We start from the raw sequence: 59,279 nt of genomic DNA, 5'->3' as shown, positions 1-59,279 counted from the left end.
GCAATGTGCCCCCACAGGGAGCCCAGACAAGCGACGAGTCTGGTTGTTTATTCGAAATATAAAGGAATGTATGGGAGAATATTGAAGAGTCTTATTATCGTAAACTTATATCATGAAATGTCTGAGTTAAAGCTCAAAATAAATGTAAACCTACCTCACTTGCTGTGTATTGTCGTTTCTGTGGCTCTAGATGGCGAATTTGAACGATTTGGTGGGTTTTGCGTCGACTGTTACTATACGTTATAAGAAGGGGACAAGGCCGGGTGGAAAGCTCATTTCCGACCGCACTAGCGCGAAGCCGATTTTCACCCAGAGATAAGAATCGCCCGGCTTCCAAATCGAAAACCAGATAAACTGAAAGGTTGACGCTTCTTGTCGTCGCATTCAATCGCATTCAACTCTCAGTCTCCTTCTTGTAACGCATAGTAATACCTGTTCAAGGCGGATTGAGAGCAACTCCCCTAGTCTCGGTTTTTCTGGGCCAGTAGACAAAGTTGACCTAGTTCTTAGCCGAGCAGCCATATTCTCTCCTCCTGCTGACATACATTCCATGACAATTTGTCCCTCGCTTAGTGCAAAGCTTGGTTTGGGGTGAGCGAGAGGTTCTAGTTCGAGGTGCAGAGTCCCTTCTGATATATCAAACCATGCTCAATAATACATCGCCATATGATGCATTGATTGGCTTTGGACTTCTCTAAGAAGTAGTCATTCACTTCTTAAATTTATTATCTTACAAGGAAGGATTTAAGGAGATAGGCACAACATGGATTTGTTTACTTTCTCTTTTCTGGTTAGATCTAGATGTCAATCTTTTCCCGATGGGCGTGAACATTCTGGTCTGACAAGACAACAGGCTTATGTTAAATTTCTCTTCACGCATCAGCCACGCTCTATAATATTTCGCCATATAATGCATTGATGGCTTTGAAGGCCGACCATATTTGAGGGAGATAAATCACTACTTGGCTACCTTCTTGGGCAAGAATACTAAATAACTAACTAGTTGAGTTGATTTTTCAAAGCCCCTGTTTCCAAAATGCAAGTATTTGATGTAGGTATACCGACTCGCACTCGAGTCTGCTGTGTCAGCTGGTGCAGTGATTACTGGAAGCGTTTCAGTTGCGAGATACGCAGAAGTGGTTTTATTTCCAGATGTGAGCTTTTTTTGGACCGCTGCCGGGAAAAGGTGGGTGTGAAAAATGTGAACGTGCTACCTGGGTCGTGGTCTTACTACCGGCACGAGTAACCTAATTAACAAGGCACAGTAGCCTCTGGAGAAGAATTAGTATAAATATAAAGCTGTTGAACGTTAGCTTTTACAAACATTTCAGCGAAAGTTGTGGTTTCCAGGTTTGACACCTATAAAACTTCCTTTAATTAAACAAATATTCAAACACTGCACTTTTCTTTGTCGCACATCTGCAGTGATGTATGATGGGCTATGCCCTTTGCAGATCTTTTGCTCTTTTTTTGTCCTAAAATGAGCTTTATCCTCCGAGGTACCATGAAACATTCAATTATGATACATTAAATTATGATCGGAGTTAACTAATCGTTTGCTTCTGTTTCGTATGTGTAACACACGACCTTAGTTCCTGGAGCCACGTGCTTCATAGTCCAATGTTTTATATTTGCGTTTTATTTCAGTAGACCTCATTTTGAATTAATTAGCGTTCTTTTGGACGCGAGAAACATGTTTCTGAAGTAGCAACATTCCGCTTACTTTTGGTTCACGGTTCGGTTGTAGACTTATAATTAAACAGAGATCTCTTACGCGAAGTATTTCAATGAAACTGAGAATAGAGAAACCCCGAGATACGCTTTAATTTGTAAAAAATCATCATCAGGATGTGTTGACTATCCTGCCAAGTTCTATTGCTATTGAAGGAGCAATGCAACAATTTTAGGACTGCAATCCCCTTCTGTGATACAGCAATATGGACGGTAAGATGATATTAAGTTAAATGAGTTGCAGATTGGATGGAAAATGTGCAACAATTGAGTTTGTGTGTGAATGTGAACGTTTTCGAACAACTCATGGCACCGTCAAATCAGCTAATATTTTCCAACTTTAAAATTTGATTAAATCGCACTGAATCATTTCCACAAAAAATCCTTTGGAGATCGAAAAGAACCACACCTCGCCCTCCAAAAGCCAGATTTTCAGTCGATTATTTTGTATAGCACATAATTAAATAACGGGTTACTTTTGACCTATTTTTAATCTTGTTAGAAGAAGGTCGGTTAAATTCAATTAAATTAAGTAAATAAACGATCAAGAATTGCTCAAATTGCTGTCAACATATGTATTGATGTTATTTTTCAAAACAGGCGGTGTGCACACTCTGATTGCGTTGCATCATGGTCGTAAAACAAAAATTGAGTCATTTGCATCTTGACGCGTTGGAGTGAACATCTGTGGTGGCAGGGAGATACGGCGTGAATATACGTGGATTGTAATGGGGATTCACTGTCTGTTGCCATTCTTTCGAAAGTTAAAACGTTTGACGGGCCTGCACGACTCCTGTCATTCCTCCGTGACGATTTCGTTCTTAGGAGGCAACTGACGTTATTTAAAAAGACTCGAAACTCCAATCTGCCTAAGAATCTCGGCACAAATGGCAACAATTAAACTCATAACCGATCGCGGGATGAATTATTTCAAAGTCAGTAATTATATTCCCAGACGCGAGTTATTGAACTATGAATGGACCCTTGACATGCAAACGCATATTAGAGAGACAGAGACCTTGTAATGGACGAACTTTTTCCACCGAGCGTAAATACGGGATTTATAAAAGGAGAACCCCCACGCCTCCTAAGGACGAATTTGTCGCGCTCCACGTTTAGTAAAAACGTACAGAGTTTCAAAATAGCCTTCGAGAATAGAGGAAACCTATTTTGAGAAACGTACCTCTGGAGTTATTACTTCAGGAGAGAAGTATACTCTGAAACAAAGAAAATAGCGCGCGCACTGAAGAAAATGTTGCCTTTTGTAACACAATCTCATCCGGCTTTGCCAAACCTCAAGAACCTACTGATGAAGAATTATAACACCTCAAAACTGACCCTTATCAATATCTAAACTTTGAGGGTAGAAGATTTAAAAGCGCCAGCGAATGGTGGGAGACGCACAGGCCTATCAACACCTTTCAACGGTCGACTGCCTTTTGGTTTACGGCTTTCTGGCGTGTCGCCTCACGCAAGATGGAGGTTTTCATGGATCAAGTGATTCTTTTCATTGCTCTAATTAAACTGTCCTTCATTCAATGATCAAGATAGAAGATTTACCACACAACACTCGCGATTATTTAATTTTCCTTCACTTAGGAAAGTAGATTTACAACGCGATTGATAAATGCCCTTGCAGTAGTAACGCTTTGTAACGCAACGCACTAAACAAAACAATGGGCCTTTTCGCTCAGCAAAAGGGTCTCAAACACTGTCACTTAAAGTGCCTAAAACATTTGTATCGTTGGGGCGCGTTTGAGCGCGTTTGGTCAGAGCTGTTGAAGAAGGATCAAGGTGGTCATACAAATCTTTGAAAGGCTTCAAACTACGACGTACAACGAATTTGACCTGCTCGAAAACCGGTCTCAAATTACATGCTAAAATACAGTGCTTGCGTTTGTCCTTGAGCACGATTTAATACGTGACAAATACGCACGAAAAATACTTCTACACATTCAGAATATATCAAATTATATTTACCTATAGTGAAAGGAAAAAGAAACGACCTAACTCTTACGGAATATTCAGTCAAACTCTACCCATTTCGACCACTTTTACCGCCATATCGTAAATAACGCTACCACAATGCTTTGCAATCGGAGTGCGCACACCGCCTGTTTTCAAGACTTGGTAGAGTTTATCGGTTCAAGTGTTTTCAATTCGTGGCGTGACGCTCCTAGATTTGTCTGAAATTTTGAGCTTCAAAAGCGGCATTTGGTCGAAACTCAGTTAATATCGATTTTCTCGAAAATAACTCGATATTTAGCCAAACGAAGTATACAGTGCTTTGTTTCACCAGAAGGCCTGGCCTAACTTGAGAGAATATGAGCCGAATCGATTTTTTGGCTGTTGCCACCAAATGTTTGACCGTTGGCAACATTCGTCCTTAAATGTAACATGGAGCAAGCCTGTTTGGTAACAATTGCAATATAGCCAAAGTAGAAATTCTCATTTCTTAGCCTGCGTTGCAGCCGGTATAGTCCGTCCCTGGTATAGTCCGTCTGCGAAACGGCTCCCAAAAGCTTGTTCTGATATCCCGCAGGAATCCATGGATCTGTGTATTCATTTCTGATTGTTTATTTTCTTATGCGCCTTATGATTGGTCATATTCTTGCGAAATTTATCACGCAATGTTAAAAATAAATATCGTCGCGTGTGAATTGTATATTGGACGTACTTTTGTACAAAGCTTTGCTTTGCGTTTTAAAAGGTTGAAAAGGTTATGTCTGATTCGTCCGATGATTGTAATTTATGCTGTCGCGTCATCGAAAAGGGAAACGAAAGAGTGTTACCTTCAAAGGGATGGAAACAATTCGACGTACTCACCGAGATTGAAAGTTTGGAAATATCTTTGCGATCGATCGAAAACAAGTACGTCTGCCGAACCTGTGTTGCGAAACTGAAAAAACATCGGTCACTTATCGAGCAAACAGAAAAATTGGAAGCAGATCTCAAAAGCCTTATTACAAGGGAATACTCGCTTACAGTCAAACGATCTGGGGAACTGCTAAGTGACGACCACGATGCTTCAACATCGAAAAAAGTCTGCGATGGATCTGATGGGGGTTTTGCCCGTATCATTACTTCATCCCCTGTTCGACCTCTGCAAAGAACATCTCCGAGAGACAAAGCACTCTGGAGAGCCATAGAAAAGAACATATAAATGCCGTTCATAACCTGCTGGATTATTTCGACATCCTCATCCTCAGTAATGGCGATCGCTGGCACTCCCATGTTGTTTAGATGTCGAATCTGGTTTTCCATTAGCGATCGCAACGGCGATATTACAACGAGAACACTGGAACCACGAGCCTTTTCGAACAGAGCATGCGCAGCAATCGGAAGGCACTGGAAAATCAAAGGTTTACTCAGTAGCCCGTCGGCAAATTTACAAAAATATTTCGACCTCCAAGAAATTCGCGAAGTGCATTTTCCTGTTCAGGTAGAAGATTATCGATTTCAAACTGCTCTCTCACAGCTTTGAACGCTTTTTGCCAACGTTCTTCTGTAGTTGCGGACATCTTATTTCCAGCTCGAAGTAAATTTGACGTTTAATGTAATGTACAACTGTTATAAAGTAGTTGGGAAACCTACACAAATTTATTTTTGGCATTACGGGATAGTTGCCTGGTCGCTTTCGCAAGAGTTATCCCATCAGATAGCGCGTCAGAAACTAGCCAATCAAAAATGGATACACAAACAGCGGGATATATCGGAAAGAGCTTTTGGGAACCGTTGTGCAGACTTTCTATACCAGCGGTTTAGCCTGTCTGTGACGCAGGCTGTCATTTCTGGGCATCTATGTATATTGAGAAAGATTTTTAATGACATGAATGTTTAAAAAAAATAAAAAACTTTTGTGAAAACTTCAAAGTCCAAATTGCTATCACATTACATTAAATTATGACAGAAAACACTTCTGGTAAACACTGATGTCTTCAAAATAATTTATTCAACGAATAAAATATACAGATTGCGAGAGCGGCTTTTTTCCATTGGGTCCTTATTGGATGTCCAGGTTTATGTTCATCAACATATCCAAAATTGTGGACATTTTTTTCTCTTGGACATTACTTATACGGAAAGATGGTATTCGTAATACTTCATGGAAGAAAGGTTATTTAATTGTTTACAGTCCAATACCTCTCTTGCTTATTCAGAAGCCAACTTATAAAGAACAAACACATGTAAGTTTACGAATTTTTAAGAATATTTCATGGAATTTTTATTGATTATTTACATGAAGTTTGATAACCTGCATGTATACTAATAACCGTTTTAGTTTGAAGCTACTCGTGTGAATTTTTTTTTATCGGCTTTAGGGACTTTGAACAGAGCCGCGACAAAGACCACATATTTTGCTAATTCATGCCTTTAATTTAAGGAAGACTGAAGAACAAATACATGGAATATTTAATACCAGCATGAAAGTTACCGGTCCTAGGACCATTTAGAAGCAGCTATGATTAAGGACGTTTCTTGTCGAAAGTTATTAATACTGGAAACGTGACAAGAAATATATTCTAGTAGCAAATACAATGAGATATCATAGTCGATAACTTGAAACATGCCGCGATGGTAAAGGGATCAAAGAAGTGCGTCAATTTATCTTCCGTGACCACACCTAAATGAAATTTTGATGGTGTCATTTCTAAACGCATTGAAATTCTTGAAAGACACCCCAATATTAAGATCAACACAGAGCATTTGTTAAATAGAAATTGTCAATTAACTACCGCACTATGTATTTAATTAATCGATCTGGTGGCTCCAGCTTTTAACATTTTCCTGTTTAGCCTCGTTGCTTAATATTGTAGGTATTCTGGGTTTACCATTGCTTTTCGCCATTAACTGTATTTGATGTTTTTTGCAGAGGCATGAAGGCATCTCCAACTGGTCATTTCAAGTATAATCTGCCGAGATGATAATGGTAGTTTGCTGCTGTTTGCTGCTGTTTTATTATTATTATTTCATGGAACATTAAAAGCCAATTCACACAACCCGCATATAGCATTAGCTAATCTTGGCGGGTATTAGTAATAAATAATAAATAAGTAAATACTACACATTGTAAGCTAAAGGGATTTCATTACTACTACAATATTATTGCAGTTATCAGCTATGCATTTGTTTACTACACTACAAGCTAAAGATACGTACAGATGTCATGCAAATTAAATACAATAAAATTACTATTAAGTTAAACAAGACATAACAATCAAATAATAATAATAATTATTATTATTATTATGATAGTGATAGTAAAAATAATAATCATGATAACAATAAGGAAGGACTTCCATAGTACCATATCCATCGTCTCACAAAGCTTTACATCATTTTGCGAAGAACCTTCGCTAGACTGCAAGAAGCATTTGACATTTTTTTGAAGAAAATGTTTTTTTTATCAGATGCGCCTCTTTCCTACTCTTTGCGAGAAGTGTGTGGGTTCTTTAGCTAGTTAACAAACTCTCCTCAGAACCAGACACTTGTATAAAATAAAAAGAATAAAAGTGGCTGTTTGAAGGTAGACATTTCCTTAGTGTTCAGTAAACTGGTAAACCCGTGACGGAAGAATTTTCTGCGCACCACAAGAAAACTAATTCGTATTATAAACATTAGAACTGGTCACTGTTACTCTTGGCGATATTTGCGTATAGTTAATTAATTGCGATATCATTTCTTTTAAAAGGATAAATTTTCACCGATTCATTTGTCCCTCCATTAATTGAAATGAGACCCAGGCTCAATTGAGTAAAAGCTTCGTAAAAAGAACAATGGCAAATTCAATCGAAAACTTATCATGATAAATGAACTAAAACTATTTTTTGATGACTACCAGTTATATTGTGACGAATGAAAAAGGTTTTTGGCAGCACAAATGGAAAAAGGTATTCAAAATAATTAGGAAACATATTTTAAAAGGACTTCCTTTTCACCTGTTCTATCAAATCTGTGTTAAAATCGTGTTTATTATGAATGATTAACAATGGACTTTTACTATTTTAATCGTGACCGAGGTGAGTTTTAGCTTAGCATGTAAGAATGGAAGGAAGACCTCGGATCATCCATTTTCTCTTTGCCGTACTTGCCGCTTTCCGACAGACCGAAGGGGTCTTTGGTAAGTTTAATTTATTTTATCTTTCTGCTTAGCGGCAGAATATTTTTGTCACGAGTTCGAGAATCATTGATACCCATACCATGAGTGACTTCGAACACCGTAATGAAGATGAAATATAAGAATTACATATGAGATCTGTTTCATCCATGCATAAGGGGTAAAATAAATCTCTAAATAATTATTTCAGAGCGATTTGTGGAATTAGCTCTGAGTGCAATAATAGAGAACAATCCATTGAATGAAGGTGGTGTAAAGGCAAAGAAAAAATGAAACGAAAAACTAGGACCGTTTTTTCATAGCAGACTTTCGAAATGATCCAAAGGAATGCCTCAGTTGCTCATAACTTCCTCTAACTGAAAGGAATCTTTGCTGTTATCCCAGTTTGATATGGATATATATTTTCATGGAAAGTTGAATCACTCTAGTTCGATAGAAGTTGCTGTAGTTCAAATGTCCCTAGAAAGTGCACGTCAATTGGCGCGGCCTCAATAAAGAGATCTACGATGGCTTTTTTTGACGGCCACTTTTAAAGTATTAATGTAAGCCCAACGCAGAGACAAATATGATTCCAAAACAAGTCTCTGCCTAGAAACGAATATGATAAACGTAAGGTAGACACAATTTACAATGGTGACATATTCAAAATGTTTTACGCTTGTGAATGAGTGTGACCATGAAGGTAATCTTCCTTCCTTTGGACATTGGTCTAGAAGAAATTGACCTACGATTCAGTGTTTTAAAGTTCATATCGCTGTTCAATTATAACAATAATGATAATGGGGATAAGAATTAAAATTCTAATGATGGCGATAATTGACCATCTCGGACGTTCACGAAAATGTAGCACCTCGCGTAGCACCTCACAAATAAGTTATATTTGTTTCTATCTCTCTTCCGTCCTTCTGCTATTTGATGGAAACGAAGAGAGTTCATTTTATGAGATGGCTCCCCCAATATAAAACATAGTGACTTGGCAGGCGAAGATGACACTACAAATGAATTGCACCGTATGTTATCGTTTTACGCAGATGACTGTAGTAGTCCTCTTGGACTTCAAAGTGGCGACATCACAGACCAAGAATTATCGGCAATGAGCACCTTCAAAAACAATTTTGAACAGTTTGGACCCCAGCGTGGTAGACTTAATTTGTCGTCCGCCTATCGAACTGATCCACAATCAATTAATAAGGATACTCGGTTCTCCGGCGCCTTTGTAATTGAACTTCCACAGGAGAAGATCGTAACTGGAGTTGCAACTCAAGGCTTTGGCGGAGAATGGGTGACAAAATATCGAATGATATTTTCTCCTGGAAATGGGGATCCTTTAGTTTCATCAGAGGTGAGAGGTATTAGCTGTGGCCACACTACGCACTTTGCCCTAGGTAAACTTGACTTGTTGACAGTTTTACCTGGGGAAACTTAAATTTAGAAGTGTGACCGATTTTTCCTTAGGTTAATTACCTAGGGAAATTTATCCATCGGAGCTTGAATATGTCAAGAGAACGATACAATTTCCCTTAACATTTACCCTACTTGTATTGAAGGGGTAAACTGAAATCCAAAGGTAGTTAGGCAATAGATGGTCGTCGGCAAACGCGCTGATGACAGATTTGATTTTATCACGTCACGTTTTACTTGAAAAACATCAAAGTGCGAGTCTTTCGTCGCTTTTGCCGCGTGCTTGTGCGTGTGTCTAGGGAAGAAGATGACGTGGTTTTGATCGAACGCGTAAGTATAAATCATTTGCAATCAGTACACTCTTCATTTGACTGAATTTTCTCAAGATTTAGTTACCTTGTTTGCTATAGCTTTTAATAATCGACTTCTGTATTTCGTTTCAGAAACCAGTATGCTTATGAAGATGTACAGGACCCGATCCATAACGGCTCTCTTTTCAATCGGCTACATTCACAGAATCCAGGACCAATTAGAGTGTTTCTACAAAATCAATTCATCCCGCAAACTTCACTTCATTTAACTCGACAAAACGCCGCCCCACCAGTTAGCGAAATTCCTTCAACGTCGAGCGTAGTTCAATCACTATCAAGCGAAATCCTTTCCACTTCACAACCAAGCCACGCTGCTTAAGGCCGCAATCGCTGGTCTTCAATCGAAACAAGAATATTAATTTTGTCCTACCAGGAGCATACCGAGGCGCTCTCTCAAGCCAAAAGTCCCCAGAGAAGAAAGGCGATGTTGCAAACTATCTTACAAGCATTCAGAGAGAGCCGTCAGAATAATGCAATTGAAAGCGAGAAAACGTTGACGCAGCGAAAGGAGAAGTGGAAGAGCCTTTTCAAAAAGTACAAGAAGATCACAGATAACAACAAAGCCACCGGAAGAGGACATGAGTCTCGAATTCTTCGAAGAACTTTACTCCTTTTTCAGGGTGCGGAGACAAGATTAGCCCGAGATACAAGTGCGAAACCGATATTTGCACCGATAATCCGGACAAGGCTTCCTAAGCAGGAGAGTCAACCTCACCATCAGAAAGTGCCACAAGTTCCAATTCTGATGGAGAAGATTGCAAAGAAGCGGACGATGACAAAGCCACGCAACCGAAGACCCCAGAAGGTCCGCCGAAAAAAGGAGAAAAGCGCACAGCAGATAAAAAAACCACAAGAAGCCGGTGCAAATCGAAGAAGAATAGAAAAGCGGAAGGAAACTGACGAGCGAGAAAGTCTGATTGAATTGCTGCAGGGTCAACAAGAAATGATGACAAAAGTAGAAGAACGAGATCTCTTGGCAATGCAGGAACTGATAAAATTTGAAATGAAGGCAGAAAAGCGGCACCAGGATTTCACGTTGGCTGCTGAAAGGAACTCAGAAATATTTTCAACAATCGAATGAACACAACCTATTTTAAAGCTGTTGTTGTTTTGTTGTTATTTACTGAACTGAAACATTTTTAGGGCTCATAGTTCTTCTGGTGAGTTATTTCTCTACCAGATAGCTGTCCATTTACATTTAAATGAAGAAACTAATATAAATAATCAACAATTACTTGTCTTATGTCGTTGGTTTCTAATTCATCATCTTCAACGTACTGCATAAGATGGTTATTTAAAACATATCCGTCAAAATCATCGTTCATTAACTTTCAACTGTTTTGCAAGACAGAACACGCAGTTACAGTCTAAGGAATCTTCATCTTTTCGTCGTAAATTCTTTTGTCCAAAGATCTCCACCCCGCTTTGGTTTGGCCAAATCCATGTTCAACCACAATACGCACTTTGCTTACATCCTTGTTAAAATTTCTACGAGCGGCTGTTAAAGCTCTGTTTTCTTGAAAGGGACGCATCAGCCATGACTTGAGTGGGTAAGCAGAGTAGCTAAAATGAGGGGTCGAGTCCGTGTTGCATTTATATCCATGCAGGGCATGGTTAAGATTCTCTTCTCTTCTCTGCTAGTGAGTAAAAATTGTTTAGTCGTAATACACGCGCGTCATGCATGCTACCAGGAAAGCCTGTCGATACAGACAAATAGGCACCGGAGGCATCAACAATCCCTTGAACGATGAAACTGTAATAGTGTTTACGATCATGAGAGTAACCTTCATAAAATTCCTTCGGAGCTCTTATCGGTACATGTGCTCCATCGATCGCGCCAACAACATTTGGAAAAGTTTACTTTTCTCTGAGACCTTGTATTTTTTCCCTCACTTGAGTGGGAGAGGTTGGAAATTTAATGAATTGGTCTTTAGGCTGACAGAGTGCTTGAATAAAGTCCATGCATACTCCAATAGCTGCAGACTCGGCAATTCCAAACGAGAACGATAACTGTCCCCGTTAGCTGACCTCCACAAGCCTATCGCTGTACTAGTTTCGACCAGAATGGCTGCGCGAAGTATAGTATCTTGTTGCTGGATAACACGAGCAACAGTCGTGCAAATGAAATGGAATGTGTCCCTTGTAGCCCGGAAGTTTTCTTTCCACCACATGTTCAAAGCATTTGAACTAAGCAAGTTTTCGAACCAGTGCTGAGGCTTTGGAAGAACCCAGGCGATACGCCGAGGCCGACGTTCCTGCCAAGAAAAAGAAGTAAATACATGGAGTAACGCAGCTTTTCGTCTTCTTTGGGACCGTCGAGCAATCAGTCTCTAAAGAAAAATCACTCGTGATCCCTTTGCTCGTTGCACAACGTTAAAAAAAGTAATGAGAAGAGAAGAACCATTTCTCTTTGATCTGCGTCATTTTCGAACATGTTTTCGATTTGCGCGCCAAAAAATATGTTTACGCGGCATGAAATTCAATCCCGTTAATCCCATGTAAAAACCGTAATGTGATTTTCTTGAGTGTGACCTTTTCACTTGGGGAAATGAAACCCGAGATAAATTTACCTCGGCTTAACTCAGCTAAATTTTCCCTAGGTAAATAAATTTTTCCCTCTGGCAAAAGTGCGTAGTGTGACCTAAACTATCGAGTGAGATTTATTTGTTTTGATCTATTTCCACGTCGTGGTAATAGTTTCAAGTTATGAGCTCCATTTCCACTCTTTTTTCCCTTAAGCCTCTTCTCCTAAAGATGTTAGATCGCCTCCACAGATGAAGATCAATTTATAATTCTGTTATCTACCCTGATTCCATGATCGCTTTTGAATCGCTGAGACTGGCAGCACTTTTTTTAGTATTTTAAAACATTTCTTTTTAGATTTTTCAAGGCAATGTGGACGGCGACACTGTCAAGTTTAATGTGGTTAGTCCCCCAGTAAAGACGTCACAAGTTTATATCGACCCGTTGGATTGGCATAAGAATATTGCTCTACGAGTTGAGCTCTATGGATGGGAGCCAGGTGAGAACGAGAACCTGTACATAAGCCATTTTCGTGTTTCTATAAGTATGAATTAACAAGAATAAGTTTCAAATGCCAGTCCTGGACTTCATCAAGAAAAATATGTCGTGAGAAAATAATATTAGCTAAAAAATTGGACGCATTTTCCTGAGACTAGTTTCCACAAGGTGGCAACCTACTACTATACTTACATCAGCAGATTAAATGTCTTCAAGGGGCACCTTGTCATTGACGTTTTGAATGCTTCCGGTTTTATTTCAAGATGAAGTCACTGAACTCGTTTTGAATTTTAAAAGGGTATCACTTTAAAGTCTGGCTTGACGTGCTCGACACAACCTTTAAACTTTCCTTTATGGATCGGGCCAATCAGGAAACTCTAGATAAAGAAGAACGTGTGCTATCTGCGGTAAGGAGAAGATTAGTTATACATTCTCTATTTGTTTTCGGTTTGTTTTTTTTTTTTTTGTAACTTTGCAATTCAGCGATTTAGATTGAGAAATTTACCATGCAAGAGACATGGATGGGTGTACGACTCATAAATCTCTCCTGTTTATGTATTCTTATTTTGTATTTCCAATTTCCTTCAAAGATTAAAAGTTACCTTCAAAATATACCAGGTTACTTTGAAACAAAACTTCACAAGTTCAGGTTAGACATACGTACTGCGCAATTAATTATTGTGCTTTAACTTCGTTTGTTTTTTTTTTATTGTTTTTCTGCTCTTTATGTTTTAATATGTTTGCTTTTTCTTTTGTGTGTGTTTGTTGTTGTCTTTTTGTTATCCCTTTAAATACATGCGTTTTGCTTCTTTGTAGTCCACCGATCTACATTTACGACTTACAAATTAAACAAGAAAGCATCATCGCTGAGATCGTAATCTACTGCATAGAATCAGCCACTACGGTGATTAAAAACAAACTAAAGACGGCTTTAGCCAACCAGAGCGTTGACCCTGTTTTTGGCCCAAGCATCCTGCTATATCCAGGTAAGTATCAGTCCTTGGTTAAAAAGATCTCAACAAATGTAGCAAGACAGTCCGATGGCAATACATGTAGACGACAGCCAACCAAAGCGAAGAAAAATAACGGCAGAAGCAAATGAGATCTCAGTATAAACACTTGTGTTAATTCAAAGTTGATTTCATCCTTGATTGTTTTTGTTGAGCACGTTATGCCAGAGTTTTAGACCGTTCAAGCAGCGAAGTACATATAAATATTATCTCTTGTTTTGAAATCTTAGGGAACGTAGTTTCTTTTAATTGTACATAGATTTAGCTTAGTTGCGTGTAATTGTTGGTGGAATTAATTTAATTGTTTTTTTTAGGTTAGTAAATTTCTTATTATTATTATTATTGTTATTATTATAATTATTATCATTCTTATTATCATTACTATTGTCATTATCATCTTCCATGAGAAAAACATTTCATTAAAACATTTCGAGTATAGAAGTAACACGTCATCATGATAAGATAAAGTTTATAATTACTGACCCCATGAAATTCTATTGTTCTCTCTCTGCATTAAATCAACGATTATAGTCTTTAAGATGACAAAACAACTGTATGAGGAAAATGGAGGTGGTCCTTTTTGTTAGCAGGGAAATTATCAGGGGTAATATAATTAAACGCGCTAAATAAGCATGCTGCGATATAAAAAATATTGCAGTGTGCATGCTGCAATATTTTTAATATTGCAACATGCACAGTCTTCCACTCCTCAAAGACTTTCAAAACCCACGCCCATTTCCGGCGGCTGGCGTCTGAAACCCAACTTTTGTCAAATTTCTCGCATTCTGAAGCTGTAATTAGCGTTCTAAATCTTTGCTCTATTTAAAGAAAGAAAATGGAAACGCCGCCTTTCGAAGTCGATAAAGAATTAAAGCACTGACAGAAATGTCCAAACGTTACACAACATTATCTTCGATTTCTGCTGAAATATCTGCCTTCGTAGAGCTTTGTGTGATAAATAATCCTTCGTCTTCCGACGAATCCATCCTCTTTCTAAACCCAGGTTCGTACTGAGTAAAATGACTGAATTCTCTGGCTTATAAAGTATGCGAATTAGCAGTGTTACACTCCTTGCACTAATTAATTCCATCATTAGAACTGTTTTGAACAACTATAACAACGAGCTACAATAACCCTCGGTACAATTTTTTTTTTTTTTTTTTTATTAATACAGCATTGTTTATTACACTTACACATGTACTTACACTATAATTACTTTTTACACCATGTTTAAACTACATTAACTTACACTACTTACAATACATATATAACAATACAGTTAAAGTAGTCAAATTTAATTACAGTTGATCTATTTACCACATTATTGTTTGCATCTTAATTGTCGAGTAACTACTGAGAATTGTGTTTGCTATTTAAACTACAAGGGAATTGATTTTCCAGTAATTAATAAACTGTTAAATAAAAAAGATAGCGAAGAGGTCAAAAGACAATACAATTTTATAACGACAGAAAAAATTTCCATTTGTTCCTGAACTCCTTCTCGTTATTACAAGTGACAGCAATATATTTTTCTAGATAAATTTTGTCTTATTACTTCGCTGACATCGAAACAAAATTGATCAACATAACAGAAGATAAAGCTAAAAGGAAAACACTTACGGAAACGTATACAGAAACACATAACTATTAAAGACTTACCTAAAGCTTTGTGCGGCGTTTTGGCTGGATATCGAAGTGAAAAGCCGCAGCTCTCAAATAGGTGGTTCCGTACAAAAAAAGAAAAACAAACTCAACTTAACTACGGTTTTAGCGTTCATTTCAGCTTAGTTGTCCATTAAACGCCCATAGAAAGCAAATTGGGATGTTTCTTCGCCACGGTAAAGAGCACCATTGATGATCAGCTTTTCGACATTGAAGTATGCAGTCTTCTTATCGCGCTTGGCCGTCTTTAGGATCGGATATAACACCTTCCTTACCTCGTCAACTTCTTTGGGAAAATCATCGGATACTCCAAATCCGGTACCCTTTGGAAGATTTTTGATATAGGATTTGATGGAAAATTTATCTTGAAAATCCGTCAGCCTAACTATAATAGGTCGCGGTTGAAGACTTCGATTTGATTGTGAACGGCGTGAAGTAATTCTGTGGACTCTGTCAAAATGAATGTTTTCTTCGTCGACTGGAAGGATCTTTAGCTTCGTACGCATGAATTCTCTTAGGGCGAGTTCGGTGTCATTGTTTGTTTCGTTTTCACGTTCCGTTATTCCAAAGAATTTCATATTTCCTCTACGGCTGTGACATTCGAGTTTAACATGCCGGCGATGTAGCTCTTTGAGATCGCTCTTGATGCGTTCACTGGAGGTGTCGGCTGCTCCTTGCTTTAAATTAACATCATGAACAATGGCTTTTAGGTCTTCTATCTCTGCTTGCGAGTTCTCTAAGCTCGTTTGCAGGTTTTTGTTTTCTTCTTCAAGAAGAGTAATCCTCTTTTTATAAGTTTCCAACTCGGGAAGTACAGTTAATAGCATGTTGAGTTTCTCTTCAATACCGGAGAGCCTCGAGTTTGTTGTTTCGAGGCACTTTTTGCATCCGTGTTTGTGATGTTGATCGAACTCGTCTTCCTCGTCTGTTTGAGAGCTGCCTTCCCTTGTTCGTTTTCTGCCTTTATCCACGGCTCCTTTCTTGTTCGATGATTCGTCAGGCATTGCGAATGGTTATTAAATATATTTTAACCACCACTAGGGCTGCGAAACTGTAAAGATACTACGAGCACATTTTCGGCGTGACCGCCATCTTTCGTCCCTCGTCCCAGTCTCCACCCTCGGTACAATTAAAATCTAAGATATATTCATCACAAGAAAGAACAATAGCAATGAGCATCACAATTATCACACATAGGTGCGACTAAAACCGAAGATCCAACATAGACACAGAACAATAGGATTTCATGGGGATCAATAATTATAATAGCTAATTACTTCGGCACATGGCATTATGAAAAATATAGCAGCCAGCTTCGGCCTACGGCTTCAGCTGGCTGCATTATTTCTCATAATGCCATATGCCTCAGTAATTATCCACTAAATAATGCCGGAATTCGTAAGTGCAGTCTCTCTTTCACTTCTGAACTAGATGCTGACAAGTGCCATCCGCCGAGCTTCAACATCTCCATAGGAAAAGACCCAAGTGACCCGCAGCGAATACCGGTAGACACTACAAAACCCTTGTCCGATGCGTTCACTGTGACAGCAAATCTAAACCCGGTATGCCCCTCTACCCAGAGGATCAGGTATACTTGGGAGATTGCAGCAGTTGACGTGAATACAGGACTGTTTAGTATGATTTACCCTTGGGGAGGACCCCAATATGGAATAAATAAGATAGATATAAAGACTAATTTCGTTCAGTTGGAGGGTGAATGGATACATTTTATTCGATGCATCGTTAGGAATAATAATAATAGAGGTGTATATCGTCTAAAAAACGATTTTGGTTTCGTTAAACTTGTAAAGATGACTCCATTAAAATGTGGTGTGAAACCGAACCAAGGAAAGGCCGCTTTGGATGAGTTTGAAATAATCTGTAGTGGTTCATATGAGCGGACAAGAGCCAGTAACTACACTGTCAAGCTACGGACAGGGAACAAGGAATTCATTCTAGCCATCTGGAGAACACCCAGGGGGTCCATGACTCTACCTGCTGGAAATCCAGAGGAAAATTTTGTTCAATTAAGAGTGGAAGCTAAGTTTCCTTCATTGCCTTCACTCCTTGGAAGAGTTCAAGTTAAGGTAACTTAAAACTGACTAATATAGCTATGTACAAAATGAAATAAGTTGAACATATTGATTAACGCACTGAAATCCCTTGGATGAGAATGATTCGCAACAGCAAAATATAGTAATTGTCACTTCATGCTACAGACATGCGGCTAGATTCTCCTTGTAACAACTTTTACACTCGAAATACTTTTATCTCCTCATTTCGCTACTTAAATGACTTTACCTTTAATTGGTAACTTATTTTAAAATGCAAATCAACATTTTCAACATCAAACAGGTAACCAAACTTGAACCTCATGAAATTCTTCAAGCTGTCAGAAAGATTAAAGATTTCATCTCAGCCGGGAAATACGAAGAAGCTGCTTACAAGATATGGATCCTTCAGCCATTATTAAGGAACACAAGTGTCGGTGTGAGAGGAAAGGTACTTCACTTTGATATGCTCACCCAAAGCAAACAAACATTATCATTTCAATAAAAACATAAAAATAACAATATACAACCTTCGGCCGGGTTGTTCAAAGCTAGGTCAAAGGAACCCAATGAAATCTGATTTCAGATCTGAAAGCTTAAAAATACTATCTTTTTCTACTATTCAATATTGAAGAAATTATTCCAAAAAGGCTTTCGAACAAAGGAACAAAGACGCCTTAACCTTGGGTTGGCGCTAATCGGTCTTCGAAAAACTAGGCCCGGAGGAATTCCTGAGTTCAGGTTCCTTTAGCCAGAAGGTCTTCTCATTGGTTTTTCTACAAACAATACACCTTTAATTTATGGTTTTCCTAAAAAAAAAAAAAAAAACTGCGAGAAGACAGGAGAATAAGTAGTATCGAAGTTCTCGAGATTTCGTCTTTTACTGCATAAGAACGTTAAAAAGTCACCGGCCACATGTCACAACTATATGTAGGACTTAGCAAAGGAAAGCAATGCTGTAAATTTGCTAAGATTATAAAATGTAACAACTCGAGGCTCTCCGAGATTTAGCTGAATTATAGTACTTGAGGTTTGTCTGCTCTGTATACGTTTAAACTAACAGTTTTAAAGCATAGCTTGTCGTGGTTATTCTTTCAAAGGTTAAAAAAGAGCTTATTCAAAGCATAATCGACATGAGGATCCAAACTCTTCGGCAACTCAACCAAGTGGCAGCTTTTGTAGCTTTTTCCAACGAAATTAAAGAAGAAACTACACCGCAGATTCAGGTACCTCGTTAGAATACATCACTATGGACATACATGTCTACCCTCATAATGCCTGTTTTACAGGCTTTGTGACAGTAGTTTCAACACGTTGTTTCAAGAGAAACACAATGCGCAGTAATTTGAAAATCACTGATACATTTATTCCCTATTCTTCTCCTTTTTCAGAACAATTCTCTCCAACTTCTTACTATGGCTGTACACTTCTTGGAGAGCCATTTGGACAAAAACTTGACCCATATTACAGATCTGCTTCTGGGGGGAGTTACATTCATTCTTACTGCAGCTACAGAAAAACCAGTGCTTGAAAACAAAACTGAAGAATCAGGAACGGTAATTTCACTTCTTTCGATTCCCGGACGTTGATAGTTACGTGAATGATTAACCGGCTATGTAACCAGTTAACTGAGGTAGAGCTCAGCCCCTAAGATACCCTCTTCCTTCTGACATTATTCAGACGCAATTTTCCAAAAATATGCTAACTTGCCTCAATAATAAATGCAGGTGTTGAGAGATAAACGGTCAACTTGAAGTGAGCGCTGTTAAACCATTCGAGGAAAATAGAGCAATGATAGTAAATAAGGAAATATTGTTCAATGTATTTCTTTGAACTCCTGAAGAAATATGTATCTTAATTGATTTTCTTTCCTTATTTTTACGTCTCCAGTAGCTCAGCGGTTAGAGCATCCGACTAGATCACGGAGGGTCGTGGGTTCAAGTCCCATCTGGGGCTCGGATTTTTTCTATTACACTAAGAATTGTTTATTTTTACGTTGACAATGTAAACACCAACTTAAACCTGGCTAATAATAACCACACTGTTAGTCTTAGTAAAACAAGTAACTTACTTTCTGTACTTGCCTTCGTTGTCAAAGGAGATAATCAGAAAGGGGATAACGCTTTTACATAAAATAACAGTCATAAGAGGCAATTCTGCAACTGGCACAGACCAAGTCAAACTTCATTCCAAGGGCATTTCCATCTTACGAGCAAAACTGAAGAGCAACAAAAGAGTCTTTTACCTAGAAAGAAATGAAGTTCACTTGCCAGCGGAAATGCTACTACAAAATGGTACAGTACAGGTTAGAAATTTCTTATTTTACCAAGTACTAGATTGGAAGAGGGCCACTCTACCTTATTTACAATCCGTTCCCATGGAAATTTAAAAGGAAGACGTAATGCGTATCTGTTTAAATTGTACTTATCAGGAAAAGCCGACAGCCGTCGATTCAAAGTAACAACGAAATAAAATAGAAGAGTTTTCGCTTGAGCTCTGTTAAATGAATAATCGCTTTCCTTGATCGCTTTCTTTGAACTCTTTCCCAACGACAGTGTTATTCAAGAAATTTAAAGCTTGATAACGAATCATCAGGTAGTGGTATGAAACTAAATCCATCCGAAGGATTACGGTCATTTGTTTTTGTAGAGGAAAAGATGGGGGGAGGATATATGCTATTATTATACATTGCAGTCACCATCTGTCTTCTCATTGGCTAAACGTACACAGTTAATTCTGGGAAGCAGCGCAACCTACAGATTATTCACTAATCTGTACCTACAGATTAGTGACTAATCTGTAGGTTGCGCGCGCGATGCACGATTTCCAGTGGAGCAATGTCAAGTTCACGGACAGCGAAGTGAGAATGGCTTCTCGATTCGCTTCATGGACCCAGCGAGAAATTTAGAAATTACTGGAAGATAAAGATTCGGAAAATACTAAAAGATCGACAAAAGTGGCGAAGGAACTGTTCTGCGAATACCTTAAAGAGAAAAATATCAAGGAACCACACGACAAAAAGGAATTAGCCCAAGTGAAAATTTGTTTACCACACAATTGTAGATTTTTAAGCGTTCGAAAATAAAGTGTGTTCGCTGCGATAATGCGTTTGACGTAATTTTCTTTAAAACAATGTATAATAAAACAATTATTGAGTTCGGTCTTTGTGATAAGTGTGTAAGTGTTATAAGCCTTAGCCTTCGGCTTCGGCTTATAACACTTACCTCGACCTTGATTATTCCGGATATCACAAAAACCCCATCCAATCATTGTTTATGACTCTATTATTGTAGATGTATTGACATTCTAGGAGAATAAAAGCAAGAGGCCTGGAGGGACGAGCGCCTGTTTTAAGTACAACCATTACTCATTCGTGTCCTCCATTTAGATCATCAGGTTTGATAAGAACCCTTATAAGGGGTATCCAGAAGTCATTCCAGGAAACGTATCATACATTGATGTCACGTTTTGGTATAAAAATGAGACCGTGAAGAGGATTTACAATCTTAGCCATCCAATTAAGATTGTGTTTCCCAGAGAGTCAGTCACTTCGGTGGAAATGAGTGAATCAGCCGAGAATCTATTTCTTACAAAGAAGGCAATGCGTTACCACGAGTTTGATATACCTTCTCATGAAGCCTCAGTGATTGTGAGCATTCGACCGGAAAAGAACATTACATTGAGTATTTATGTCAGGCACGGCACACGGCCAACACCTCAACATCATGACTTTAATGTCACCTTGCCGAGGGCTAACGTTGCTTGTTTGAATTTAAGCAGTGAGGAGAAACGTAACTGCACCCCTCGCGACCCTTACGAATTTGATATTTTACCAAACGTCACAGGACAAAATGGATCTCATTTCATCGGCATTGAGATTCTAGAACAATCCCCGGATGCTTTAAATAAATCACAGAGAGCAAAAGGGGATCGTGATAAAGATGGAGAGCCAATGGATCAGATGTCTTGTGTAGAGGTTAGGCCAGCACCGACAACTCCTTCAACAGTGAAAAGCAGGGTACCTCGACAATTCGACCCTGTAAAGGATTTCAGATACAACCTAACTGTTAGGGTGGCAAGCTGCGTCTTCTGGGATGAAGTGATGAAACATTGGTCTGTCTATGGAGTAAAGGTAGGTAATGCAAGAATAGTACAAGAAAAAGAACTCGGCCAATATTCAGTCGTTCTGGCCTCAAGCTTGGTCAATAACGTATATGTATTAAAATAAAGCCAGCGAAAAGCCTAGACGCGTAAGGTTTTTTTTCAGACTGTAGCCAATTGCGCTTGACGAAAGAACTTGAGGTGCCGGTTTGCATTCTGTTTGGGTATTTATCATCGAGCAAAGTAATCGATAACTCTCCCAAATTACCGGAAGCAAACAAGCACCAAACAGGAAAAAGCTGACAATTATCAATTCATCTCAGTTTTAAATTTTTAGATCGCTCCTGAAAGCAACGAATCTAGAGTGGAATGCCTCAGCAATCATCTAACAACGTTCGCTGGCTATCTGTATGTAGTTCCAAACAAAATTGATTTTTTCAAGATCAATGTGGGCTTTGAGCATCTGCCACCAGAAAACGCGGTCGTATTATCCACAGTTTGTCTCATCTTTGTGTGCTACGCTGTTGGGCTGATGTTTGCCAGAAAGGCTGACAATAGAGACAAAAGAAAGGTAAGTTCTTTACCAAATATCGAGGTGTATAACTCTCTCACTTGAATCATTGTCTTGACGGATCAGTGCTGTTAAGCTTGTTCACCAAAAAAACTTCCAAATTGGCCTAGAAAAGTTTGATGTCTCAGTTGTGAGAACCTTTAAATGATTTCTCCTGCACTCTGAGAACAGAGATTTGATGGAATACAGATTTAAAGATTTAATACGAGTCTAAACAGCACTATAATAGTCCATTAAGTCATTCAGACCGACAGGGATTTTATGATCAACGAGTCGTAAACATTATAATTGTAATTCACGTTATTAAATTTAGCTTCGAAATCAAACATTTTTCCTACATTTGTCGACATAAGACTTAGAAGAAACGCTTAAATTCATAATTTCGGTGTTTTCCTGTGCGGGAAACGCCAGTGAATTTCATAAGCGACTATTTCCCTCTCAGGTTGTAAACACTGAGGCGAGGTCGCAAAGCCTAGAAGACTCCTGTACTTACAGTTACCAGGTCTTCATCCAGACTGGAATGTGGTACGACAATGGCACCACCGCACGCGTCGGTATGATACTTTTCGGTGAGGACGGAAACAGTGATATAATATACTTTATGGATCCTTGGAGAGAAAGCAAACTGTTCACACGTGGTAGCGTAAATACGTTTACCTTTGACCTTCCATGTCATCTAGGACAAGTGTACAAGATAAACATTTGGCACAATAATGCTGGCAAAAGTCCTTCGTGGTTTTTGTATCAAGTCGGTGTTAAAGACCTTTCCACCGAGGAGACGTGGCATTTCGTTGCAAATAGGTGGCTTGCTGTGGAGAGTCCTGACGGTGCAATAGACGTTGAGGTCTCAGCCGCCTCGCAAAAAGAACTAACGAAATTTAAAAGGTTGTTTCAATGGCGGGCTATAACAAGCCTTGCAGACAGGCATTTGTTTCTTTCCCTCTTTGTCAGGCCACCGCAGAACCCCTTCACACGTTGCCAGCGGCTGACGTGTATGCTGTCAATCATTCTAGTGTCACTAGTAACCACTGCAATGTTCTACAGGGATGATAAAGACGAAAAAGATCTAAATTCCTTTCAACTTGGTCCACTTGAGCTGAGCTTAAGGCAAGTCATTATCGGTGTACAGAGCGGTCTCATTGCTTTGCCAGTTAACATTCTCACAGTGATGATATTCAGAAACACAAGGAGGAATGTGACGTCAGATTCCCCCGACGAATCTAAAGACGAGGGCACTTCCACACAAACGCCAGGTTTTTTTCCACCGTACTTCATTTTTGTTGGCTGGGTGATTTGCTTGACAACTTCAGTTACGTCAGGAACCTTGCAATACTCTACAGCGTACAATGGGGAGCGGAAAAATCCAATCGCTGGCTACTTTCCGTCGGAGTGTCAATACTCCAGGATATATTGCTGACTGGACCAATTATCATCATAGTCAACACATCTATCATGTCTTTAATAAAAAGGAAACCAACTGAGGAAGACGAAATCGAAAAGAAGACCCAAAAAGCAAACTTAGTGCACGTTGTTCAAGAAGATGAACTTGCGGCTAGCCACAAGCCACCCGACGAAGAACTTCTGAAAGCACGAAACTTGAAACTTCAAGTGAAAAAGCTGCGGCGATTCTTTAAAGATTTGGTAATCTACGTTGTCTATGTCGTCCTGCTTGTGATTGTATGCTATGCAGACCGTAAGCCTTCAAGTTACTTACAGACAAAGACGCTAAAGGACACCTTTAGTTCATTCTACCAGGTAATATCACTGCTGGACTAGCCTGTATTATTATTGTTATCGTTGATGATGCTATTATTGTTGCTTCTGTTTTATACCGGGAAACATGCCCAAAGCGTTATTCACCACTCGTCTTTCACAAAACGATCAAAATTAGTTTCGATCCGGGACTGTACAAAAGAGATGTTAAGACTACCAGACCGCGTCACTGCATGCTAAAAGCTCTGTTAGTATGTGACAGCAAGCTCCCTACTAAGATATAGACTTCACCCATTGAATCCAAAAAGGCACATCTAGTTCTTAATCTCATTTTCTTTTGCTTTGTGAAGAAGCTATCGAATATCCTTGGAAGATCAAATAAATTTTCCACAATAAAAGCCAATCGTCTCACCTTGTTTAGGTAAAGGATGCAAGATCTTTTTGGACCTGGTTTGAAGAAGAACTAGTTCCAGGCCTTTATGACAGTGAAAAGTCCCTCAGTGGTAATGGGACCGGAATGATAAGTGGCAAGATTGGTTGTATTGTGGGCCTCCCAAAGATACGACAGATACGCATTAAGTCAGGTCAGGCAATTTTCTTAGCCACTCGGGTTTGCATCTTAAGTGAAACGTCAGGAGAGTGGGAATTTCCTAACATTATAATTAGAGCCAAAGGCGTCAGTTTCAAAGAAGTTTACTGAAATTATCAAACCTAAGTCAAAGAACAGAAAAAGGAGGCCTAAGGCCGGCCTCGCTGTCTCTGTATTTTCCCTCTCGTTGTGTATTTCGCTGCTGTAGCCTTTTTTCTCCTTTGTTTTGTTTTGTTTATTTTTTCATTTGATAGCATTTCTAAACGGGTGTTTTATCAGACAACGATAAGTCTTTTCAGCAAAAAAATTCTTTAATGTTATTCATCGTGTAGTAAATAATAATTGGATGAGACATTTTTTTGCGGTAAACCTCTCAGATACTTAGCTTACGCGATGAACATTATCTTTTCATCACCTGCAATTTTATCTTTCATCATCCATAGAACCCACATGCAGAGTATTTAAAGTTCGACCAGTTTTACGAACGTACTTCAGGCAGCCCTGCACCTCTGATTTTTCCAATTCAAACAAAGATACCACGCCGTATTATAAACCCGGGTGGAAGCCATGGCCAACTTCCAACATTTCTACAAATTCACAGAAACTTAACAAAATTTGCCCAGAACCGTGGAGATATAAAGAACCCATGGGACTAGGAGACGCTTTCCTTCCGTATGGTGGCGGAGGTTACATAGCAAAGCTTGGGTACGATGCAACTACAGCATTAATGGTCAAAAAGAGCATGAAAGAGAATAATTGGATAGATAACAAGTCAGCTGCGGTTATTGTTGAGTTCATAGTATTTGAACCTGCAAATCTTTTACTCACCGAGGTCATGCTTCTCTTCGAGAAGTTCGCAAACAGTAGAAGAAATACAAGAATTGACGTAATTCACCAATACATCTTCCCGTCCACTGGTTCCTCTCTACGCTCATTCTATCGCGTGAGCATTCTTCTGTGGCTTATTTTAATACTAGTTTTATTTATCCTTGAAATCATCAAGGCGATAAAGCAAGGTCGAGCATACTTGAGAAGCTTTTTTAACTGGATTTCCATCTTGCAGATTCTTTCATCTTGTTGCGCGGGTTTGACCGTTTTTCTAAAAGAGAACAACTTAAAAGCTTTTCTTCAACAAATACGCAGAAATCCCTATGGCGATTGGAGCCCTTTCGAGCTGATCATATGGTCGAGTTTTGAGGAAATTATTTTGTCTATTGCTGTTGTGACAACAACCATCAAGTCCCTCAAACTCATACAACTCAATCGTCATGTCCATGTCATGAAATGGACCCTTCAAAGCGCCTGCCGGTACCTCTTGTCTTTCAGCATCATTATCTTAATGCTTTCTCTCGCCTTCGCACAGTTCGGATCACTTCTGTTTGGAGCGAGTGATGAAGAATACGCGACACTATATTTTGCGCTGCGTACAGTACTCCAAATGGCCATCGGGATTGGAAAAATACAAGTTAATAAGATGAAAGGTGATTCAAGCGAATGGTTTGCCCCCATTTACCTGTTTGCTTGTATGTTAAGTTTGACAATCGTTTTCGTTAACACCTTTATTGCAATATTGGATGATGCGTTTCATCAAGCCAATGACAGACAGTACCCAGGGGAAGGAGTGATTGTGTTTATGAAGGAATGCGTAAAAGACTGGTTCAAGAAAAATAGAAATGTCGATTCTGTCAGAGGAGTATACAGAGAATCTCCGTTTCGAAAGACAATCCGGAGGGGGTCTCATAAACATTTCCTGCGGAAGGAAAGTCCTGCAGAAACTGACAGACTTTTGGGCTCTGAACGAAAGCTTCCAAAGGAATCTTCAGTGCAGCTTACAGGATTTAAACGCCTGGATGACAAAGGAGACAATCATCACAAGAGTAGAGCCAAGCTCGCCGAAAGTGAAAGTCTTTTGAGTTACGAAAGTCTTGACGAAGACACTGACAACTTAGCAAGCCATCTGATCCTTTCTCAATCGGGTTCAACTAAATTTAAAAAAGAAAACTACACAACTAAGGTGAAAGATCTTACTGATGATGGTGAATATAAGCATATAATTGACGCAATTGGAGACATTTATCTCGAAAATCTATCAACCGAAGAGGAACTGCTGCTGTCTGATATCACAAGAATCATGAAAACCGTACGATCCGATTTCTTGGCAGCACTCTGGAAAGATGAAGATTGCTATTCGGTGTCTTCTACTTCTCTATCATATGACGGTAGCTTTGAGGAACTGAATGAGTCAGCATCTATGCTGTCTTTGATTCAAGCCTGTAAGGACCCCTCGAACAGAAATGCTTGGAGTTATGTCCGCGGCATGCTCAGGAGTCAGGGTAGACGTCTCCACCGCAACCTTAGGCACCAGTCCAGGACTCACAGTGAGGAATTGAGAGAAAGCTACATATGAGTAGCACTCGAAAACTGAAAGGCTGCTCGGAGTTTGATCAAAACGTGGGGTAAATGCGTGATACCGATGAACGGAAAGTGTAAATATACAGAACAAAAACCAACCATGAAGACAGAGAACGAAACTGACCGATGGAAAAAAAAATTATCCCCACCAGCTGCTACATATTTCCTTGAAATTTAGCTATGAGAATTCGGTGTTAAATTAAGATAACAACTTCCACCTGATAACTCTAGGTATTCTCAGTACTTGTTTGCTTGATGATATATGGATATTATAGGGAGAAGTTACATGTTAATCACTTCTGGGGATAAAAGGGTTAACAATCATCTTGGTCCTTCCGCTCGTAACTCAAACGAAAAGAGAAAACCCTTAAGGTGTATTTATTTCCGCGTTGCCAAATTTTCTAATACCCTGGATTTATCTTTTATCTTTGTTGCTATGAAAATATATGCCCTTAGAGGACGTTCTCTAGTTTTGAAGGCTATCGATCGGCTGACAAACCATCCACTGGTCGTGAGTTGAGAACTAACGAAATTAGGCGTGGAAATGACGTCAACACAGGATCTTTGCTGCTCTATGTACATAGTTTTTAATATTAGATCACGGAGAGAGAATATTGCATAACGACATACAAAGGGTTGCACCGGGTCAAATTTTAATCGCGGCTATTTCACAAGTATAATGTGTTATCATCGGTTGAATGAAGTTCTGATTTAAATATGAAAAACCGTAAACTGCATGTACTATTTATTGTCTACTTCGTTTAGAAAAGGATATCCGATAGTGATTCACAGCTCGCTATGGATATGTATAGAAAATTCTTTTCAAAAACTAGAATTTATTTATTTATTATTATTTTTTTATCTTGCATATCTGTATCATTATGAAACTGTTACGTGAAATATCCTCCTCTGTTGTTTGTAATAGGACACCTATTTTGAGATTAATCGTCGAAGTTTGTTCTCAGTAATATATTGTAAATAGAAAATTGATCGCATGATATTATATTACTCCTTAGTAGACGTTAATTTAAAATAGCACCGACAATAAAGTTAAAATATCAAATAGAACCCTTTTTCGTTTTAGATTGTCCCAGCTTTTACACTGTTTTTCTTAACCTGTGAGTAGAACAAGAACCCCATGCTAATTAAAGCACGTTATAACAAGGAAAGTAAATCTCAATGAGAACTCTTAGTAAATATATATTAGTCTCAAGTACGGGAAAGTGAAAGCATCAAAGTCAAAACTATTCTCAGACTTGTATCTGATTGGTTAAGGAAGAAGCGCTACAACTCCTGATTATATTCTACGTTCTATTGAGAAAATGTTCTAGGTATTAAAAAAGGTCTATGTTCGACGTGAACGAAAAACTGCTTCCCATTCCTTCACTCCAGTCGCTTTTTGATGAGCTTGCATCTTCTCTGTCGTCGCCCTCCTCATTTATGCTACCAGAACTCCACTCATTTTGTGTAAGAAAGAAATTTGCTCCTATTTGAAGCAGAGTTTTTCTCACCTCTTTTAGCGAGTTGTACTCATCCACCAAATCAATATCTTCTATTTTCTCTAAAACCACCTCTTCGAATCTTACGTCTTCGGATGGCAAGCAGATGTACTCTTCAGCTGCTTCGTCGTCAAATTCGGAGTCCTTATCCAAAAAGCCGACGACTTCTGCTTGCCTCTTATTAAATCGCAGTCTTCTGAGCTTATTTTCTTTTATTGAGCGTTTAGTGTTATACCAAAAAATCCTAGCTTTTTCCATGAAATATTGCCAAGCAAACCGAGATAATTCAACGTCAGGAAAACGCCCTTGTTTAAGAAGCCTTATCTGGCAGTACGAACTGTGAAGAATACTAAAAAACATGTTCAGTAATATCATTGCAATAGATAACGAATACCCAAAGGTAAATAATTGAGCCATTACCTGGTTGGCCGCTTTAAGCTCATTTGTGTACATGTTATTACCCAGGAGCCTTTCTAAGAGCATGATGAGGGATTTCGTCAGATTTGAGTAGGCTGACACATTGCTTCCGAAGAGAAGAGTACCGAGCTGTGTGTATGCGAGGATTGCAGCTGCGAACACCATTGAGTACGAAAATAGATGCTTAAATGCTGATTTCACAGTGTACGCGAAGTGACAGATATGATCATTGAATTTTAGCAACCTCAAAAATTTCACGGTAACAACGAAGACGACTAGAGACAGCAGCCACGTCTCTACAGCACACCACAGGACAATGTAGTCCGAGCTTGATGTGGCGAACGGATTCTCCCTAACACGCTTTACAAAATTACTAGTATATTTAGCCTTAAAGAAAAAGGAGACCAATGCAGCTACAGCACCGATAACTTGAAAAACATCGATCAAGTTCCAGAAATGTGTTACGTACCTCCATCCTTGATTAAAAAGTTTACAAATCTCCATTAAAAGTAATCCAAGAAGGAAAAAAATTAGTAGAAAGTAACAAGCCAAATAAAACGACCGAAAACCAGGGTCTGTGGGGTAAAAAATCATTAGGGTGTCAATTCTGGTGCTCATCTTGGAGCCTCCTGTTGGATACCTCTCAAACAAGTACTTGGCTGGGCTGAAAAGTGTACTTGAGGGCTCATAAACGGTGAACTCAACAAATAATGCAAATGTTCTAAAATCAATCCAATCGTTGTTTTCTAGGTCATCGATTACCCCTAAAGCTGATTCAGCATTATAGCCAAGATCAGCGACATAGCCTCCACCATCGTAAGTGGCGTAGAACCCGTTAAAGGGGAGTGCTTCCAAGGCATGTGCTGTCCTGTATCGCCAGGGTTTAGGGCATACGTCATCAAATGAAGCCTCAAATTCGCTGATGTTATATATTGGTGTCCAGTCACGGAGATTGTACGTCGTCTTGTCTTCTGAAAGAGAGCTATAATATGACAAGCATCGCTCCGTCTTAATGTAATCATCCGTCAAACATGATTCTGCAAGGAATAAAGAATAAAAAAACCCTCATGTAACCTTCCTGAAAGCTCGCTTATCCTCTAGTTTGACCAACTTTTACACAATCAACCTTCATGCCTAAACATCTGTATATGACAGAAAATCCTTTGGTCGAGATGAAAATACATTGCCCATCCGTTAGAGTTTTTGGATCGATTATTGAAGATCGGTTTCTTTTTCAAGACGCCAACGATTACTTAGCACTGTCTCTGATTTGTATCTAAAAATACTTTAATCATGAGCTGGCTTGCCTTGAGGTGGAAAGAGAGCAAAGCATGTTCCAAGACTAGCACCTATTCATGCTAAATTCAAGCTCAATAACTTATCAGTGATTGGCGCCCTAAACTGCCATAGACAGCTTTGAGGTTTCACAAGCCAGCTCTCAGACATAAGAACCATACCCTCTCAACCACGCTAAGTGCTGCCTTAGACTCCTAACAAGTCCTTTCCTAGAACCGCATACCCTACAAAGTCTTGAATTCTTACACGTACCCGCTTTCACTCTAATCTGCCGGAGCCTGGGCATACCAACGAGGAAAGGATACCCACTGCTAATGAAACCTTCATTTAAATTAACCTGCTTTCCATTATACCACTCTGATAAGAAGAGGCCTGGCAGAAGTTTTTCTCGAGTCCATTTCCAAAATGCCGTGGTGTTTTTCATTCCCTGTGGATCCAGAATGAGGAGAAGATACAATTAGTTTTAAAATAAAAACTAAAGTTAAGTTGTCCGAACTTTGATGGTAAATCGTGATAACTACGAAAAGCGAGGAGGAGCTGTAATATACTTTGAATTACTGACTTGATGAACAACTACATGGTTTTTTTTTTATGAAACCAATCCAAATACACCTGTCATCGTCCAAATGTGAAGCTTAAGAAAATCCCCACGAGAAAAGATGCACCACGGGAAAGGGCGTTACCCTGAACAGTATTCTTGCCAAAGTTGATGGATAGAGATTCATAATAGTATATTGATACTCAACGAGTTAGGTTGGTCATTTTGTTCTGTATTGTGATAGGTAGTAAAAGTAAAGTGGCCCATCCAGGTGAAGCTCATCCCACTTTCCATAGCATGAAGCGACCAAGACTGTTTCTACTCTCAACAGAATGGGATGCTACTCGATCGCAAGGTAACCCCCTGTATTTCATAAGGCTTCCCTAATGATTCGTCGGTACTCATTAGTACTCCCCGATGGAGTGCCGTAATGTGGCACGCTGTGAGAGGCATTATGTCTTGTCCAAGAACACAAAAAAAAAACCGGGACAAGTCTGGACGGACTTCTCGGTCAGGAGTCCAGCCCACTAACCATTAGGTCACCGAGTTTCCCACCGATGAAGAAAACTAACCTCGTCAGATTTATTGAGTATATCCCCTATCGACTTTGTCAGGTGAAATCTTGAAACTTCTCTATTTCCATAGCATACCACAAATAGTAATAGGACAAAAAACAGAAAGAAGCTGATTTCCTGAACAGATCGAAACATCTTTCGAAGTTTTATCCAGAACCTTCGAGATGTCTGTAGCAAGTCCTCGTTTGGCGGTAGAACCATGATGTCTTCCTCGCACGGATTTTTTCGATGCGGCAAGCCACGCACCGGATCATGTTTCAGGGGTTTTCTGATTATGATCGATAGCAGCGAAGAAATAATTGCAATTTGAACAGGCTGCAAGATAAACACTTCTTGTAAAAAAGAAATGAGCAGGGATGTGAGCCATTCATTTGAGATCTTCGCTCCCCATTGCTGGCTGTATAACACGGTGAAGAAAGCTGAAGACAGAATCGCAAGGCTGCAAAATACCCACGCTATGTATACAAAAACGTTTGGTAGTCGTTCTGGCGAGTTTTCCTCCACGTGATCCTTTTGTTTTGTCTTGGGTCTAACGTTTCGAAAAACAGTTACAATGAAAACATTTAATGGCAGCGCAATTAGCCCACTTTGTATTCCAGTTTTCACCTGTGTCCAACTCATGGTCAACGGGCCAATTTGAAAGGTATCGTGAGGCTTCTGCCCAAAGTCATAGAAAATAGCATTTGTAATCATGGCCGAGAAAAACACAGACATGCAACATGAGAAACGCTGCGTCCGCGTAAAGGGGCTTTGAGGTGGTTTGGCGAATACAGAAATCCATAAGTGTTCATCAGTTAGTTGCTTTGAAGCTCGGAAGTAGAAAAGGTTTTTAAACGAAGAAACGTCTTTCTTGTTTGAACTCTTGAGCTCGACTTCGACCTCTCCCTCACCTCTTTCGACTGCCAGCCATCTTTTTGCGAGGATATACCATTTTTCCTGCGACTCCACTTCCGTTATAACGAGATCTTGTAAGAACCATCCAGGACTCTCGCCGCTATTGTCGTGCCACACTTTTACTTTGTAAAGTGGTCCCAGTCTTCTTGGCAAAGATATTGTAAATGTGTTAATACTTCCGCGAGAGAAAAACGATTTCTGGAAAGTTGGGTCGTTAAGGACGATCATATCACTGCACGAGTCCTCGCCGTAAAGTATCATTCCAACGCTGGCTGTGGTTCCATTGCCTATCCACATTCCTGTCTGAATTGATATGTGATAGAGATGTTGTCCCTCCTCATCGCCGGCCGGAAGATAAACGTTTGGTATTATCTAGTGGTAAAAACAACTTAAACAATCAATCTCTATCTGGCATAATAGCAACCTCTACTTATCTGTGTAACTGAAAATGTAAAGACGAGCGATTATTGAGATATCAATGAGGTCTCTCCCACAGAAAAGAGAAGAAAAATTCAGCATTTGACTAATCTAGTTTGGCACCCAAAGTGAGAAAGGGAATTCCTTCATCATTTGACAAATCTCACGGACACGTTCTAAATAATTGTAATCGTTCTAAATGTTGTTGTTTAATTCCTTTTTCACATAATAGTTACTGTTTCTCAATGTTTCTTCAAAAATTAGCATCGAAAATATCATAATGTGGCAAAATACAAGCCGTAAGCATAAATTCATGCGAAACTGGAGATTTTTTTAAAGTTAAATTTATTCGCATGTCTGACTTCTTTACCCCTTCTGAATAAAAAGATTAAGGCAACCGTTTTTTTTACTGACCTTTTGTTTATCTTGTCTGTCCGCTCGACGGGTGAAGACGAGGCCAATAAGATAGATCAAGAGCATGCTGCTTACCGTTGCTAGGACAACAAAGTTCTCTCTAAGATCTTTCGTAAACTCAGCAAACACTTTGTGAAATTCAATTCTATTTGGTTCCACAAAGAACTCTCCGCCAAAAGAGGATAGGTGGTTACATTGGCAGTAAATATTTCCCGAAACAACTTCTGGCTCAATCTAAAGAAGTAAAACCAGACATAATCAATTTTTAAAACGATAAAATATCACCGTTAACAAATTTCTTGCCCATAGGGGTGTGGTGGGCTCGTTTGCGACCCCATCATCACTCAACCCCCGGCAGACACAAGACAAGAAAGGATAATTGCAGAATTATTTTTTTTTTTGTTTTTTAATCATCATTTACTAATGCTAGCAGCAACCCTTACCTTACAGCCCTCTTCGGTCCAATACTCCTTTTCTTCTGACCAATAAAAGCAACTTCCAATGGACACCACCAATGTGTAATTTAAATCAGTAGAAGCATTGAAATCTGGCAGCAAAATGACGGGTTTAGGTGTAGGGATTGGAGGCGGATCTTTCGAACCAACACAAGATCGTTTCTTCCGTCTTCCTCCATCTTTGCAATAGCTCCGGGGCCCAGTCTTAGCGGAGTGATCAACACTTTTTCGTGCTCTTTTGTGGAAAGGCATGTCTCCATAGGTACTGTTCACGTAATAATGTATCCCGATGTAGTGGATTCCTGTGTGGCCAGTATCAGAAGCATTGAAAGAAAAGGTGTAGTTATCGTTGCCACATTTCGGTTCCCCAAACTTGCATGGTATTGCAACTGAAAAGGTGTGCATCCCTGGCGTGGGATAATCATAAAAGCTCACATAAACACGCAGAGAGACAGGAGATGATGTCACTGGTTTCAGGTTTATAAAAACTACATTCTTTTCGTGAGGAATGTTGATTTCATGGTACTGTATAAGCTTAGAGTCGTTCATTTCATAGCTTGGTTTGACAAAGTAGTGCACTGTCTTGTTTAGTATATCACTGTTAGATCCATTGTTGGAATTCTGCGGTATGTACAGCTGCACTGGCTTCTTCAAGTTTGGTAAATACGAACTATTCCCTTTCTCAGGTTGAAGTACAACGTCAATAACCCATGATTTTACTGAAAGACAAAATAAGGCGTACCATCTATTCAAAATGTCATCTTACTTTGACATTGCTATAAGGTTCTTTTTTCGTTGATTCGCTGATATGTTTGCCTTTACAAGTTTTACGTTAGCTTTTCTTCTTCAAGCTCACGAGTACGACTCCGGTCTTAGTATTTGACTTTTATGGTCACGCGTGTGGTTTCACAGAAACACCGTTTAAACCTCAAGAATATGACGTAACGGGCTTCATGGACAGGTCACTGCAATAATTCATTTCAAATATTATGGAGAATGGAAATCTGCAAATCTTGGTCCTCACCGCAGAATTTTGTTCCCCAAAACAATTTTACAGTCGCACACATTCAAGCATACGCAGTTTTAAGATCGATCGAATGATCGTAAGGAAAGACGCAAATTACAAGATGTGGCTTTTCACAGAGACCTTTTCATACTTGTCATTTATATGGTTCTCGCTAAGAGAACTGTGTTGAAACCCACCTTGTGAGTACTTTCAACGATAAATAAATCAACAACTCACCTCTTGCTGCACTAATGTGCCAAGTGTAAGGATTTATCTTGAATAACACCACCTTGCAAGTGAGATCAGTCCTGTTAACTCCTTCTGCATTATGTGTTTCTTTGTATATCGGTAGTTTAAACCTCGTCTCGTCGATTTTGACTGTTGCGTTTAACTTATCCCGCGCGAAGAGAACCATGGACAGAGAGCGAGTGTCAACAACTACAGGTTCAGCAGCGAATTCGCTAACCATGAGGAATCTTCGAAGTTTCCATACAATTTTAAGAGCTTTCAGGGCAATTTCTCTTCCCTGTAAATGAAGAATAAATTAAATCGGGAGTTTTAAACTATAGAGTAGTTGGCCCTTGACCAAGCCTAAGTGAGGTAAAGTACTGAGCATGATGCCACACAGTATTTGGCTTAGTTAAACCAGCTCGCTATGCTTTTTGGTGTTCTGCTAATTTTAACGTAAGATGCCATGGTTTAATAACAGCCAACCCAGAGTGAATAGTTATCCCAGTGAAGACTGTAAGTTTGTGGAGTAGAAACATTTCGTAATTAAATTGTCATTATCGAGTATTCTATAATACCTTAGTCTTGTTTACTTCGTACCACTGTTTTCCGATTGAAGAGCTTAGTCCATAGTTTCTGGCATCTTCAGAAGATATTCTCAAAATATTTCCCAGCCCAAGTAATACGTTCGAACTGATTTTTGCCACCTCATACGCATCTTCGCTTTTGTTAGCTAGGAAATTAGTTGCATCCTCTAGAAGTTCCAAAGCCACTCCCTAAGTACGGAAGAAACTCGTGTCAGAATGCTGAATGTACTCATTTCATTTGTTTACTTATTTATTTATGCATTTAATTTTTGTTGTCAGTTCATCTAGAGATTGTTTATTTATCCATTTAAAGCCTAAAGACCGTCTTACGATATTCTTTCCCTTTTAAACAGGGCTAGCTTCATATCTTAACTTGATAGCTATCTGGAAAACTGTAAACGAGGAAATTCACAACCGTGCTAAGGGATAAAATAGGTATCCCACTTTACCTGTGCAGCTTGAGAAATTTCGTCTCTTTCTTTGGTTGCCATGGCTACCTGCGTAGTAACTTTTGAGAAAATCTCCATATCGTCGATTCTTATTCCTTTCAGTGTGTAAATGATGTTATCTTTCAGCTAGGCATAAGTAATAAAAGGGGATATTAGATAATTTTCCTCAAAAGGCATCCACGAGTAAATCGAGGCCTTTTATGTGGCTTATAATATAGATATTGTTACCTTCCGAGCTGTTTTCTCTGGTATTGCATCGCTATCATCTTGCTATTAAATAAAGAGAAAAGAAAAGTTAGAATTTAATTTAATTTAGTTTAATTTAGTTAATTTAGTCCATTTTCACTGCATTAAGTTTTGCAGTGGGGAAGGACTAGAAAGGAACATAGGAACCATTCGTGGTAGTCCACCCTCCCACCCATTCCATCCCGGGAGAGGACATCCATCACACAGTAATCTCGTGTGTGGGAAATTAACGTCTCCTACCCCAACCCTGCAGGAGACGGGACCTCTATTTATTCGTCCCTATCCGAGAAGACTAGAATATCTAACCATTTCTTGGTGTTATAGAAAGGTAGCAAATTCTTCTCCATTATTTTGAGACCCTGAGTGTTGGTCCGGCCGGGGCTTGAACCCTCGATCTCCCGCGCAACAGTCGAGCGCTCTATCCATTGAGCTAACCGGGAGGCATAGCAAGCTAGAGAAATGATCATTTTCTGCTGAGTATCGGTTGAAATGGCTTTGGTTTTTACACACTAGTTCAGAAAACCCGGGCCACTTCCATAACCAATCTGATGCAAAATTAAAACCAAATTGGTTATCTGTGTCCTTCCACCATTGTTTTTGATTGCAAATATCTCCTCTCGCCTTTCTCTTTTCCATTGCAATGTTGCCATTTCTTCTGACCGTCCCTGAAGATGAAAATTCTGTTGCTTTCAAGGATAAATACAAGGTAACTTACTGATCGCCTTCTCTGTTCCACAACTGACAGCACCGAGATCGCCACTTCACTTGCCTTGCTAAACTCACTCGAGTTTGCCAAGTCGTTGAATTTGTTCTTCGTTCCATTTGCAATCTTATTCAAAGTTTCGATCACTGATTCCTGGTATCTCACCTACTCAGAATGAAATAAAACTGCTGAGACTACCGGAAAAAAACACATCTTGAAAGTGTACACCCGAAACAAGCAGTGATGCAATCGTAAATCGAAAAAGCACAATCAAGCATAAAAAGGTGGTTTTGAAATACCAGTTAAAGTAAAAAAGAATAGAAATCCTGAAGTAGTCAACCTTCCCTATGCTAATTGCGATGACAGGATTTTCAATTACCTACGATTACAATAAGACATCTTCCTATTTTCGTCGGAAAAAGATAAAAAGATAAATCTCCTGGATTTTTTTTCCAGTTTCTCAAAGTTTGCAATGATAATTACTCCTGGTTAGCCGTGCCTTTGCTCGATGAAGATTCATTTCGTAGCCATCAATTTCGGAGAGGTCAGCGTGAATCACGTATTAGCATTCCCTAGAGACTATAGCAGATAAGCCGTGATGATGTCATTACAACATCAAACAAAGCCATGTCAAGCAAATAACTAATCAAATTGTAATCAGATTCCTTTTAAAAAAAACGGAACGCTCTAAAATTTACTCCCTCCCAACGTGTAGTATCCTAGCTCATTTCTTTGCTTGACTTTTATCCTGAGGTCGAATGAAGCTTACTTGATTAAAAATAATAATGATAATCATTGTCTTACCTTGACTTTAATTTGGCTAGTTGTCATATCTCCAAGTTTATCCGTAACACGAACGTCCACCAGTAACTCAAAGTCCTTTGCTCTATCCCCCACGGGAAGAAGTGTAGTCAGCGTGTTATTTATTGCCTTTGGGTAATTGATCACTATGCCAGCCCTTGTGTTGTAACGATACTCATACCTTAGGGGTTGATCCTCGTCACGCCATCCAACGCAAGTTATATTGAATAACGTTTCCACTGCGAAACCGTCATTAGGCGTGACAGTACAGCCAACTTCATTTCTCATGGGCAAGGAATTCATAATAAACTCTTTTTCGTGGCCTTCGAGGATCAAATCATGTTTAACTTGAATTTCAATCGTAGCATTGATCTTTATCCGAGGTTCTCTGGTTTCATCAGAACTATTCCATAAGTGAAATGCCTTCAAGGAAAACATTCTCAATTCTCTTGGAGTTGAACGAGTAAATGCTAGTATATTTTTCCATCTACGGCTATGGTTTGTGGTGTGAAGAATGTAGACAAACCATGTTATATTCCTGATCAAATTGCATAGTTTGCCCTTACATTTAGGGTTGAGCTTCAACGGTTTGGATTGAACGACCTTATCACCGCAATTGGCTATACATCTATAATAAAAGAGTATCGTCACTGATATTATTATAATTATTACTATTATTATTATTATCATTATTATTAATAGTTGTACGACAGGCTCAGCAGCAGAAACGAACTTATTTCTCCCAATAATAAGTTCACGTTTAGTACTAAAAAGCAACATCTCCTCATTCACCCTTTGTTTACATTTGTAAATGAAATCTCATTTCGGTAAGATCCAATTACTTCTAATAGCCTCAGGAAAGGTTGTAGTCCATAGTATCACACAAGTTTAAGACATTTTGTGCAATATATTGATTGCAACTAAAGTTGAAAACAATAAAAAATGCTAAAAATGCTTCCAAATTTAGGATTTGAATCAGTTTGTAAGTTACATCGAATTTCTAAGTTGACTTTAGTTCCTAAAAATTTCCACTAGTGAAAATGCGCAGATATCTCAGACAGATCGATATTACAATGTATACTCTGCAATATCCTCGTGCTCGTTAACGCCAGCATTGGATCACATGGTGGATCTTTTCTTCCCTGACTTTGTTCGTATGCCATCCAATCTCATTTCGAAACTAAGAAAAATATGACGGTCTAATTAATAGAAAGAGTGTCAAAAGACATTTCTATATTTACCTGAAAGTGAAGTTAACAGCTGGATTCACCTTAAGTACGTGAGTTGCTATTTTTCTCCTGTTTCCCTTTGAAATTAGAACTCTGAAATAATAGCTCTGCTTTGACTTTAGTCCAGCAACATTAACGACCAAAATTGTTCCGTTTTGGGTCATCTTTCCGTAACTGCAGCCCTCCTTCAGAGACATATCGTCTTTCTTCTGGCCACAAAACCAATTAAAATGAAGCACTCCATGGGCCAGGCCATCCGGATCATGTGACTGCGAAGCATCTAAGACTACTTCACCTAACTCTCCTTTACTAGTCTCCTGCCTGCCTTTTATCACTGCTGAAAGTTCTGGTAGTACCACCTTTAGGATGCTAAAAGCCTCTATCTTCTTTCCATTGAGAAGTGCAGTGTAACTGATGAATATTGAATAAGGAGTATTGCAATATCCACAAATCCGGCGAGGGTTAAATGTGAGATTCGTCCTCATGCTAATCGGTGTAGATATTCTACTTTCGCCACAAATTAATGACATTTTCCATAAGGAGGAACTTAATCTGCAGCGGGTTTGACAGCGAGATATGACGGGAAACAGTTCCGGGCGCGAAGTTGTTAAAACTTCCATGGTTAAAGATTTATTATTGACGATTTGTATATCAACATCAGGGGAGTAGCAACTGGACTTTGCTGAAATTAAATCAAATATAAACTTGTTATATTACAGAGAAAATGAAAATTCACACTTGTAAAAGGTTATAGTTTCCTTAAGGTCCTTCAAGACAGCTTCACCTACGATCTGAACAAGATTCGGGAGATCCAAGTCTGAGCCCTGACAAGAAGCCATTGAGTTATCTTCCTGGTGAAGACCTTAATCTTGCAGTTCCATTTTCTATACAGGAGTAAAAGTCGTTACCACCTAAACTGTTAGGAAATCTTAAGAATTTCTCGAAGGATATTTGCCTTGGAATAGCATCCTTTTCTTTTCTTTAGGAAGGGAAACAATACTTAAAGTAGGTTTATGCTGAATAAACAAGGGCAATATTCGGTGATTAAGAGCCGAAGAGTTGAAATCAGTTTACGTAATAATTCTTAACTCAAGCTGAGTGGCACGGTAAGTGATATGTTGCAACTTTCTGTGATATTTATGGATTTTCTAAAATAACTACTTGACAGCGAAAATTTACTATTTTACCAACCAGGAGAAAAGATTTCAATCTCTCCTGAGGTGAAATTCTTTTCCAAGGTACTAGACACGAGGGAGAAAGCTTCCTTGATGCAATGTATCTCCAACTCAGCGGAAACCAATGGCTCGTGGGACTTTGTAATTAATCTGTATGGAAAAAAAAAAGAATGTAATTTTGATCTTTGTTCCTCATATCTGCTTCGTTACCAAGTTAGACAGTGTCTCTTTCCATTAAAAATCGAACGTCTCTTTATCGAATAAGAAAGGTTTTAAAGCTCATCTCAACCCAAGAGTAAAGAATGACCAAAACAATTAGCACACTCACCGAAAGCGTCGAAACGTCACACCCAGGAACCCTTGGGTGTTTTCTAAAAGACGTTTTATCTGCAAGAAAAATGAGCGCACTCGATAAATGAGCGAATATAGGAGACACTATTACATAAGAAGTTAAAAGTTGCACAGAGTGGCATATTCAATATAGAATGTGCAAATGAAATGGTGTTCGATACATCCACATCTTTACTGGGTGTGTAAGGCATAAAATGTTTAAAGCGTAGCATCCCTCGAGGGCTCAGCTCCAAAATTTGAATACTCCTTCCCTTGAAACAGAAAGCATCTGCGATAGACCAGTGACTCTTAGACAGAGGGTAACACCTCAGTAATAGAGCTTTTACTGCAGACCAAACCAGCGTACGTCATTTATTGTAAGATTGTTCGAATGTACCTTGTCTTTAGATGTAGCTGACCAGTGTGAATACAGTTCTCTTGGGTTATCTGAACATTTAAGATCATTAAATGCAGTAGAATTCGATATTGTTAGCCTCGCCAAAAAGTAGTAACCTATGGATGAACCAGACTTGTGTTTAGTAAATAACTCGAACTGTTAAGTGTTTTCACTCACCGCTTAATCAGTTTTCACTCACAGCATAATCATATGAACAATAGCTAAACATAATGATGAAAGAGCTTATTTTCAAGTTTTTGTTTTGCTTCCTTTCCACACCACTAAGTCTAAGTGCTTCATTAGGGAAAATTTGGCAGCCTTTAGGATAACGTTTCCGCTAGAAACAGTCATGCTAAGAGAAATGATGGACTCCTTTGCCGCAAAATACACCAACGTTTCCAGTAGAATTCAAAGGTGTACCAGCGGGGATTTCCTTCACTTCCCGCCTACTCATCTCTTCAGAGTGCCAGTACAAGCAAATGTTTTGAAGATTGACTGGCGTTTCAAGCAAATTTCTTTCAAAATGTCCTTAAAAGTTTATGTCAAATACCATGATAAGTTAAGTAACTATAAAAAAAAAAAAACTGAATAAGGGCTGATAGTTTCTAAAGAAACTGTTTGGGGCTGCGTCGGTGGGGGTAACGAAATAATTTCAATATATAAACAAAGTTGAAATGGTTAATTGGCCACCGTTAAGATTATACAAGCTGACGTTTCGAGCGTTAGCCCTTCGTCGGGGCTTTTATAATCTTAACGAAGGCCAATTTACCATTTCAACTTTTTTTATAAAAAAAAAAAACTAACAACTTCGGAGAGCAGTTTTGCCAAGACCTCTTAAAGAATTGGCGCAAAAGAGTAAAATGTAACCAGACTTACCGAGAGCACAACCATAAAGTCGCATTCGCATGCCAATGTTATTGTTCCATCTCAGCGGTATTACTATTACCTGGTTCGTAATAACCGGAAGTGGGACGTAGTTGTATTGTTGTGTAAAAATGTTGTAGTTTCCGGTGAAGTTCTGGAAGCATAGAAATTCCACGCATTAATGAGTTAAAGTACTTCCAAGGAACAATTTGATTTTTGAGGCTCTAGGCGTTTGTCGTGTATGGAATATATGTTGCGTGTCCGTTGCCACTGCTAAGACAAATGGAAACTTCCTGTTGCAGTGGATAGTGATAAAGAAAAGCAGGTGCAATTTCTTCAACTTGTTTAGAGCTTTATCTTGGATCATCGCATTTTAATTCCAATTAATTTTGACAAAATGAATGTAAATATTTCATAAGATAAGGATCGGGTGACGTTTAGTGGCCGGTATCATTTTATATTCTTCCCCCTTGGAAACGTGGCTGCGAAAAAGCTGTTGTCTATGTTGCCTCTAGCACGGCATTATGATTTTTATGTTCGTAGCTTGGAATGGATATATCGACATAAATAGCCTGTGTTTCTAACTTTTCGCTATTAATGGGGCTTGATTCCAACTCGCTCAAAATATTTTCAGTGACTGAAGGACAAACGACTCAAGCACATACTGTTTCCCTTAATGGTTGGTACAAAGAACTCGTGTGACAGTTGTTTGAAAGCCACTTTTCCCGAAGTTGGGGGATAATACCACCTGCCGTGCTTAAAAATGCTCTCTTGTGAAGGAACTTCACCACGTTATGTACTTAAAAGAACAACCTTAAAAATTTGACGTCTCTCTTCCAAAATTATATTTTTATCTTTTCAATCCACAAAAATCCTTGTTGTCAAATGGATTATTGCTGCCTTCATTTCGCGGATCAGTAAGTTTCAATTCTTGAAAGATTTCATAACGTATCGCAACTCCTGCTCACTTTACAATACAAAAATGAAATCCAAATATTTCAAATCAATGCTGTCGGCCCAGATCAAAGAAATAAGCTTAGGAAAGAAGTATCGAATACATCACCGATTCTGTAAAAATATGTTTGTATACTGCATATTGTATGTTTGTATAATACATTCATTAAATTCGTTTTCATTTCCCACATCTAAAGACTCTAATTAAACACAATTTATGAACTATTCATCGAAGAGACGAAAGACAACTCTGCCTGAGGGTTTTTAATTAAAACGCAGTTATTAATACTCGCGCTGAAAAAATCAACCGAGTAGTCCTTGTTAAATACAGATACAACACCAAATCAACTTTGAATAATTACAACATACTGAAATAACCACACGTCTTACCTTCAATTCTCCACTTGTTTCTTTGAAGCTCAAATACTCTTTTGCAGTAGAATACATCAGCATATAATCTGTGATCCATTCTTCCTTATTGGAGTCATTGTATCCAAGCGTGGAAATACCTGTAACTATACTCTCGTTTCGTAATTTGGCTATGATCCATGTCTCATTTCTCACAAAGTTAGCGCCATTTTGTAATCCTCGTTTTCTCTGATTAATTTTCTGAAGCGGTCTTCGAATGGCTACTGTGATGCCTGAAGCCGAATGGACGGCAAACTCATGGTCGAAAAGCATGGAGACTTTTTCAATTTCCAATGGAGATCTACAGTTGGCTTGTTAAAGGAAGATACACGTTAGAAGAGTCTTAAAATGACTTCCCTTATCAAAAATTACATAATATTTTCCAGTGCTACTCTCAAATCCTGGCATTTTAAATCACAACCTACCGGTCAATTTTTCAATCCCGAGTGGCTCGCTAAAGGCTTTTCGAAGTATGATGGAAGCAAAGACGTTGAAAAACAAAATTGATTCCATCTGTAAAAACGTTGGATCCTTAGGCCGTAAATCCGACCAAATCCAAAAAACATCTGAAAAAACCTGTTGAGATGCTTTCATATTTCCATAAGACAAAACTCTATTATCTTCAATGATATTCAATTGGTGGAAATTCCCTGACGGTTGTCAATAAGAAGACATAGAAGGAACAGTCTTCCTTATTTATTGTCAAGAAAAAAAAAACGCTCTTTCTTCTAGTCACGAAACAAAGAAAAAAAGCAAATATTAAAATATCCCATAGACCATTACAAACTGTTGTTTTGTTACAGAAGTTCACAGCACCTGCCGGGCCAAACCGTACGCCGAAGACTCATTCTTGCATTCGCTGAAACTTAATTTGTTTGCCAGCCGGAGCCCCTGTTAATCTTTATTTTTGATACGTTCAATTTCAACATTCAACCTCCTTTTACATCTACGGTGCTCAAGCATGGTGTTATTGTCTTTCACTCGTGATGGCCGACAGTTTGTCATCAAAAAGGTGCACGAGTCTTAAACTCAGCAACATGGCGACAAAATGAAAACACAGACACAAGATTCGTTGATACTATTGTCTGAGTATGTTTAACCGATAAGCCGAAACGAGATCCTGTCTTTAAACTTGAAGTTTTTATGTCAAAGTTAGGGCTCTGCACAAATTCCAAACTGGTTGAGGTTGAACATGTGGCGTCTTGCTGATGACGTGTCACAACAACTGCGAACAATAAACGTGTTGCAACGATATTTAATTGGAATAAAATTGTAATTGTCTATTTTTATTCACTATTTCTCAGCTTTTATTAAAAAAATATCGTGGTTGCAGCTAAACAAATTTTCACTCACTGATAAAGAGGCTGTATAAAAAATAATTCAATGGGATGTTTCTGAAAATTTTTGGGATAAATTCAATACAAAACATAATCCCCGAGGGACAGACGAAGTTTGTTTAATCTCACTCTGAGAACAGTGGGATTGATAAAGAGCTGTTGTCTACCATCGCTGGACGGTTAGTCAACTAGTCCTATCAAAGTAATACAGCCAAGGTCGAAGTCGTACAAATAATTGCGGAAGTAACATGCAGTATCTACTCGACTAATATCCACCCTTGAATAAATATCTCCCTCGAATAAGGGATGCATTTGTTAAAGAAAAGTCAATAAGCGCTGCCATCTTGATGCGGCGCATATTCGAAGAATTCTTTTACTGGGTTTAATGTTACTTATTAGCAAAGATTTAGTAATACATAAACAGGTAAAAACGAACGATATAATATCCCGACGTTTCGGCGACTTCATGACGCCATTATCAAGGGTACAAATGAAAATAGTACTGATTAACAAATGCGAGTTCAAGAGTTACAACTAATTTACATAGGGGAGGTAGCTACACAAAAACTTTAGCACGGATAGTATCCGTTTGCACGTTCAAACTCGGTGTTAATTGTTTGATGTAAAGTATCTCGTTGACAAGACAATCGAATTTGTTCGTGTACTTCTTGAGAACTTGTTCTTAGCTGTTTCAAATAATGGGGTCATGAAGTCGCCGAAACGTCGTGATATTATATCGATCGTTTTTACCTGTTAATGTTACTTTCGCAGTTAATAAATCCTTAGAGAACTAAATGCAACTCTTTTTGAATGTACAGACTCAGACGACCACTGGAAATACATTTGAAAAGAGCAGGGAATGACAAATGACGACAACCAAAAGACCCCATTCTAAAACTTTCGTTAAAATGAAAAAAAAAAAAATTTCCGTGAAATTTAAACAAGAAACTTCTTTGTTGCATTTAATTTCTAAATTCGCACCGTCCTCGCTTATTCGATTAAATATCAAAGTTCCTCAGTGATATCCCGTAATTAAACCCTAGTGATGCTGAAAGGTTTAATTTGAGCTCCACCGTGGAAGAGCCAAATTTTTCAAAATGTCCAAAACCTGATGGAATATGGTCAGGTTATCCTTGCAACCAAATGATCGCAGGCATGATGATCTGTCCTTAAAAGCCTAAGGTCGCACAATTCAGTTCTATTGAGCCACCAGAGCATGAAATGATTTTGCCACACTTTCACACAACGCTACTCTCCCAAACGTTTCTCTTGATAAATTTTCTTTTCATAGTACTTAAAAATTGAAACTGCAAACTAAAGTTTCTGGAGTCTTCCTTTATGTTAAACACCACCTGAAGTGATTTGGACATAAGATTCTAATATAATTGGACTAAAAAATTTGGCCTAGTATATGATGACGCAAGGCAGACAATCTAGAAATTTAATAGCCTGAAATTTCTTGCAGTGCAATTAGCATTTTGATTGATAGTGTTTTACAGGCAACAAATGAATATTAGTGAAGGTAAATAAAAGTAACCCATCAGTTACATCTTGACCTTGTACTCCAGAGAGGACTACAAGAATAAAAAGTGAGACTCCTAAGGATCCCATCATCTAGGGACTAGGTGAACAAGGAAAAAAGAAAAGAACGAAACCTCAAGTCATTTTGTTATTCAGATATAAATCACACATTATAATTAACTGAAACATTGAAAAACAAACGGCAACAAAAACTTAATTTTCCACACAATTTTATGCCCCTAGTAAGCAGTCGAATGATGGAGGATAGATTTATTATTCACTGCAAGATCAAAGGCCTTTCTAGTCAATTTTAATAAACCAGATCAAGAGTATATCTTTTAAGTAGGCATTTTGACGTTATACAAATAGCTAACCGGAAAAAGCATTTGGCATGCAGTAGCCTATTACGTCAGAGTCAATGCATTACCGAATCCAGGGAGCAATGAACATTTGAGTCAGCTCATCAAACGTCTCCTTGTTGGAATGCTTATCACTAGGCTTAACGCTCAGTCCTTCCACAAAGGGGATAAAAGGTCGAAAATGAATTGTTACCTACGCAACTAGCGCCTGGAGATCGAACCGGCGTGTCCAACAACTTTATCGCTACACTTGTAGTCAGTCCTTTGAAATGAAACCAGAAACTCAGACCAAAGCTTTTTTTCCCAAATAAACCCCCTACCTACAACTTTAGCGCGAATCGAAATCTGTCTACGTCATTGGCTCCTGGTAACTTTTAATTTAGATTTCCTGTTTCATACAGATCTAATCAAATCAATATTTTTAATCATATTTAATGGTATTGCATGGAAATTTATCCGACGCTTTATTCTTTAGAGCCCTAAGTCTAAAAGAACACACTCGACAAAAACGTTTATACCATAACGAAAAACAGTCAATGAAAGGAAAAACAAATGTTCTGGATTATCCTTCCACAACATTTCTTTATTGTATTCAACTAGAATATCTTACCTCTACTTCCAAATATATTATTAAAGCTTAATGTAATGAAGGTTGATTTCCGTGACTTCAATTTCTGAGTAGAAAACACGTTTAGAGAAAAATCAATTTTGCTATATGATTTGTTTTCACTTACGCGACTCACTTAAGATAAGATAAGATAACAGGAAAGCACATGGATTCACATGCCATATTTGTGTATCTATAATCGCTGATTGTCGAGGACGCTTATGCTGTTACACCCAATAACTGAGCGATTTATCCCTTTGGTTTGCCCAAGCAATGAGAAGCCGGTCGCATCAAAATACCTTGTCTGTCCTGTGGGTGTTAAAAGTGTCTTTAGGAAAAAATGCCTCCCCTTGTTTCTTGATTCAAAGTTGGACCGGAGCAATTGGCTGCTCGTGACTCACATGTTCAAGTATGTACAGCTCTTAGTCCGTTAGGTACACTGAATACTTTTAAAAAATTGCACCACTTTTTAAATAGAATTTTTTTTTTAAAACGTAACTTTACTCCGCTGGGCTTCACATCGCGAATGTCAGGCGTCGGGAAGTCTTCACACATTAGTCTCTATTATTGGACGTAATGGAAACAAACGTAAAACAAATTCGGAAGAGTATGATCCGCTCTTAACATTTAGTAGCACCTCTTCAAGATAATCATCCTCATCTGACTCAAATGCCCCATCTATGGATAGAAGACTAGACAGGCTTATGTTACCAGAATCTATAACTGCCCTTATACCATTTTGTACATGGATTTGTAAGTATCTGTATCATCTACATCTTCTGCGAAAGACTCCGTTGACGCTATTGGACATGTTACGCTTATTTCTGTTTGGACTTGAGCCGTGAACAATCTCTGGACTTCCAACGAGTGTCCATCGTTACTCGTATATCTCTTCTTTTTCGATTGACACCCTGACGCAAGACTTTTGCGGGTCTCTCTTACTGAGGGAACCAATCGTCGTCCCATCAGCTTAATGTTTCTAATCAGGTAAGCAATCATAAACTCCTCCAGATCGGCATTGGCGAATTCCTTCTGCGGCATTTCAACCACTTGGAAGTAGGATTCGTTTAAAACGGCTAGAAACATATTTAAGAGTATGAAGATCATTGTTAGCATGTAAAGTAATATGAAAACCGGCACCAGAAAGCCATTTACTGACTTTATCTCATAGAAGTAAATCCTTCCTCCGAGAAGTATTTGTAAAACGGCGCGAAGAGAATTAAAAAACCAAGAATATGGAGGTAGTGTAGAACCAAACAATAAATACCCGAACTGAGCATACGCCAGTAATGTTGCAAAGAACACAACGGAATAAGAAACAAGCGGGCTCATGGCCCGTGCGAGAGTTCCCAACATCCGGCACACATGGCGATTAAAACGAATGACTCTAAGGAACTTTATGGTAATGATAAATATGAGAAATGACAGTACACAAATTTCCACCGCTGACCATAGAAAAATGTAATCCGCACTTGAAGTTTCGAAGGGATTGCTCCTGACTTTCCTTAAGAACCAACGGGTGTATTTAGCTTTCAAGAAGTACATGACAACAGAGAAAATTGCGATTAATATTTGTAAAAATTCCACCCACTCCCAAAATTTGGTAAAATAATTTTTCCTTTTCCTATAGATCTTGGCCATCTCATTAATGATGAAAAATAAAATGAGAACCATGAAGAGGAGTTGAAAGACTTCGTGGAAACTTTGGTAGTTGTTATTGGATGCCGCGAATAACGTGAGGGTTCTTACGCTTTTGGAAAACACTATTTCTCCTGTTGGTAATCGCTCATACAGGCATTTCGCTACACTGAAGAGTGAGCTAGACGGATTGAAAATAGTAAATTCTTCGAAAACAGCTGTGGAAAACTCATCCATCCAATTTTTGGTCTGTAACTCCTTAACGACTCCTAAAGCGGACTTCATATTGTAGCCCAAGTCTGCCACATATCCTCCTCCATCATATGTTTTGTAAAATCCTTCATACGAAAGTGTTTTTAAATCCCAGGAAGTTCTATATCTCCAAGGTTTAGGGCACAGTCTTTCTAGTTCAAACACCGATTGATTATCACTCAAGTTTCTCACTGGGATCCACTCAGGCAAATTATATGTCGTCCTGTACTCTCTTCGGGGCGAATACGAAAGAATGCATCTTGGGAAGGACTCTCCAAGTTGCGGTGTTTTGTCTGAACATACACAGACGCTTGCTGAAATTATGACAAACTTTCTCAGAATCAAACGAAAACGGCAAAAAAATCCCAAATATCAATAAGGGGGGAAATTAAGTAAACATTTAACAAATGGTAAACACCACAGCGTACACTATTGAGTTATGGATGCACGCGGGAGGTTGCTAAGCACGAAAGAAGCGTAAGAGTCGCTCGAGGCGATAGCCGAGAGCGACTCTAGCTACTTGAGTGCTTAGCAAACCTCCCAAGTGCATCCATAACTCAATAGTGTACGCTGTGGTGTTTACCATTTGTTTTATAACATAACATTGATACATTGTAGCTAAAGAGTTCCCTTTTATTTAACAAATCTTACGCGACCAGAAAAAACAAGCGCGCGCGGAAAAATAGTCTTTGCATTTGCTCACGTCAGCAGCGTACACCCATGGGCAAATGGGGAACGCTAAATTGACCAATCAGAGCGCGCGCTTTACTTTGGTTATGTTATAAATTGCTATCAAGCTCACTATTTTCAAGAATGTTGAGCAGTGGCTAGATATAGATCTAGAATTTCTTAAATTGTCTATTGCCAGTGAAAGGCGTTCAGTGCAACAGAACGAAATGTCTCATCGATTAGATTGGCTTCTGGAGAACAAAATTATTTCCCACAATTCTTTCCCTCATTGAGTATCTCTCAACTGGCCCTGCCAACTCGATGGACATTGCACACTGTGGCTCAAAAAAAGACAACGGAAGAAATGCATGCATTTAAAAAGACGGGTTTCACTACAATCTAGAGTGGGAAGTTATATTCTTTCTTCTCTATATGTAACCAGCCAAATTGGGACAGCATCTCATAGAGAAATGTCCTGTGGTTACTGGAGTGAAAAACATCCTGTATCTCAATGACTAATCAGCTAACTCAAGTAATTTTTAATCTTTCAGAAAACCAGGCACCTACCAAGTTTTATTCTGATTTGCCTTAAACGCGGCATCCCGATCATGAAAAGCTCTCTGTTACGTAAGAAACCTTCATCGTAATCAAAGATCCGCCCGTTGTACCACTTGGTGTCGTAAAGCGCTGGCAAGAGTCTACTTCGTATCCAAGTCCAAAATGACGAAATATTTCTGCCCTTGAAAAGCGAAGGGAAACGTTACAATTTCGTTGTCAATTGGCGCTCTTGTGTGATTAATGAAATTAATATTTTGTATAATTCTGTTTTCCAAAAATAAGTTATATGAAAACATACTGGCTTAGAGGGAGTCGTTTTCAAAGTTGCTATCGACAAGGGTCCATCGCATTTAGTTCTCCCTATTAAATGAGAGTCAAGTCGCAAGTTACCAGCTTTTCCTCTCGTTTTAAGATAAGAGTTGCAATGTGTTGGATCGTTTAGGATCAGTAAACGAAAGGTGAAAATTACATTCAGTATGCTGACATGACTAGGCTTTCGAACAATAATACTTTTCATGCCTGATAAACATAGGTTAAGAAAAAAAAAAGCCTGTAGCGAGATATAATGCGTACCTTGAAATTACGAAGGCGTCTTCCATAGATGTCGTCAACGTGAAGGACTTCGATTTCCATAACATACAGTGAGTAAAAGCAGGACGAAAGTTAAGAAAAGAGTTATTTCGGCAAGAACTTTATACATTCCCCTAACCTTAACGCGGAAGTCTCTAGCTTTCTCCAATTCAACCCCTTGTGGTGGCTTAGCAACTATTTTATGCCTAAGATAACCTTTCTGATACGTCACTCCATGAACCTTATCACGATTAGGCGGCTTTCTGATTATAAGTGACAGCAAGGAAGGCAAAAGAATTACTTTAATTGGCTGAGACACAAACACGTCTTGAATGACCGACACAGTAACTGAAGTTAGCCACTGATTTGAAGTTTCCTTGCCCCACATCATTAAATTTCAACTGGCTTTTTATTTTCCTTTAAGATGAGCAAAAGATCAAACTCTAGATACAGCAAAGTTCAAATGATATTTTGTTTCTTGCATTTCATCAGATGCTTGTCAAATTGTGGTGAAAAGGTCACCCCGCAAGATGATCTACTACTAGAGGCTCACTGCGCGGGCGATTTGTGTGACAAAGTCTCAAGATACAAGTGGAGTTTTCATTTAGTTAACCAGGAGCACCTCTCTGTTCAAGAAGTTCATCATCTACGAAATTATTCTCAAATGAACAGCCAACGTTTTTTGATGGAAGACATTTCCAAATTGCTAGACGACTCAAATAAACAAATCATCTACGTCGTTAAAGCCATTGTTCAACTGGACAAGAAAACAAAGTTTGAAGGAAGGTCTCCCTTCTTAGTTAACTCACCCCCTAACAGAACTTCAAGTACCAGCTGTCACGTCACACCAATGGAAGGTGAAGCAATTTCAACAGATTTTCTGATCACGTGTTCGGGCTGGAATAACGAAGATAGACCACTTGTTTACGAGTTCAGATATCAAGATAAACACGGCATGGTCCTGATTCAAACTGGACCTCTGAACAGAGTCATTACAAAACTTCCGGTGGGAAAAGCGACGGAAGATTATTCGCTAGTTCTTGAGGCTCAAGTAGGAGACTCATTTAAAGACTTCGTTTAAACTCGTCTATTAGTTAAGGTATTCATAAATACTCTTTATTTTACTTCCCGTGAATAGCCAGTTTTCTCCAAAAGATCAGACTGCTTTAATTTGCATTGACCTATTCGGACCTGGCTTTTTTTGCAACATGGCTGAGGAATTTCTTGAAAAAATCACCCGAAGTTGATTTTCCTAAATTTGGGACTTTAAGAGAAGGGTGGTCTCAAACAGGAAGCAAAAATCCTATAAGTGTTGCTCATTTCACCGAAACCTTTGTCTGGGCGATATATGCATGACTGCAAAGGTCCGTTCTCAAAAGGTGAATTCGAAATAATTGCAGTTTACATTGCTACTGTTTTAAAATGTAAGTAAGTCCACCCAAGCAGTCTGAATTAAACGATGGACTTGTGGAAAAGGAGCTTAGCGTCATCCGGGACTTTGTGCAGGCTGGCGATGCTAACCGAGCAACTGAGCTTGCTTTTATGCTGATGTCAACTGTGAAGGACTTTAGTGATGGATGATTTGAGGAAAAATCGGTACTGAGTAATGCTAGTAAGCAGCATTTAAGATATTTATGATAGCACATAGGTTGATGTCAACTGTGAAGGACTTTAGTGATGAATCATTTGGGAAAAAACCGATACGAAGTAATGCTAGAAAACAGCATTTGAAATGTTTATGATGGTGCATAGGATTTTGTGACAGTTTGTTAGTTGAGTATTGACGAGAGTATCAAAACGTAGCTGTGTTGCTTACGAGTCGTGCTCATTTTCTAGAACTATTTAAGGAAACAATGGAGGACTTTTCTATCCTCTAATAAACTCTCGGAAGTTTTGAAGAATGCTCAGTAGCGGTCAAGGATTTGAATGATTGTCTCGAACTTTTTTTAACCTTGTTCACCTTCTTTGAGTTTAGACTGGTAAACGCGAAAAATAATCTTATCACGAAAAAGTGTCTCCTGCAGCTTGGAGTTAAGGTAAGGATGATGAGGAAAAAAAAAACGTTCGTACTTCTCTATTTCTTAGGAATTTCTCTTTTTCTGTTTTTTTTTTTCTTTCTTTTTTTTAACAGGGCGCCATTTTACAAGATATGAAAGGCATAAAAGTCAATAGCGTGGTTCATGTTACAAAAGTCGCGGCTGTAGTTGCTTGGGCAACAGAGAATAGGAGAACTGTTCCTATGTCTTTGCAGGTAGGTTTACATTACGTTTGAATACACAATATAGGCTGAAAATCTTGTTGGTGGCCAATGCAGGGGATATTTTTTTCTGAACGTATGGATATCACTTGCTCCTGCTGGGGCTAAACATGCATGCCATACCAGTCATAAAATGCATCGAGTCACTATATGTGTTTTCACTACTGAGATATACTTGTCACTTTTTTGTTTTACAAGACTGATGCGTTGACCCTCCTGACCGAAGCCACAGATTTCATGGCGATACAGTTCACTTCAAACAGTACCCACGATACCAAGCTTGCCAAGAATGTTAGCTCTGGTCTTCTCAATAGCATTGGAAGTGTTCTACAGATTTCTTCAAGGGACGCCAAAGTAGAAACAAAGGACAATTTTATAAAAGAAAAGGTAGATGAAATCGTGTTTCACCAGCTTTTAAATTTAATTTAGTGTATTGGTTTCGTAATTTTAACAGGGGAAATTGTTTTATAATGCTATTTGATGAATTACACGGATAACAGAAATGTCATCTGTTGAAAACTTGACCGCTAACGATCCCTTAACGCATTTTTAGAAATTAGCTATTGTAAAATATATACGACAATATTCCCCACAGAATTTCATGAAAAACTGTGCAGCTGACATGGAAACCTTAAAAATGCGTTAATCTAATCTTACATCAGTCGGAAAATGATTAGTTCTTCTAAAGAAATTAGAGTTCTTCGCTTATGCCGTAGGGAAGAGAAACAACCATGAAGACACTGGATTTAGTCAGAAAAGTTGGCGAAGTCCTTTATTCTACAGGTAGTAACCGCCAGAATAAAACGGTGGTGAAATCTAACTTTGTCGACATAATAATCTACGAAGAAAAACCAAAAGATCTCAGTGGGAAGAGTATCAGCGAGGGAGGAGCTAGTGTTGCCATTCCTGACTCGAAGGATATATTTCCTAATGCAAACGAGAGTGTCACAATACAGGTATGTTGACTCTTTTTTACCATTATTTGCATTAACCTTGAAAAAATACTCTTTCACAGAGGCAACAGGATATCCATCACAGTGATTGCTTTTGAAAAATTTGAATCGTTAGTAACCTTTTAACTTCTAGCATAATTTGAATGAAAATGGATGGGCTCCTTCTATTCACATTATCTTCCTAACATCTCTTAGGGAAAGTAAATTTATCATTAAAAATACCGAAATTTATCTCCTTCGATCCACTTATTTATTTTCTTCTGCCTATTTTCATTTCAGATGATGGCGTTTAAAGAAAATCCTTACACGTGGGATATGACTGCATCGAGTGTCAAATCATCTGTTATTGATGTCACTCTAAAAGGCAGTAAAGGCGTAAAGTACAAATGGACAATCTCAGCAAGCCGTTCGAACTGCACATACCTTATAGCGAAACAAACAGAGACTTGAGAGCCAAGAAACAACCATTGTTCTTACAACCAGGAAAATTACGATACCACACTTTTGTTATCCCTACAGAAAATCACTTTGTGTCTTTGAGGATCGCCACCGTCGGAGATCGCCAGCTGGCTGTTTACTTCGGAAGAGACTTTAAACCTACCGTCAGCAACTATACTTTCGTCATTAATTTACCAGATGTATCCTCCTGTTACGGCAATAACAGTCACAGGTTACCGAACTGCAGCGATGATATTCACGCTCTTAAACTTAATGGTTATGCTCCCGGACTTTACTATGTTGGCATCATATTGGTTCCTCCTGCTGTTAGATTCCGGAGATCATGCAGTACAAATGGAAGGCGTACAAAGAGATTCTGTGTTCAAGTTAAGGATCCACCCACCACACCACCTCCAACTCCTAGAATTATTACAATGCGATATAATGCGACAACAGACGTTATTTACACTTTCTCCGTGAAGATAGGGGCAGGCTTGTTTTGGTCGGAACAAGAAGAGAGATGGTCGAGTAAAGGGTGTCAGGTACTTAGTTTTTTTATGAAAATTGAATACTTTTAGAGAAGGAAAGTTTCGAGCAGTAAGGATCTATGCATACCCCACAACTCAACTAAGTAATATTTTAGGCACTCCGAACAAATGTATCTCGTTCTCTGTGATAATTCTTAAAAGAAAATTCTCTGAAGCAAAATATAGCGGTATAAATATCAAAATTTCTTTTCTTTCTGCATATATGTTTAGGGCAGTATTCCTCGCTAGACTCTTCTCTTTTTTTTTATATCCCTGAAAATGCACATCACTAATGCCGGCACAATATGGCTTTGGTCACCTTGTTCATTTAGCTCTTGATTTTAGGTTGGCCGTGGATCAAGGCCAGGAAAAGTCCACTGTCTCTGCAACCATCTGACGTCATTTGGCGGAGCTTTCTTTGTGGCCCCAAATCCTATTGACTTTGATAAAGTTTGGGAAGAGTTTGGCAGATTAGGAGAGACAGGAAATCATACTGTTTTGGCGACAGTCTGCAGCATGTTATGGTTTTATTTCGTGGGTTTAGTATTTGCACGAAGAGCTGACAAAAGAGATGAGTTGAAGGTATATTCAAAATATCTGTACATACAAATTACTTCATTCAGTATTAAAAGGTAGTGTTCCAAAGGTAAGGAGAGTTTGCTGTAGATTGTCTTTAATTATGAAAAAAAGTCATGGCAACGTTGAAGTTGTCATTATTAGTTATGGAATACATGTGTTCGTGAGTAAGTAACTTTTAAGAACTTCTAATATTATATTACGGAATTACTTAAGCCGCGCGAAAGAAGATTTTCCTAAAAGGAAGCATTTCTTGCCTAAAGATTCAGCCATAGATGTGCTTACACTACATCTATAAATTTAGCAAAGACCATTCATACCACATCTTTTTTCAAATAACTTTTCTTTTATCCACCAAAGGTGATTGTGGAGTTTGAGCTTCCCAGTCGACAAGATGGGCACCACACGTATACTATTTCGATAAAAACTGGCGCCTGGCCACTTCATCGAAGTGCATTATAACCTTCTTTTTCCTCTTAAAACTATCCGAGGAGTATAAAATAAGCTGACATGTATGACTGATTTTAAGCACAAGGTTTCCGTTCGGTTGATGGTTGAAAGCAATTTATTAATGCAGTTTTGTTATGCAAAGGAGATTATTAAGACTATAGTTTTACCAGCAAAATACAGCTCTTATTTTTTGCACTCACAGAAGTGGACTGTGACCTAAACAGCCGAGTGAAAGGACTTGTTTTTCCACGATGCTTGCCCTTGTATAACAGTCATAAAGAAGATACCACACCTTATTACAAACCTGGGTGGATACCAGTTAGCAACATATCTGGGTTTGCAAGCAGCACCGATGAAATAGAGCTCTTGTGTCCAAAGCCGTGGCAATATAGAACTGCGGATTTATTAGGTAATGCACCATTTCAAGGTAAAATGGCTATGTACGGAGGTGGAGGGTATGTAGCTAATCTAGGTTACAACTCTGAATCGGCTCTTGCTACGATTAATAGCCTGGAAGAGAACAGGTGGATCGATGACAAGACAGCAGCTGTTCTAATTGAATTCACGTTGTTTGATCCTTCAACGTCCTTATTTGGGGTTGCGAAATACGTGTACGAAAGATTACTGACAGGAGGTGTAATTACAAGCAGCAAAGTTAAAGCGATGACTGTATATCTACCTCATGGTTCCAACAGTTTCAGGTTGTTTTATCTTCTCCCTCAAGCACTCCTTATCCTGATCATCCTCGTTTTCACAATTATGGAAATGGTAAAAGCATTTCGCGGGGGTCAATCGTATTTCAAGCAATTTTGGAGCTGGGCTGATATGTTACTATTATTTGTCTCAGCCTCTGGAATAGGAATAATGTTTTACAAAGAGAAGTTTATGCGGGATTACGTGAATAACATTCGCGCAAATCCGTTTGACAACTGGAGCACAGATCACATTGTACTATGGTCGGAAATGGAAGACTATCTTCTTGCTATAATTATGTTTTTAGCTACAATTAAATATCTGCGACTTATTCGTTTTAATCGTCACATTTATCAAATGAGATTGACTCTTAGAAGTTCATTGACACCACTTTGGTCTTTCATGGCAATATTTCTTGTCGTTGTTGTATCATTTGCCTCATTTGGTTTGCTGTCTTTCGGATCTTCGATGGATAGCTACTCTTCCCTACCCTTAGCAGTTGGATCATTGCTTCAGATGCCCATTGGGGGCAGGTTTTCATATTATCAGCTTAAGTTCGCGGCCGACGGATTTCTGGGCCCTCTTTTTCTCTTCCTTTATCTGATGACTTCAATAGCTATAGTGCTCAATACGTTTGTGGCAATACTGAACGAGTCGTATACAAAGTCGAGAACAGAGAAAGCAAAAGATGTAAATGACATTGATTCCATTGAATTGGCTCAATGCTTGATGTCCTGCGTAAAATCGTGGATTGACTTTTGCCGCAGTTTCTACGAGTTCTTAAAACAAAGTGTGAGCTGCAGACGAAGATTCACTTCTCAAAAGCCTGTCAATGGATATCATCCAGCACCTTTCTCTAAAACAAACCATTTGGTTCCAAGGCTAGCGTCTATGGAAAGCTTATGTGAAATCGAAATAGACTCGTCGAGGATCTCGCTTGTGGATGACTTGTTATCCATAGTACAAAAACGTTTGAAACGATTATCTGAACAAACACTCCTCGAAGAAAGTCTCAATGCATTCCAAACTACCAATGTAGGCAGAAACTCTTCTGAGGATAAACTTGACTTTGAAAGTGATTCCGACAGTTTTCTTGAGGAAATTGGATATCCGTCATCTGCTTCTTCGACATTCAATTTTCAAGATATTTTTTCATTCCATGGTTTGTCGGAAAGTGATATATCAGAAACTCGTTTATAACTTGAAGAAAAGGATTATATATTCTCTGGGGATTCTGTTGCTGACCTTGAACTTTTCAAGCATTACAATACAATACAAAACAATATTCTATATTTAACGAAGGTGACGTAATTAACCCAATGAGTTATCTAACTTACAGCCTTATTTAGCAGTCTTTTAGTTACTATCTAATGTAATTTTTCATTTTGCTCCCTCACTTGAGAACCGACATCATGGACATATAGGATAACGTTGCAAAGTTTAAGAGACGGGAAAACTGAAGAGGCAAGTTAGCTCGTTGTTGTCGTTGTTATTTTCTTAACGCAGTGTTAAGTAATACCTCAAAGGAAAGTGACATAACCTGTCGTCTTCCAATATGAAAAATATGAGTACGTCACCCAAATATTCAAATATGTGGTTCTCTCAATAGAAAAGAAAATACGAATATCTTATCAAATACTAAAATAGAAATTCATATTAAGGAAAATGCAATCTCTCTCAAGAAAAACCTAAATAGTATTCGGATGTTTACCATTCAAAAAGTCTTATTTTTCCATTAAAATAATAGATGCAGCTCCACATTTTCAGTTTTTTTTGTTTATTTTAGTCGTAGCGTATCAAACTCACGGGGTACAAATAGTCTCTTACTGAATTTCGTGACCACGCCCACTTCATCGGCCCACTCAAATCGAGTGCGATTTTTGGATGTTATATCATCTTGCCGACTCTCTGTATAAAAAGTTAACAATGTACCACCGAAATATTGAACTATAATATCATGGCTTTCCATTTTGTGTATTTTCGTACTACAAAGTAAAGTTTTTCCCTCGTCATTTTCACCTTTTCCCGAGCGGGTCCGTCAAAATTAAGAAGGCGTTCGTGGTCAAAACAAGACCGAGCAAGGAGTCTTGGGCGATTTCTCTCTTGCGCAAGCGCAAATTGAAAACGTACCGCCAAAATCAAAGAGAGGAACAAATTTCCTTTGTTTTGATATGTAAATTGTCGAACAAGGAGCAGATTGAACCTCGTCAAATGGCTAGTCAAAACAGCCACACCTTCCTCCTTTTGCTCGTTTCCTGTTTTATAAGCGTGACAGCAGTGGGAGAAGAGTCGGGTAGCTCGGAAAGCGCTTCACCATCGTTTACTTACGAGATAAACAAGTAAGATTTGTAAAGTTATTTTCCGAAAGAGTCGGAATAAATACATTTTTTTCAGGTTAGATTGCTGTTTTTACCCTAAACGTCGTCTAATAAATTTTTGTTGCAGCCTACTAATCTATACAATTTCGAAGAAAATATTCAGATGCTTCACCGTCCCCTAAGGGGGTTCTGTCCTGGTGTACCGGTTCACAAGGGAATTACCATCGTTCTTTCTTTGTTTATTAGTTATCGGTTAGCTATTGTGTATTGTTTGGTCTTTTGTATTGGCTCTTGTGAACCGGTACACGAGGACAGAGCCCCGAAGGGTCTCCACTCATCGAGGCGTGTACTGTAGCCAATGTAGTGAATTTTCAGTCTCTTGTTGGGTTTGTCAACCTCCGTGACTTCAATATCATACAATTTTGTATCTTTTCTCTGTGAAATGACCTTTTTCACAGGGGTGTATGCTGAGTATTCGTTGCAGAATCGCTTTGGTTCTCTTATCTCTCTCTTTGGCTTGTCCGCCATTTTGAAAATTTGCTCATGAGGGCATCTGGGTTAGCGGCCGCGCCAGGCTGGAACCGACAAAAACAAATGTTCATCGCAGTGGGGAAACAGTTTGATATGGTTAGTCAATAACCAGAGATAAATGACACGTTATAACCAATCAGCCTCTTTCTCCATACAGAACGAGCCCAAACAGACTTCTCGTTTGAAGTATGTAAAAGTCATCATGTTCCACATTTACTGCTTAAGTTTAAGAGACGATAAAACTGAAGTAGCAAGTTAGCTCGTTGTTGTCGTTGTTATTTTCTTAACGCAGTGTTAATTAATCTCTCAAAGGAAAGTGACATAACCTGTCGTCTTCCAATTCTCATTGCAAATCGCACGTTTTTCTTCTCCATGATGTATTTTATTTAAAA

At 38.7% G+C, this 59,279-nt stretch overlaps 3 protein-coding genes and 1 pseudogene across 4 annotated transcripts; 1 reads left to right on the top strand and 3 right to left on the bottom strand.

Moving 5' to 3' along the window:
* The first annotated feature begins 7,750 nt into the window (after nt 1–7,750).
* On the top strand, nt 7,751–27,819 carry LOC148728228 (uncharacterized; annotated as a pseudogene). The gene is made up of 16 exons (XR_016002584.1): nt 7,751–7,852; nt 8,881–9,191; nt 12,502–12,643; nt 12,940–13,049; nt 13,233–13,291; nt 13,459–13,628; nt 16,746–17,401; nt 17,670–17,816; nt 18,466–18,591; nt 18,757–18,921; nt 19,464–19,670; nt 20,754–21,497; nt 21,804–22,037; nt 22,480–23,792; nt 24,172–24,334; nt 24,783–27,819. The product of XR_016002584.1 is annotated as an uncharacterized LOC148728228 (transcript).
* Nucleotides 14,987–16,701, bottom strand: LOC148728229 (uncharacterized). Its single transcript, XM_088763540.1, has one exon. It carries the CDS (start codon nt 16,316–16,318, stop codon nt 15,437–15,439), a length of 882 nt encoding a protein of 293 aa, XP_088619666.1. The 5' UTR covers nt 16,319–16,701; the 3' UTR covers nt 14,987–15,436.
* Nucleotides 27,388–43,227, bottom strand: LOC148728227 (polycystin-1-like protein 2). Its single transcript, XM_088763539.1, has 18 exons — nt 43,059–43,227; nt 42,616–42,944; nt 41,284–41,425; nt 40,408–40,523; nt 40,009–40,067; nt 39,697–39,830; nt 38,518–39,187; nt 37,280–37,904; nt 36,488–36,640; nt 35,755–35,796; nt 35,527–35,652; nt 35,069–35,266; nt 34,500–34,788; nt 33,245–33,975; nt 32,802–33,035; nt 31,074–32,342; nt 30,216–30,390; nt 27,388–29,704 (listed from the first exon to the last, which is right to left on the bottom strand). Exons 1-18 carry the CDS (start codon nt 43,225–43,227, stop codon nt 28,086–28,088), a joined length of 7,080 nt encoding a protein of 2,359 aa, XP_088619665.1. The 3' UTR covers nt 27,388–28,085.
* A 3,959-nt stretch (nt 43,228–47,186) lies between these two features.
* Nucleotides 47,187–50,207, bottom strand: LOC148728226 (polycystin-2-like protein 1). The gene is made up of 3 exons (XM_088724933.1): nt 50,148–50,207; nt 49,584–49,755; nt 47,187–48,661 (listed from the first exon to the last, which is right to left on the bottom strand). The coding sequence occupies exons 1-3, from the start codon at nt 50,205–50,207 to the stop codon at nt 47,187–47,189; spliced, it is 1,707 nt and encodes a 568-aa protein (XP_088581059.1).
* Nucleotides 50,208–59,279: the final 9,072 nt, after the last annotated feature.

This window comes from Stylophora pistillata, chromosome 6 (assembly GCF_964205215.1).
Source record: "Stylophora pistillata chromosome 6, jaStyPist1.2, whole genome shotgun sequence".
Taxonomy (NCBI): domain Eukaryota; kingdom Metazoa; phylum Cnidaria; class Anthozoa; order Scleractinia; family Pocilloporidae; genus Stylophora; species Stylophora pistillata.
This window is presented reverse-complemented; position numbering and strand designations above follow the sequence as displayed.

Excerpts from the sequence above, each read along its gene's own strand:
- LOC148728227 (XM_088763539.1), bottom strand. The coding sequence starts at position 43,227 with ATGAAAGCATCTCAACAGGTTTTTTCAGATGTTTTTTGGATTTGGTCG. Across the intron at positions 41,426-42,615 it reads AAACAAGTGGAGAATTGAAG|AACTTCACCGGAAACTACAA; the intron begins GTAAGACGTGTG and ends CTATGCTTCCAG. Across the intron at positions 29,705-30,215 it reads GCAGATTAGAGTGAAAGCGG|AATCATGTTTGACGGATGAT; the intron begins GTACGTGTAAGA and ends TATTCCTTGCAG.
- LOC148728226 (XM_088724933.1), bottom strand. The coding sequence starts at position 50,207 with ATGGAAATCGAAGTCCTTCACGTTGACGACATCTATGGAAGACGCCTT. Across the intron at positions 49,756-50,147 it reads GACGCCTTCGTAATTTCAAG|GGCAGAAATATTTCGTCATT; the intron begins GTACGCATTATA and ends TCGCTTTTCAAG. Across the intron at positions 48,662-49,583 it reads GCAAATCAGAATAAAACTTG|CAAGCGTCTGTGTATGTTCA; the intron begins GTAGGTGCCTGG and ends TCATAATTTCAG.
- LOC148728229 (XM_088763540.1), bottom strand. The coding sequence starts at position 16,318 with ATGCCTGACGAATCATCGAACAAGAAAGGAGCCGTGGATAAAGGCAGA.